Genomic DNA, 72089 nt, shown 5'->3' with positions numbered 1-72089 from the left:
ATGGTTGAAAGAAAAAAAGGGAATGAGTCGACGCAAGGAGTGAATGAGTCGACTCAACCAGATTTTCCAGAATTAGGTCGACCTGTAACCCGACCTGTTCGGACCCGAAGGTTTTTCGTCGAGTCATGAGTCGACTCACAGAGTTAAGACTTCCAAAAATGAGTTTTTGCAATGTATTACACCTTTTTTGCACCTTTTTTGTATGTAATGAATATTTTAGGGATGAAAGTAAATGGAATTGGCCGATTGAATGAAAATGACTTGACTTAATACATGAATATGATCATAAACTCAAACTCAAGATCTATAACTGACACATAAAAGCGAGAAACGTGAACCTATGGACCCAAGCAATAGTGGCATGACACTGAACGGGTGGACTAGCGAAGGTGGATGAAAGTTATGAGACCAAAGACTTGGAATACGACCAATAGACTCGGGCACGAAGGGGACAAAATGAATGGACCAAGCACAGGAGGCTGAGCAGGGCACACGCTGAGTGAAAGATCACATGAGATTAGGGTTAAGAGCCACCATGAGGGTTTCCATGCCCTTCCTTGATTAGGGTTTCAGATCAAGCACAAAGCTCCACCATTAATATCTCAAACCAAGGGCCAACAACTAGAGTTTAAAGTCCCAGTTCATGCATGGAGGCTGAACAACAAGATCCCTCAAGACCAAGAATTAGGATTGCAATCCACACGATGCGCAGTACCAAGATCTCCCATCCAAACTTGCTATGGTAACCAAAAACTGTGAATCTATGATGTTTGTTAGCCAATATTAGTCATGAATGAATGATGATGAATATGCATGAGACATGAATGAGGTTAGATGGGTCTCAGGTTATGGGTTAGATAAAAATAAAAAATGGGGGCAAATTTTAGGGTACTACAACTGCCCCTATTTAATCTTCTTGAACCTGAATGCGAAAATTGCGGAAGCTTTTCAGGTATTCAAGGTGGAAGAGGATTAAATACCGACGTATCCAAAAATTTGTCCGATGAGGATAAATGTAATGTAATGGGATATCGTGGTTTGCCAAGCATAGGTTGGGCTTTGGGTCAGCCAATGAAAACTGAATGTTGGACTTTTCTCGTTTCCACGGTTTCATGTTATGCTTTATGAATGATATGCATGAATGAAATGACATGGTTTATGCATGATAATGATTTATGTAATGGTTAAGCCAAATGCTCACATAAAGGGAGGTGGAAATTTTGGGCTAGGATAAGGTCATCCATACATGATTCTCTAACACCTATTTCAAGCCCAAAAGCTATTGTAACACTTTTGGATTATGTCCGAAACATGGATAGAGTTCGTACCTGCGTAGCCTGTCTCTGCCCCAATGCACTGGGTATCTGCACCAATTGCCCCGGTCATAAGTTATGGAGTAGCCTCATCATCTGAGTATCTCGAACTGTTTTTCCCCAACATCTTGAAACTGTATTCCCTCTATCAACCATCTTGGGAAGGATTGACTTCTCGTGCTCTTGGGGTAGCTTGCCCCAATATGAGCTTTGAAGTGACATTTGCCCCTATCTGGCTGGTTGGGAGAGATTTGTAGAATCTCGACGTGGTTGCCCCAGATTGAATGTCTCTTGAAGCGATCTGAGTTATGGGATATCAGGAATTTGATTAACCTCCCCATTGTGTAAGCTTCCTCGATGTCAAATGACTGCTCACATGTAAAATTCCCATTTTAAGAATGATAATTGTAATGTCATATTCATGCAAGTTTTGAAAACGCAAGTGTATTCACTAAGATTATGACATATAATGAACGAATCGCTGATTGAAATGTCATGTCAGTATCAATACAGATGATAAGAAAATTTTTAGGAGTCAACTTAATGCGGTCTTACCATAGTGTGCTTTCGAAATAGCCCATGCTTCAATTAGGTCTTTTAAGGGTTGTAACGTGGCATGGTTCACAGTTTCAGCAAGAAAGGATATAAGGCCCAAGACCTAATCTAACCCACTCACTCTTCATGATGTTCTCCGGTCCTACGGTCAGTTAGCTTAGACTAAGCATCCATCTTTCAGAAAAGGATTTTGGATGTCAACAATAATGGTTAAGGAACCCACGAGGATTTAGAGCGGCAGTCACTCACCTTTTGCTTTTGTTTGTAGTCACAAGGATTTTCTATTTTGTTGAGGATTTTGCTGTTGATCCTCTGATTCTTTTGTTTTGTTTACCCTTATTTTTGTCTGGGCTGATCTTTTGGGTCGGCCGGCCACCGGGATGCCCTAATCTTTTCCTAAGTCAATCTTGTTTTCAAGTTTTTGACTTAGCGGGCTTTTGATTTTTTCATTTTATTTCATCTTTTCTTTTCGTACTTGAGCAAATCCTATGACGCCGCTTTCTTGATTTTTTGCAAGGTTCGTGACTGTTTCACTCCTTTTGATGGGTAAGGGACAACCATTATGAGTTTGTGATTCCATCCTCCTGAAAGGGATATGATATGATTGATCACTTAATGGGATATTCTCCTTCTGAAATTTGAATGCAAGTCTAAACTAACTGGATACTACCCTGCCCCTGGTTTAACATGAGGGTTTGTATGTATAAATAAAGAAACTCCTACTTCAAGGCCCAAAGGGGTTGACTAGGGATTAACTTCCTTATGTCTCCGGTGTTTAGGGATTGAATAATGCCTTACATCATCAGCACGGTCTTGTTCAAAAGCATACAAGCAACGATCTTGCGTATTTTAATTTGCATCATTCTCTTTTGATTTTAGATGACAAACAATTTGATACTGATAAAATGAAGTATGAGTGAACACGAATGGATTTAAGCAAAACATTCACGTTTATTCCATTATGATCATTATTCGAAAACAAACAAATTCACAGTTGAACAATATATTGACATACAAGAAACTATTACAAATGAAAAGATTGAAAAACAACATGATTATTCTTCTACATATGCCATCTCGATTCTTGATCATCTTTCGTCAATGGCTGCACTCACCCTTTTCGGTTTTGACATTAGGCCCTTCTTTGGTGAAAGTCAGAACCTTCTTATCTATGAGTTCCTGTACCCTTGATTTTAAAACCCAACAATCCTCGATGGAATGCCCCTTATGCCCAGCATAATAAGCACATGAGGCATTAGGATTATGCTTTGCATGATATGGGAAAGTGGCAGGTGGGATTTCATTTGTCTCAATGAGCCCTTGTTGGACAGGGTAAGGTAGCAGCTGAGCATATGTCATAGGGATCTGATCACGTTGAGGACATTTTTTATCAAACCGCATGGTCTGCTTTTTCCTTTGATGGTCACCTGGTGCAGTTTGTTGACTTTTTAGAGCTTGAGCCTGAGGAGGCTGCTGATACTGAGACTTAACACCAGGTGGAAATGAGCAGCACGACATGGGCGTCTAAGGTACTTGCAATGGAAGACGAATCAGAGGAATAGCCATTGGTTGGAACATTTGAGCAGAGTGTACCAAGGCATGACTGACTATCTGATGAGAAGTCTGACCATAATGAACTCCAAATGTGACATAGGGTGCCCCGGCATGGGCATTAAGGTGCAACAACAGTAGAAGATGGTGCCCCAGGATAGGCCAACAACATTCTAGGATGGTATCCTTGATTCAGATACGGCATAACAGGATGGACCACCGGTGGAGGAATTTGCACATGAATCGGAGGACCCTTGTATTCAAACTCCTTCTCAATGGGCACCTTAACGGGATACGGGTGTAAAACACAACAAATTTTGATCGATGAGTTCTTGAACTTTGATCTTGAGAGCATGACAAACTTCTGTAGAGTTTCCCATGTATTCAGCATGGTATCCACATGTGGCATGAGGGTCATGCTTACGACCGTAGGGAAGCTTAGCAGACTCGGTCTGTTTAGGCATAATTGCCCCAGCATTAACCAGTATAGGTAGAAGATGTGTGTAACTCACAGGAATAGGATCATAGCGATGATGTCTCCCTTCTTGATCTTTGTTTCCTTTGCTAATTTGCTTCTGCTTCGATTTCTGGTGGCTTTAAGCAGGCCTCTGATGTGGTAGCAAACACTGTTCTTGAGGAAGAAGTGGCAGAAAGCCTGCAACAACCTTCTGCTTACTATCTTCCTTCAGAATGTCTTCAGCTTGCTCATCAACCATGACCTGCTTTAGGAAGTTTGTCGTCATACTATCCAAGAATATCCCTAAAACCATATCAGTTATGTCAATGCTCTTAGTCTCTTCCATGATCCTCGGATGACTGGTGTCGGCGAATTATTGTCTTTCTGGCGGAGGAATGGATAAGGTGAGTTTTCTGGTTAACATGCATGAAATGCAAATGAATGCACATGTTGAAATGCAAATAATTATGCAACACTCATAGATTCAAAATATTGGTGGTATAGCAACCCGAGTTCTAAGCTTCAACATATGTACAACAATGCAATAACATAGGTTGACAACACTAATAATCCGGATAATCTATGTATACTGCCTGATACAGGACCAAAAGTTCGACGTCTATGAGAATAAAGGTATGTAGAGTTTATGGTTTCTTGTAGAAAAATCCCATATCTCCCTCACAGGTGTGGACTATGCTCCAATGTGGTCCCTAGAACGTCTCCCATAGTCATCGACTCGAAGTGGAAATACCCCGCCGTAGTGAATACTCACAAAACAAAAGTACTTCCAAGTGAATCTAGTCTGGGTGTGATTCTTGTGACAACCCAACGCGCGAAACACAGGCATACACGATTATCCACAAGTCTATCTTATGTGTATACTAAGCTCGGTTATAGAGCTTTCCTCTCATGTAGTCTATCCCAACCCAACAACAACATAACATATAATATCCGTAACAATATCTAGAATAAATAAAGTAAATATAATAAATAAAGCAAGTAAATCTATAAAGGCAAACACCTAAACTAACGGAGAAGCAACCAAAACTAGGCTCGACTCCTACCTGGCGAAGCAAGGGATCCCCAGTAGAGTCGCCAACTGAAGCTAGCGGAAATATACCTGAATGTATCGCATGCTCGAACATACAACAGATTCGCCATCGAACTTTATTTATCCCCAAAGGGAAGGGAAAACATCGATAAAACCCAGGCGAAAGAGATATACTGGGTAAGGAAGTCGGTTATGCAATGGGAAGGTATTAGCACCCCAAACATCCATGGTACTCCATGGGAACCGTTTTGGTTGTTCTCGCTCGAATATGTGTGATATCCAAGATTACTCGCAAAAGAATGGGAAAGAAAGAGAAATAGATAAAGTGCTCGGCGAGGATTAAGGCCCTCATGCTTACTTATCCTCATAGTGCAATGAGGCATTCAGAGCTTCGTAGTTCAAAGAACTAGTGATGGGAGATGAAAGGAAGTTGTGATCAAAATATGGTCTGAACCAAATAATTGTGTTTTGAACTCCAACAAGGGTGAAAAGATTAACCCTAGAGTAAGGTGGTTGTTACTAGTACGCGGGCTAATAAAGCCGCCGCTATAGGGTAAAGCCGAAAGGACGAAGAAATAGGTGTTTGGGCATAATCCCAAACATATCTTGGTTCACAAGGTGACACAAGAAGGAGCACAAAGAGGTAGTGTATTTGGCTCAAAGATAACTGGTATATCACATGCAGTGAAGGAATGTAGAATATGGATGTATCATGGATATGAACGGAATGAAGTGACCAAAATCACATAATTGAATATCTGGTGACAAGTGACTGAGGAAGTATTGTTTGAAATTGTATTGGAATCCATAAAAGAAGTGAAATTTGTACCATATAGGGGAAAGGTTTTGACCGATACGTGGACTAGCAGGCCGCCACTATAAGGTGTATAGCCAAAAAAGGAAGGAATTAAATGTTTGAGGTTGTAGCCCAAACAAATATAGGTAGAAAGGGAGACTACATCAGGTGTCCTAAAATGATGTATATGGTATCCAAAAGAAAATGTATTTCGATGTCAAAGGAATAATATGTCACTGGGTGAACGATTTATGATCGAAGGTAGGTAATGAACAATGAAAGATATGAGTGGTGCCCTAAGGCGGAAGAAGGAATAATTAGGAGTATGATCGCTAATGATTCGCATCCTCGTGCCTACTTATTCTCATTGTGCAATGAGAAAATCAGAGCAATCGTAGTTCAGAACTACGAGAATAGAGAGAGTTGTCTAAGCAACGGGGGCTCACAAGACAAACACCAATTCAAGGAATGATTGTAGTACGACAGTACAAAGAATAGTATATCACTCGTTGGGGAAACAAATAGTTCGAGATCAAATAAGGATAGTATCTTGGATCCAAGAATGAGATAAACTTTGAATCAAAGAGCAAGGTAGGTATTCACCAATACATGGACTAGTAAGACTGAATTAAGTGTCTGGGCGCAGTCCCAAACAACTCTCAATTGATGAGGTGGACTTTCATTAAGACGTCCCAAGAGGGTAGACAAGGAGTCCAAGGAGAAGTATGATTGATCTCAAAAAGATGGTATTGATTGATAATGAAGAATGATTTACGTATCCTTATAGTGCAATAAGGAAATCAGAGCTTTCGTAGTTCAACCCACTAGGGCTGAAAGCAAGATGATAAGGGAGGCAAGAAAAGATTTATGGAATGATTAAATGAGAGAATAGACTTGATAGTTACTTGATAAGAATCACACTAAATTCTATGAGTAAAGGTGGATACAATAAGCAACGAGTCAAACGTCTCACACCTAAAGATATCCAGAATGAGTGTAGGAAAGCTCTAGTCTCATTCCTTCTTTACTACTTAAGGCTCGTGGCATGTAACTTTTGTCTTAACTTTCAAGTGGAGATAGAAGAATATTCGTTTTTGTTTCTTACATTGATGAAGACCTTATCAATCATTCGATTCGAATCGCACTAAAGTCCATGAATAGAGGTGAATACGATGAGCGTTGGGTCATTCATCCCATACCCAAAGATACTTAGAATGGGGGTAGGAATTCTCCAGTCCCACTCCTTCTCTATTGCTTAAGGCTCGTATCGTACAACTTGATTCATGATCGATAAGTTGATGATGTAGTCCTTATTTTGTTGTATGATGCTTTAGGAAGGGAGAGAGACTTGTCAATTGTATGATTAGAATTATGCTAAAGTCTATGAATAGAGGTGAATACGATGAACGCTGAGTCATTCGTCCTATACTCAAAGATACTCAGAATGTGGGTAGCAGTTCTCCAGTTCTATTCCTTCTCCATTACTTAAGGCTCATTCCACACAATTCTAACTTTGATTTAACAAGCCTTTGCAGTTTCTACCTTTAAAGTACTTGTATAATCCACTACTTGGTATGACTGAGGACGCCTTGATTGAGAATCTTGACTTGAGGATTCGAGCTCCACAACTTAGAATAAAAGTCTTATTAAGTGACCAAGGGTATTTTGGTCACTCAATTAGATTGTGGGATTATACAAGTTCAAAGGATTTAGTTGATCAAAATTGCTTTTGATTAACTTGAATCGAGGGTTAGGATTACATTCAAAATTGTGACTAATCCTAATTTAAGAGTTAGGATTGAATTCACAAGCTATTCTTAAGGGATCATGTTATGGTCGATTAAAATTCTATGTTATAAATCCTAAGGGAGCATGTTAATGTTAAGACTTTTGGATTAAAATTCTATGTTAAATTCTATTCCTAAAGGAGCATGTGATTATATGGATAAAATGACCAAAATTACCCCTAAAGGTTAAATGGTCTTTTGACAATTTTAAGGTTATTGAATCAAGAATTCTAATTATGCAAATTCTAGTTGTACTCAATCAAATTCTAAACTATCCTATTGCAAAAAATGCCATTAGGTGCTAAAATGTTCCAATTTCTAAAAATGTTAATATTCCTAAAAAATCCTATTCACATCTAATTCAAGAGTTAACAAACCTAACAATATTTCTAATATTTTGGAATTCCTAATTGGTATAATTAACCTAGATTCTAACAATCAAAATTAATCTAATTAACAAAAATAAAATAAAAAAATACAAGGGACCTTGGCAAAACAGGGGGGTGTAGGCCTGGTTTGTATGTGTGCTGGAAAAAGAGGGCAAGACCGGGTCCAACTGCATGGGCTTCAGCTGCAAAATCCCAATGTTGAACAAGCTCTTTTCAGCCAATGGGTGCAGTAGAGTAACTAGAGTGAGATAGTAATTTCCCTTTGAGCTTAGATGCCAAACCCAAACAGAAATAAGCCCAAAGATTGGGAACTGACTTGGAAAAAGCCAACCGAATTTGAATATGCATTCGCGCTTTTTCTCCATGGAAGCTCAGACGGCGTCAGAGCTCCGCCACGGGCCACCACGCCAGAAAACGCTTTCGACGGCGGCCAAAGCCAAAAAGGATCTATCTTCGGTTTCGTCTCCATCTCCTGAACCTGAATCTGACATTCACCTTCCCTAATTTTTGTCCTAAATCCATAACTGACATCAATCTCTCAAGAATCCTAAAAAATCATATCTAAGTTACACTTCCATGAATAAGATTTAGGGTTCCCCATGATGGGGTTTTGCAACAGCATGGTTTAATGTTCAACATAGCAACCGAAATGCAATAAAATGATGAAAAATGGACCTACCTCCGAAGCTGAGACTTGCTCCAGTGATGTTGATCCGAGAAGATGAAGACGAAAAATCACTTGTACGAACGGGTAAGATATTGCCTTTATCTTCTTCTGACTTGCTTGTTTTCCAATTCTTCTTCTTCAAAATTGATGTAATGTGATGAGGTTGAGCTCACTCTTCTTGAAGCTTCAATGTGAAGCTTCAATGGAGTTTTAGAAATTGAGCTTTGAGTGTGAGAGGGAGAGGGTTCAGAGAGAATTCAAGAACTTGAGAGTGATGGTTGCCAAAAGGAGACTTGAAATGATGATGAAGATCTAGATTTATAGTGATTAGGCTTGGGATTAATGTGGCTTGGAGTTAGTTATTAACAGGTTTGGAGCCAGCTTAGGAATTAGTTGGGGTGAACTCAGTGAGTTTAGGTGGTTAACTCACTGAGTTGGAAGTTAGTTGGTTGGTTAACTTAATGGAATATGTTCAAATGATTGCTTATGACTGGATAATTCAGGTGAAAACTTTAATGATGACCTCTGGTTTGATTGGTTTAGGTGTAAGATATAACCAATAGACTTAATCATGACTTGCAATTGTAGGTTAACAATTGTGTGGTTATGTTGTGCAAATTGTGATTTTGGTAATGTTTGTGCAGGTTTAAGAGTTTGTGAATTTTGCTGCACTTGTTTTGCTGCAGGTTTACTGTGTTCACAATGTATGTGGTTGAATCTTGATGAGGTACTGAACTTGTTTCTTGAAGTTTCGTCGAGTGCTTATGATTTTTCTGGTATTTATGCAGGTATGCATTTGTCTTGAATTGCAAGCCTTAGCTATCTTTGATGATGGGAGTTCAATTCTCACAGCAGTGCAAAAATTCCTATAAAACAGACTATGAGTCGACTCAAACAGGGAATGAGTTGACTCAAACATAGTTCATTCCAGGGTTGAGTCGATCTGTTCAGATCCGCGACGAAACGGTTCAAAGGAAAACTGAAGATGAGTCGACGTAAGGAGTGGGACGTGAGTCGACTCAAACGGAATTTCTCAGAATTGAGTCGACCTGGGAGTCGACCTGTTCGGACCCGAAGGGACATGGTTCAAAGAAAAAAAGGGAATGAGTCGACGCAAGGAGTGAATGAGTCGACTCAACCAGATTTTCCAGAATTAGGTCGACCTGTAACTCGACCTGTTCGGACCCGAAGGTTTTGCGCCGAGTCATGAGTCGACTCACAGAGTTAAGACTTCCAAAAATGAGTTTTTGCAATGTATTACACCTTTTTTGCACCTTTTTTGTATGTAATGAATATTTCAGGGATGAAAATAAATGGAATTGGCCGATTGAATGAAAATGACTTGACTTAATACATGAATATGATCATAAACTCAAACTCAAGATCTGTAACTGACACATAAAAGCGAGAAACGTGAACCTATGTGTAGCACCTCAAATTTGCACCTACCATTATACATACATTTTCATATTAGGTCATGGCATATCATGATCCATTGCATAGCATTTGCATTGTTCCCAGTTGCCTCAAGAGCAAGCAAATCAAGAATTAGGTCAAACCAATCTCCTGATCAGTCAATCAAGCAAGCAAAGGAATTTCTCATTGAATCAAGGCCTTGGGGTTTGTCCAACAAGTTCACATGGCTTGGAGGTCTATTTGAAGTATTTTTGGTCAAGGGTTGAGGGCTCAGAGGTCAGTAGTTCATACACAGACAGTCAAAAACCCTAGAAAAGTCAACTGTCAATCAAGGCAATGGTTGGTGGTCATTCTTGTGGAATTTGGGCACCATGGTTAATAATCAAGAGTTCATACAACTTGGGACATCATTTGAAGTCAAATTCTCAAGGAATTAGGGTTTGGAATTCATCAGTCAACGCATAATCAGTCAGAAACCCTAATAGTCAACTGTTGGTCAACTGTCCATTTAATCAGAGATTTGATGAGTGGAATTGGTTTGTGGGAGTTCATTCATGTCCAAATAGTAATCATATATCATGCCAAACACCATCATGGAAGAATTTGAAGCCAGATCATGAATTTCCCAAAACGGAAACTGGGCCTGTAACTGAAACCTGCCATAAATGGAAAGTCTTGATCCTCAAACTTACATTTTGATACAAGCCTCAAATGAATTTTCGCCCAACATGAAAGTTGAAGATCTTGTTCTCCCATTTCCAAAAAGTCCTAGAACTCTCAATTCCCATGTGTGGTTGGCAAGTTATGATCGAATCGATTTCAGAAAATCTTGAACTTCAAAGGGCCATATCTCTCAAACCGTTTGGCCAATTTTGGTGGGGTTTTTTCCTACAAGTCACATTTGATCCCCTCTTTCCAAAAATGTAAATTTCATGTGCCAAAACTTCACCAATCAAAATGGCATTTTTTTTTGATTTGTCTCATTTAAATTCAAGTTTGACCGAGGTTTGACTTTTTGAAATAATGATTTCCAACCATTCCCACTATCCAAATATGTTTAGAAACCAGATTTTGGTCATGTTACAAAGTCAAATTCGTGCAAGTACTTGCACCCATCATGTAGCCATACTAGCTTGCTTGAAATTGGGAAGAAAAGTACACTTTTCACCCACCATATCCCACATATCCATGAACCATGCTTTGGGCAATCACATAGCAGAGATATTGATCATTTTTCTGTCATGGGGAGAACCCTAGTAGCAGCCATCAGTTAGCAAAAAAACTCTTGTTCTCTCTTGCTCTCAAAAACTCATTTTCATCATTTTTCAAAATCTGTCAAAAACTCTCAAAGAACAGAGCCTTGCCTTGCTAGATTCATCATCTAAACAACATTGAGAGCCCATTTCAACCATCATTCCACAACTGGAAGGCCATTTCGCGGACTGTTTTTGCAAAGCATCATCAATGGCAAAGTTTGGTTGAAGCCATACCAAGCTGTTCCGAACAAAGCTAACTTCATCATCCAACCTTAGGGAGCTTAAGGAGCATCTGTTTCACTTTAACATGGCCAAATAACAACTGTTTCGACACTACTCTTCCGACTTGGTAAATTTCGACCTCTTTGTTTCTTTAAACCATGCTATGCTTATGATAGAGCTTGCTTTGCTGGTCATTCTGAGCTTTGAATCCATAAAAATGGTTGAGTGTTTGTGGAGTTATGCTGTTTTAAAGTTTGATGTCCATTTATGTTTTCACCTGATTCATCCATGATAGCCCGATTTAGGATAAATGCTTGCTGTTTTGATGTTCTACATGATTAGATGTTTCGATTGGTATATGGCTTGCATGATTTCGTGAAAATTCGTTCGGGTGTGTGTGTTGGGGTTGCTGTTCTGTCATCTTCTTCATGCTGAAATCGCGTACTCGCCTAGCGAGTAAATTGCTCGCCTAGCGAAGGCGAGGAAGATGATCGCTCGCCTAGCGAAGCTTCCAGCTCGCCTAGCGAACGTCTCCAGTTGAAACGCGCCGTTTCACAAGAGGCGCTAAATTCAAATATTTCATTAAACCATTTTCATTATCAACATTTATCTCATTTTTGTTACACATCTTTGAAAAATCATATCTCCATCATTTTTAACCCAAATTGAATGGGATTTTTTGCAGTAGCTTCATCATGATCTCTACTTTTTTTATCATAATTTTTCCAGAATTTTGTGATCAATGGTTTTTGATTGGTATTGGGGTTTGTGACATGTGCTCATATTTTGTACACTTTGCCAAAACATTTGTGAAATGGTGATGCTTTGTCCAATGGCTCCCAAACTTTTTGTGCTTGAACCAGACACACTCATGGTGATTTTGGTGTAGAGTTTGTGAATTTATCATTGCTGGTTTGTGAGTTATGATTTTTTGAATTAGGGCGTGACAGTTTGTGTCACACCATTGATGTGCAACTTCATGATTTTTGATACCATGCTTCTTGAACTCTAATTGATCTGAATTTTTGCATGAACTTACTCCAGTATGTCTAGTTTACATGTGATTTTCCTTGGATTTGTTTATGACATTTTCCAATTGTTTGAGATTTTTGTCCCCTGTTTGGTCAAAATGCTGACCTTGTGTGACACGTGTGTCCATTTCAGTTGTGAAATTCTCATACTTTATTAGATGAACATGAAATTTTACATGAGATAACTAGACATCCTCATCTTTTCCATGGTTTTGATCCCATTCATTTATCATACACCATTTCTAACTTATGATTTTTCTAAGTTGATACTTGTTTGGATGACCTCTTTAGGCATGTTCAAAATTGCTTTGACTTTCTGATTTTCATTGACTGCCTTCCACTTGCCCAAATGGGATGAAATTTGACATGCTTACCATGCTGTGGGTTGTGATTGATCATGATTTATTTGATGATTTTTGGAAATGTTTAAGATTGCTTTTGAGTTGAGTCCTGCTGTTGACTTCTATGAGCTTCTGTTTGCCATGTCTTGGCCTAATTTGTTCATGAAATGATGATGATGATTGATATGGATGTGAACCCAATTGGTTGTGTTTCTTAATGGTTTGAACATGATTTTGGATACTTACCCCTTGCTGTTTGGACTTTCTCATTCATTTTTGACCCTAGGCTTGTCCTAGTGGTCCCGTTACTCACCTTTGAGTTTGTGATTTCAGGTTGACCAACAAATGGCCATTGAGACCAATTCTTTTGATTGAGCTTACTCAAGTATCATTGTCTAACCTCTTTGTTTTGTAGGTGGCTTGGCTCACATGCCATAAGCCTTGTGCCCTGCACGTCCTTGTGCCCCCTAATTGACTATTGGTGTCTGTTTCTGTTTATTTTGTTTGAAGTTGCATACTAACATCTGCTTGACTGTTTCAGGTACTTTAGTTGCTTAGTTCCTTGTGAACTTTTTGCTTTACTTTGCTTGTATAAGCAACTTGCATTGAGGTATGTCTCTTTTACTCCATGTAGTCTGGAAGACCTGGCCTGTTACTTGGCCAGGCAACTGTCTGAAGTCCTCCTTAAGAGGCAATGTTTGTGGGTGTTTAATTTTGTCCTTGCATAGAGTCAAAGTCCTCCTAAGTGAAGAGGCAATTGGTGGAAGGTAGGGATATGCAATCAATCCCCCACTATTCAGTGTGTCATCTGTTTTGCTCACACCACTGTGTTGATGCATTGTAGATACAAACCCAAGATCTTGTACAATTGTACAGTTGAGTCAGTTTTAAATGTGTAGAAGGGTTCCCACTTTCTGAACCCACACATTCTTGTCTTGAGCTCTCCCAGGCCAGGGATAAGAGCTGTGAGGTCTCATCCTCACTTCATCCTTTCATCTGCTTCACCTTAGCCCCTCGATAGCAAGGTTAAGAGCAACATTCACCCCATTCCAGAGGTTTGTTTGTCGAGGTTGATATGACCCCTTGACTAAAACCTAACCCTTGTTTGAGCCGCTTGTTTGTGTATAGCGTGTGCTATCTGTGCTTGTAGGATTGTTTGACTTGCTTCCTGTGCAAGATAGGATTGTTTGACTTGCTTCCTGTGCAAGTTAGGATTAGTTTAGACTTGCTTCCTGTGCAAGTTAGGTTTTGCTTGGCTTGCTTCCTGTGCAAGTTAAGTGTGTGTGGCTTGCTTCCTGTGTGAGCCATGCTTAGGATAGGTTGGCCCTTGTGCCATTTAGCTAGAAACCTTAACTTAGGGATGATTTGCATGATAACATCTAGGCTCGAGTCGTAGTCTCCCTAGTTGTGTCTCCCTCTGTTATCTGGTTAGGCTAGTCCTTTATCCCTGCGTAGGGGAACTACATCGCCCTGATCTTCACACCAGATGAAGTATGTAGGCAGGAGATTGAGCTGATCTCTCCGGGCGCCCTTTTCTTTTGTGTGTGTTGTTTGACCTTTGCTAGGCTCGAGTCCCCGTACTCCTTAGCATTTGCTGTCTGTTTGTGTGCGTTTGACAGTTGTAGGCTGAGTCCCCGACTCCCTATCTATCTGTTGTGTTGTTTAGGTTCGGATGCTGATGTAAGCCCAGTGATTGGCATTCAGGCTCCACGTTAGCCTCTTTGCGTGTGTTTAGGTTCGGATGCTGACATAAGTCCAGTGATTGGCGGTCGGGCTCCACGTTTGCCTTTGCCACCCTTGTGTGTTTGTTTATTTAGTTGTGTGCGTGTCAGCCGAGCTACGAATGCTCTGATTCTTCTCTCGTCCGAGAAGATACGTATGCATAGGATGCGACATCCTAGCGAGCATGTGTTGTTTCCCCAGTCCGAACTACTTCGACTCTGATGCCTATGCCTGATAGACTAAGTAGGCCCAGGATGCGACATCCTGCCGAGTCAGTTTCAGTCAGTTTCTTGTGTCTCTTTCAGCCAGTGTATGTGTGAGTTTGAGCAGTGTTTAGCAACCAATATTCCTTCCTTTTGTGCGTGGATCCCGTAGAGTACTACGGATGCGTAGGGGTGCTAATACCTTCCCTTCGCATAACCGACTCCCGAAACCATACTCTTTGGTCGCGAGACCATGTTCTTTCCTAGGTTTACTCTGAGCGTTTCCTTTCCCTCTTTTGGGATAAATAACGCACGGTGGCGGCTCTGTTGTTCTTTCTTTTCCCGCCGGTTTTTCGCGCGATGCGACAGCTGGCGACTCTGCTGGGGATACTAGAGAAGTTGACCTATGCTGGTCCATCTTCCCTGAGCGAGTCTCTCCTAGCGCTCTTTAGGTTAGGGTTTTGGTTGCTTTATGCTGTGTTTATTTATTGCATTCATTATTTACTGTTTGCATTCATTGTCTATTGCTTGCATTTATGTTTGCATTAATGTTTGCATTTATTCATCTGTTCACCTGGCTGGTTGTTTGTTTCTCTCTGTGTGGGGGGAAGAGTCAGTTGAGGTAAAAGGTCCAATACCCAGACCATGAGTGCAATCTAGGGTACCTAGGAATAGAGTGATTCATGGGAAGCGGGTGGTATGGCGCCACTTAGCGGAACATTGATATCACGAGCAGTTCAGACCCTGGTGGGATGCTGTCGTTATATACTTCGGGTGTGTATATGACAGTATTCCGCGAAAGGTTATTTATGCTGCGTTTCTCTCAAGCTTTACCCTGGCCTAGACTACACCCGTGAGTGGGGAAGGGTTATTTCTTTACAGGTACCGTTGGTGACTCGGTTCTGTTGGTGACTTGGTTCTGATGGTGACTTTGTGTTCAGACAGTGTTCAGTTAACCTTAAGTGGGATTTATGTTCCGATCTTGACTGAAGCTTCGACCTAGTGATCCGAGATTGCACAAACAGCCAGTCCAGTCTGCATCATTTGCATCATAGCATATTTATTTTTCAAAAGAAACGCAATGAAAAAAAAATCAAAAAAAAAGAGAGAAAAAAAAAAAAGAAAAAAATTAATCTCTGCATGCATATCATTTCTCAGGTACATTCCAGAGCTGGTCTACTGATAGAGATGGCAACAGTCTCAGAGCCGAAGCGGAAGACCTGTTCCTACAGCTTTCATCGTGAGCCGTTGACTTCACTGATTGAGTTGGGTAGCTTTGTGACAGATGATCGTCTGAAGAGTTTCGTTGGACAGTATGGAGATATCTTGACAGTACTAAAGACAGTAGTGGATCCGGTGCCTCTGCAGACGCTTCTTCAATTTTATGATCCAGAGCTCCGATGTTTCACATTTCAGGATTACCAGTTAGCACCGACTCTCGAGGAGTATTCTATCATGTTGAGTATCCCGGTTCAGCACCAGACTCCTTTCTTAGACGTCCCAAAGGAGGTTGACTTTAGATTGATTGCCAGAGCTCTCCGTTTGAGTGTTGAGGAGGTTAGTAAGAGTTGGAAGCCCAGTGGGGATGTTGTAGGTTTGCCTTTGAAGTTTCTATTGAGGGTAGCTAGAGAAGAAGCAGAGAAGGGAAGTTGGGAAGCCTTTCATGCTCAGTTGGCCGTCATGATCTATGGGATCGTCTTGTTTCCGAGTATGCCAAATTTTGTTGACTATGCTGCAGTCAGTATTTTCATTAGAGGAAATCCAGTTCCTACTCTATTGGCTGACACTTACTATGCCATCCACAGTAGGCATGGTAAGGGTGGAGCCATCAGGTGCTGCTTACCTCTTCTGTTCAAATGGTTCATGTCTCTTCTGCCGGCTAGTGGACCATTTGTAGATACCCAGAGCACTCTTAAATGGACTCAGAGGGTTATGTCTCTTACCTCCTATGATATCAGGTGGCAATCTTACCGGATGGATGTGCGTAACGTCATTATGAGCTGTGGAGGATTCCGTAATGTGCCACTCATAGGGACTAGGGGTTGCATCAATTACAACCCAGTTCTCTCTCTTCGCCAGTTGGGGTTTGTGATGAAAGGAAGACCACTTGAGGCTGAAGTAGCTGAGAGTGCGTATTTTGAGAAGAAGAGTGACCCAGCTAGATTGGAGCAGGTAGGGAGAGCTTGGAAGTCTATTGGTGTGAAGGATGGATCTGCCTTAGGGAAGAAGTTTGCCGTTGCTATGCCCGATTACGCTGATTGGGTCAAGAAGAGAGTGGAAACTTTGTTGTTACCCTATGATAGGATGGAACCGTTGCAGGAGCAACCACCCTTGATCCTTGCTGATAGTGTACCTGCTGAGCACTATAAGCAAGCCCTGATGGAGAATCGTCGTCTGAGAGAGAAGGAGCAAGACACCCATATGGAGCTGTACAAAGCCAAAGCTGATAAGCTGCACTTGGCCCATCAACTCAGGGAAGTGCAAGGAGAAGATGCTAGTAGACTGAGAAGCAAGAAGAGATCCTACGAGGAGATGGAGAGTATGTTGGATGCAGAACACCGGGAGCGCTTGAGGCTGCAGAGAGCAGAAGCCAACTATCAGAAGAAGATCAGAGACTTGGAGAAGCAACTCAGAGATAAAGACATCCAGTTGAAGAAGGAAGTAGACTTGAGACAGGCATCAGAGGACCACCTTGGAGGAGAAGTCTTAGAGCTTAGAAGACAGTTGAAGGAGAAGATTACCCCTCTACCAGAATGTTCAGAATGCACACTGTTGATAGACCAGTGCCATTACCTGAAGACCCTCATTCCGGAAGACCGTCTGTCTTAGTTTGTATCTCTGATTGTATTTTGTTGAGAATCACCTCCAGGCTTGTTGGATGGGATTCATTTGCGTGTAGGCCATCTCTTGGATCTTTTTGTTGAGAATCACCTCCAGGCTTGTTGAATGGGATTCTTTTTCTTTGTACGTTGTTTATTCAGATATTCTGTTGACATTGGTTGTATGCCTTTTACCCTTATGTATATATAAGGATGTCAGCATTTCCCTGTATCTGTTTGTTCTCTTGTTGCTGCAGGTTGCCATCTTTTCAGGATGGGTCAGGCTCTTTGAATGCCTGAGAAATGAGCATATCATGTGCATCATACGCATCATTAGCATCATACTCATATCATTTTGCATGACAGGTGTTCTTGACCGTGACTTCTCACTCTTGGTTCCTGTTGAGGCAGGATAGCTGATCAACGTCCGCACCGCTACTCAACAAGACTGAATCAACAGAGAAGTATGGATCAATTTCAAGCTGAGTTAGCTGAGATGAAGGATAGCATGGCCCAGTTTATGAATATGATGCAAGGGGTTGCGCAAGGTCAAGAAGAACTCCGAGCCATGGTTCAGAGACAAGAGGCTGCAAATCCACCGATCAACCATGCTCCGCCAGAGGGAGGCCCGGTCAATGATAACAATGTTGTTGCTGCTGTACCCGTCAACAACTATGCTGCAGGTGATGAGTTGGGGGGTATTCGAATCAACGGTCAACCTATTGTTCCAGATGCCGCTAATGCCAGAGTAGTCCGTGCTCCGGCCCGCAATCCTGTTCCGATTGTTGACAGACAAGAGGATTTGTTCTCTCTGCTCAGTGAAGACGAAGACGTTCTGGGAAGGGTTAATGAGAGAGACCGCAAAGTTGAAGCTCTTGCTGAGAAGATCCGTGCTATGGAAAGTCAAAATTCTCTTGGTTTTGATGTTACTAATATGGGATTGGTTGAAGGTTTGAGGATCCCTCACAAGTTCAAAGCACCGTCCTTCGACAAATACAACGGTACTTCTTGCCCCCGCACCCATGTGCAGGCTTATTATCGTAAAATCTCTGCGTATACTGATGATGAAAAGATGTGGATGTATTTTTTCCAAGATAGTCTATCTGGGGCTTCTTTGGACTGGTACATGGAATTGAAGAGAGATTCGATCCGATGCTGGAGAGATCTGGGTGAGGCCTTTCTGAGGCAATACAAGCATAACATGGACATGGCACCGAGCCGGACTCAGCTGCAGAGTCTTTGTCAGAAATCCAATGAAAGCTTCAAGGAGTATGCCCAGAGGTGGCGTGAACTAGCTGCTAGAGTTCAACCCCCTATGCTGGAGAGGGAGTTGACAGACATGTTTATTGGTACTCTTCAAGGTGTGTTTATGGACCGGATGGGGAGCTGCCCATTCGGTAGTTTTTCTGATGTCGTCATTTGTGGGGAGAGGACTGAGAGCTTGATCAAAACTGGGAAGATTCAAGATGCTGGTTCCTCTTCTTCTAGGAAGCCGTTTGTTGGGGCACCTCGTCGAAGAGAGGGTGAAACTAATGCTGTTCAACACCGCAGAGATCAGAATAGAATTGAATACCGTCAAGCTGCTGCAGTAACCATTCCGACACCTCAACCTCGTCAACAACAACAACAAAGAGTTCAACAACCGCAACAACAACAACAACAACAACAACGTCCTTTCCAGCCTAGGCAGAAATTGCAGGCTGATAGAAGATTTGATCCTCTGCCCATGTCCTACGCAGAGTTACTACCCGAACTACTCCGGTTAGGGTTTGTAGAGTTGCGTACGATGGCCACTCCAACAGTGCTGCCTCCTGGCTATGATGCTAATGTTAGATGTGACTTTCATTCTGGGGCACCAGGCCACCATACTGAGAAGTGTCGAGCTCTCCAGCACAAGGTTCAAGATTTGATCGATGCCAAGGCAATCAACTTCGCTCCAGTGCCTAATGTCGTAAACAACCCTATGCCTCAGCATGGTGGGCATGGAGTGAACAATATTGAAGGGAAAGAAGCTGAAGATCTGGTTGTTAATGTTGATGATGTTCAGACTTCTCTGCTAGTCGTGAAGGGTCGTCTGCTGAATGGGGGTGTCTACCCGGGCTGTGATGAAGATTGTTTGGGCTGTGCAGAATCTGAGAATGGTTGCGACCAGTTGAGGACCGGTATCCAGGGTATGATGGATGAAGGTTGTTTGCAATTCAGTAGGGCTGTAAAAGATCGTGGAACAGCGTCAACTATCACCATTTACTTTAAACCGTCTGAAGAACGTGGACAAAGGATCGTCAGTGCACCCGCGACGAATGGTACCCCAGTTACCATTCCCGTGCCTGTAACCATCAGTGTTCCGACTACTACCGTGGCGTCTGGAAGAAGGGTTGTTGAGAATAGTAGAGCCGTGCCGTGGAAGTATGATAATGCTCACCGCAGTTACAGAAGGGCTGAAAGTCAGACAAGACCAGTGAATCCAACTCCAGTGACAATTGGTGTACCGAATAGAGTTCCTACAAGTGTTGGTCCGGCTGTGGATAATGTAGGGGGTCCAGGAGGCTTTACCAGAAGCGGTCGTCTGTTTGCACCGCAGCCTTTGAGGGACAATAACGCTGAAGCTCTCGCCAGAGCAAAGGGTAAGCAAGCTGTGGTTGAGGAAGAGCCTGTCCAGAAGGAAGCGCCCGAGGGGTCATTTGAGAAGGACGTGGAGGAGTTTATGAAGATAATCAAGAAAAGTGACTACAAGATTGTAGACCAGTTGAATCAAACTCCGTCCAAGATTTCTATACTTTCACTGTTAATGTGCTCTGAGGCACACCGTAATGCCTTGCTGAAGATGTTGAATCTGGCTTACGTGCCTCAGGAGATTTCTGTCAATCAACTGGAAGGTGTGATGGCCAATGTGAGCACCAGGCATGGCGTAGGATTCACCAACCTGGACTTACCACCTGAAGGGCGAAACCATAACAAAGCCTTGCACATCACCATGGAGTGCAAGGGGGCAGTGTTGTCTCACGTATTGGTAGACACCGGGTCGTCGCTGAATGTGTTGCCTAAGCAGATTCTGAGGAAGATTGATGCGGAAGGGTTTGTGCTTAATCCCAGTGATCTGATCGTTCGTGCTTTCGACGGATCCAAACGTTCTGTGTGTGGAGAAGTTACCTTGCCTGTGAAGATAGGTCCTGAGGTTTTTGATATCATCTTCTATGTTATGGACATCCAGCCCGCCTACAGTTGTCTATTGGGGCGTCCATGGATTCATGCAGCAGGGGCAGTCTCGTCGACTCTCCATCAAAAACTCAAGTATATCTGGAACGGTCAGATTGTGACAGTATGCGGTGAAGAAGAGATCCTGGTGAGTCATCTATCCTCGTTCAAATATGTTGAGGTGGATGGCGAGATCCACGAAACCTTATGCCAGGCGTTTGAGACTGTGGCTCTTGAGAAAGTGGCGTACGCTGAGCAGAGGAAGCCGGGTGCTTCAATCACTTCTTACAAACAGGCTAAGGAAGTTGTTGATTCTGGCAAAACTGAAGGCTGGGGCAAGATGGTGGATTTGCCGGTTAAAGAAGACAAATATGGTGTTGGTTATGAGCCTCTCCGAGCAGAGCAGAATGGTCAAGCGGGTCCGAGTACCTTTACCAGCGCTGGGCTGATGAATCATGGTGACGTCTCCGCAACCGGTATTGAAGACTGTGGCAGCGATTGTGATTTGGACAACTGGGTTCGCCCGTGTGCACCAGGGGGGTCTATCAACAACTGGACGGCTGAAGAAGTGGTTCAAGTTACTCTTCTGACAGAGTAATTTTCTGTTGTTTTGTCATTTTGCATGAAAATCCTACGTTCTGCCCAAGGCGTAGTGATTCATTTTTGTAGGGCCTCATCATGTTTTAATGATTATCATTAATGAAGGACATTTTTTGAACAAATTTTGTGATCCCTGTCTTTCTGTTTTCTGTTTTCACTTTTTTTCAAAACAATAAAAATGGCAATGTTTTTGTTTTCTGTGACTTTTTGAACTCTTTTTCTAAAACAAAGCATCAAACATGCAGAAGCGATCTTATGGCATTCACTATGAACAGTCCTGTTATGGCTCAGTATGATTTCGACAATCCCATCTACCAAGCTGAAGAGGAGAGTGAGGAAGACTGTGAACTCCCTGCAGAATTGGCCAGATTACTGAAGCAGGAGGAAAGGGTCATCCAACCTCATCAGGAGGAGTTGGAAACTATTAATTTGGGTACTGAGGACGACAAAAGAGAAATCAAGATTGGGGCTGTTTTAGAGGACTCTGTCAAGAGGAGGCTGATTGAGATGTTGAAAGAATATGTGGAAGTGTTCGCCTGGTCGTATCAGGATATGCCTGGGTTAGATACAGATATTGTGATGCACCGATTACCTCTTAGAGAAGGATGTCCTTCAGTCAAGCAGAAGCTTCGTAGAACGAGTCCTGACATGGCAACTAAGATCAAGGAAGAGGTTCAGAAGCAGTGGGATGCGGGTTTTTTGGCTGTTACCAGTTATCCACCGTGGGTTGCCAACATCGTTCCTGTGCCGAAGAAGGATGGTAAAGTCAGAATGTGTGTCGATTACCGGGATTTGAATAGAGCGAGTCCGAAAGATGATTTCCCATTACCTCACATCGATGTATTGGTTGATAATACGGCTCAATCCTCGGTATTCTCTTTCATGGATGGTTTCTCTGGATATAATCAGATCAAGATGGCGCCAGAGGATATGGAAAAGACGACATTCATTACGCCTTGGGGCACGTTCTGCTATAAGGTGATGCCATTTGGGCTAAAAATGCTGGTGCTACCTATCAGAGGGCAATGACGACTCTATTTCATGACATGATGCACAAAGAAATTGAAGTGTACGTAGATGATATGATTGCGAAGTCGCAGACAGAAGAGGAGCACTGGTTAATTTGCAGAAGCTGTTTGATCGGTTGAGAAAGTTCAAGCTGAGGTTGAATCCGAACAAGTGTACGTTTGGGTGAGATCAGGGAAACTTCTAGGCTTCATTGTCAGTGAGAAAGGGATTGAGGTCGATCCAGCGAAAGTCAAAGCTATTCAAGAGATGCCTGAACCGAAGACGGAGAAGCAAGTCCGTGGGTTTTTAGGGAGGTTGAACTACATTGCAAGGTTCATATCTCATCTAACTGCTACATGTGAACCAATTTTCAAACTGCTCAGGAAGAATCAAGCGATCAAGTGGAATGATGATTGTCAAAAAGCTTTCGACAAGATAAAAGAGTATTTACAGAAACCTCCAATCCTTATACCTCCAGTTCCTAGGAGACCTCTGATAATGTACCTGTCAGTGACTGAGAACTCGATGGGGTGTGTATTGGGACAGCATGACGAGTCTGGTCGAAAAGAGCATGCCATATACTACCTTAGCAAAAAGTTTACCGACTGTGAAACAAGATATTCACTGCTCGAGAAAACTTGCTGTGCTTTGGCCTGGGCTGCTCGCCGACTGAGACAGTATATGTTGAACCATACCACTTTGTTGATTTCTAAGATGGATCCAGTGAAGTACATCTTTGAGAAACCAGCTCTCACCGGACGTGTTGCTCGTTGGCAGATGATTCTAACAGAGTATGACATTCAGTACACGTCACAGAAGGCCATCAAGGGTAGTATTCTGTCAGATTACCTTGCCGAGCAACCGATTGAAGATTATCAGCCTATGATGTTTGAATTCCCAGATGAAGACATCATGTATCTTAAGATGAAAGATTGCGAAGAACCTCTTGTCGAGGAAGGACCGGACCCAGATGACAAATGGACACTGATGTTTGATGGGGCTGTGAATATGAACGGTAACGGTGTTGGTGCAGTATTGATCAATCCTAAAGGTGCTCATATACCTTTTTCTGCCAGAGTGACGTTTGACGTCACCAACAACGAAGCTGAGTATGAGGCTTGTATCATGGGGATAGAAGAAGCCATTGATCTGAGGATCAAAACGCTTGACATTTATGGGGATTCCGCTCTAGTGGTCAATCAAGTCAATGGAGATTGGAATACGAACCAGCCGCATTTGATTCCGTATAGAGATTACACCAGAAGAATATTGACGTTCTTCAAGAAAGTAAGGTTGTATCATGTCCCCCGGGATGAGAATCAAATGGCGGATGCTTTGGCAACTTTGTCGTCTATGATCAAAGTTCATTGGTGGAACCATGTGCCACACGTTGCGGTGAATCGACTTGAGAGGCCTGCTTATGTGTTTGCAGCCGAGTTAGTTGTTGCTATTGATGAGAAGCCGTGGTATTATGACATCAAGAACTTCCTCAAGACTCAGGAGTATCCTGAAGGTGCGTCGAAGAACGACAAGAAAACCCTGAGGAGGCTAGCTGGAAGCTTCTATTTGAATCAGGATGATGTGCTGTATAAGAGAAACTTTGACATGGTCTTGCTCAGATGCGTGGATAGACACGAAGCAGACATGTTATTGCAAGAAGTGCACGAGGGTTCGTTTGGTACCCATGCTGGTGGACATGCAATGGCTAAGAAATTGTTGAGAGCGGGTTATTACTGGATGACTATGGAATCCGATTGTTTCAAGTATGCTCGGAAGTGCCATAAGTGTCAAATCTATGCTGATAAGGTGCACGTACCACCAAGCCCTCTGAATATCATGAATTCGCCTTGGCCGTTTGCCATGTGGGGCATTGATATGATTGGGAAGATTGAGCCTACTGCTTCGAACGGACATCGCTTCATCTTGGTTGCGATTGACTACTTCACCAAATGGGTGGAAGCAGCTTCCTATGCTAACGTTACCAAACAAGTGGTTACCCGGTTCATTAAGAAGGAAATCATATGTCGTTATGGAGTTCCTGAGAGAATCATCACTGACAATGGTTTGAATCTCAACAACAAGATGATGAAAGAGCTTTGTAAAGATTTCAAGATCGAACATCACAATTCTTCTCCTTACAGACCAAAGATGAATGGTGCTGTAGAAGCGGCGAACAAGAATATCAAGAAGATTGTGCAGAAGATGGTCGTTACGTACAAGGATTGGCATGAGATGCTGCCTTTCGCTTTGCATGGTTACCGTACCTCAGTACGTACGTCGACCGGGGCAACCCCTTACTCCCTTGTGTATGGTATGGAAGTTGTCCTACCTGTTGAAGTAGAGATTCCTTCTCTGAGAGTTTTGTTGGATGTCAAGCTGGACGAAGCCGAGTGGATTCGAACAAGGTTTAACGAGTTGAGCCTTATCGAGGAGAGGCGGCTAGCAGCTGTATGCCATGGACAGCTGTATCAGCGAAGGATGAAACGAGCCTTTGATCAGAAAGTGCGTCCTCAAAGCTATCAGATTGGTGATCTAGTTTTGAAAAGGATCCTCCCTCCCGGTACAGATAACAGGGGCAAGTGGACTCCTAATTACGAAGGTCCGTATGTTGTGAAGAAGGTATTCTCCGGTGGAGCCTTGATGCTTACAACTATGGATGGTGAAGATTTTCCGTCTCCTGTCAACTCAGATGTAGTCAAAAAATACTTCGCATAAATTGACCCGCTGGACAAAAAGAATAAAAGAGTCCAGGCAAAAAATGGGCATCCCGACGAACCAAAAAACAGAAAAAAGGTTCGGGAAAAAATTAGGGATAAAATGAAAAGAATTTGTACACCCGGTAAGTCGAAAACCCGCAAGGGCGGCTTAGGCAAAAATGGGTATCCCGGTGGATTGAAAACCCGAAAGGGCGATCCAGGCAAAAATTAGGGATTAAAGCGAAGACTACAGTCTGAGTTATCTGTACTTCATCGAGCTTTATCGTCTGCCATCTCGAAAGATGTGATCCGTCCAGTCATTCTTCTCAGAAAGCAAGGAGTTGGGAGGAAAACTGATGGTCTGTGAGTTATAACAGAATTGGAAAATAGTGGATGCCGTGTTCACATTGCCATTAGGATAGATTTTTCCTTTTGTACGCAATTACCTCTTTCTAGGAATTGCTTCCTGATGTATTTGCCTCTTCAGGCACATTTTCAATCAATAAAAATCGTTATTCAGATAAATAGCTCTCTTGTTTTTTATTTTTACTGTTTTGTTTGCAAAATGTCCGAATTTTTGATAAGCATTGCATAAAAAAAAAAAAAAAAACATGAAGGCTACACAACAATTTGCAGAAAGATGAAACATTTGAAAATCATTTTGAATGTTGAGGACACTTGAGCGTATCTTGTCCATGTATCCCCTGGGGGCATTTTGTGGTGCTGTTTTTCAGGTTGGCATCTGTGAGGACGTTTCCTCAGCAGATATTTTTCCCCAAGCAAGTCTGGAAGCTACCAGAGCTATGTTCCCCTGCAGAGACGTCTGTGGATAGTGCCTTCTATTCCCCAACAGATCTGAGGATTGCCTATCCCCAGCAGGCCTGTATTTGCCGATTTCCTCCCCGAGCGAGGCAGGTTCATTGAATTTTATCTCCAGCATTTATCCTATCTGTGGACTGAAGGATATCCCCAGCGGAGTTTACCTTTTCCCAGCAGCAGTGATATTCTCCAACATGAGTGTGAAGTCGCTTTACCATTCCTCAAGCAGAGTTCCCCGCAGAATATTTCCCCAAGAGGAGTCTCCCCACAGAGTCAGAGTATCTGATCATTTCGGCTCCCTAGCCAGGGTTCATTTGCATTTTGCATGTAGTAATCATTGCATCCTCAAAAATTGCGTAGCATTCCCATTCAATATGGAGCATTACGCCATAGAAAAATTCAAACATATGCATTCATGTGTTAACTTCACCAGACCGTATCCCCGACAGAGGCGGATCATTTCATTCAACATCAGCACAGCAAGACTGCTACAGTTGCTCTTGACAGCATTCAGAATTGTTTATTCCCCACAGAGGTTTATTTCCTCACCCGATGGTGACAGAAAGTTTGTTTCTCCTCAGTAAGACCCCCAGCAAGTGGTCAACCTTGCCTTGACATATCTCAGATGTCGTTCTTGTGATACCAGTAAGTGTCACGCCAGCACCCGCGTGTGCTTATTCGTTTGGTGTCGGTAAACACCATTGTTTCAGTGTCGGTAAACATCGAGTATTTTCTCCAGTCATCAGTAAATGTCTGGTCATCATTTTTGGTGTCTGTAAACACCATTGTTTCGGTGTCTGTAAACATCGAGTCTCACCCCAGTCATCAGTAAATGTCTGGTTATTATTGTTGGTGTCTGTAAACACCATTGTTTCGGTGTCTGTAAACATCGAGTCTCACCCCAGTCATCAGTAAATGTCTGGTCATTTTTTGATGTCGGTAAACATCATCTTTCGATGTCGGTAAACATCAAGTCTTTTTCCTCAGTCATCGGTAAATGTCTGATAATTCCCAGCTAGAAATCCCCAGTAGAGTCATCTGTAAATGTCCTATCTGGTTTCCGGTTGCAAATATTTGTATCTCCCCACTAAATTTCTCATTCCCAGTCATCGGTAAATGTCTGGTCATTTCTTTGGATGTCGGTAAACATCACCTTTCGATGTCGGTAAACGTCGAGTCTCATCCCAGTCATCGGTAAATGTCTGGTCAACAAAATCAAAATCCCCAGAAGTCGTCGGTAAACGTCTTGTCTGGTATCACCACAAAGATTTTGTTCCTCCCCAAGTGGAGATGCCATCGGTAAATGGCCCCGTTTTCTTCGATATCGGAAAATATCGAATTCCCAGTTGCAGCAGCCATCGGTAAATGGTCTTGCCAAGTTGACATCGGTAAATGTCAAGTTCCTTCGAAGCCACCATCGGTAAATGGTCTTGCTTCCTTTCAACATCAAATTTTGTTCCCAGCCACCATCGGTAAATGGTCTTGCTGAAGTTGATATCGGTAAATATCAAGTTTCCAATTTTAACCATCGGTAAATGGTTTTGTTTTCCAGAAGTTTGTTTTCCCCAGCCGCCATCGGTAAATGGTCGTGCTGAAGTTGATATCAGTAAATATCAAGATTCCAGTTCCTCAACCATCGGTAAATGGTTTTGCTTTTCTGAAGCTGTCAATTGCAGTTTGTCATCGGTAAAGGACGTGTTTCCCTTGTATCATATCCAGTACTGTGCAAATTCTACGGTCCTTTGGTATTCAATCCCTGTTTACCCTGAAAGTCTGACAGCCGTTGCTATCATCCGTTCGGGTTCCCAGCTGATTGAATAGGGGCAGCTGTAGCACCTCAAATTTGCACCTACCATTATACATACATTTTCATATTAGGTCATGGCATATCATGATCCATTGCATAGCATTTGCATTGTTCCCAGTTGCCTCAAGAGCAAGCAAATCAAGAATTAGGTCAAACCAATCTCCTGATCAGTCAATCAAGCAAGCAAAGGAATTTCTCATTGAATCAAGGCCTTGGGGTTTGTCCAACAAGTTCACATGGCTTGGAGGTCTATTTGAAGTATTTTTGGTCAAGGGTTGAGGGCTCAGAGGTCAGTAGTTCATACACAGACAGTCAAAAACCCTAGAAAAGTCAACTGTCAATCAAGGCAATGGTTGGTGGTCATTCTTGTGGAATTTGGGCACCATGGTTAATAATCAAGAGTTCATACAACTTGGGACATCATTTGAAGTCAAATTCTCAAGGAATTAGGGTTTGGAATTCATCAGTCAACGCATAATCAGTCAGAAACCCTAATAGTCAACTGTTGGTCAACTGTCCATTTAATCAGAGATTTGATGAGTGGAATTGGTTTGTGGGAGTTCATTCATGTCCAAATAGTCATCATATATCATGCCAAACACCATCATGGAAGAATTTGAAGCCAGATCATGAATTTCCCAAAACGGAAACTGGGCCTGTAACTGAAACCTGCCATAAATGGAAAGTCTTGATCCTCAAACTTACATTTTGATACAAGCCTCAAATGAATTTTCGCCCAACATGAAAGTTGAAGATCTTGTTCTCCCATTTCCAAAAAGTCCTAGAACTCTCAATTCCCATGTGTGGTTGGCAAGTTATGATCGAATCGATTTCAGAAAATCTTGAACTTCAAAGGGCCATATCTCTCAAACCGTTTGGCCAATTTTGGTGGGGTTTTTTCCTACAAGTCACATTTGATCCCCTCTTTCCAAAAATGTAAATTTCATGTGCCAAAACTTCACCAATCAAAATGGCATTTTTTTTGATTTGTCTCATTTAAATTCAAGTTTGACCGAGGTTTGACTTTTTGAAATAATGATTTCCAACCATTCCCACTATCCAAATATGTTTAGAAACCAGATTTTGGTCATGTTACAAAGTCAAATTCGTGCAAGTACTTGCACCCATCATGTAGCCATACTAGCTTGCTTGAAATTGGGAAGAAAAGTACACTTTTCACCCACCATATCCCACATATCCATGAACCATGCTTTGGGCAATCACATAGCAGAGATATTGATCATTTTTCTGTCATGGGGAGAACCCTAGTAGCAGCCATCAGTTAGCAAAAAAACTCTTGTTCTCTCTTGCTCTCAAAAACTCATTTTCATCATTTTTCAAAATCTGTCAAAAACTCTCAAAGAACAGAGCCTTGCCTTGCTAGATTCATCATCTAAACAACATTGAGAGCCCATTTCAACCATCATTCCACAACTGGAAGGCCATTTCGCGGACTGTTTTTGCAAAGCATCATCAATGGCAAAGTTTGGTTGAAGCCATACCAAGCTGTTCCGAACAAAGCTAACTTCATCATCCAACCTTAGGGAGCTTAAGGAGCATCTGTTTCACTTTAACATGGCCAAATAACAACTGTTTCGACACTACTCTTCCGACTTGGTAAATTTCGACATCTTTGTTTCTTTAAACCATGCTATGCTTATGATAGAGCTTGCTTTGCTGGTCATTCTGAGCTTTGAATCCATAAAAATGGTTGAGTGTTTGTGGAGTTATGCTGTTTTAAAGTTTGATGTCCATTTATGTTTTCACCTGATTCATCCATGATAGCCCGATTTAGGATAAATGCTTGCTGTTTTGATGTTCTACATGATTAGATGTTTCGATTGGTATATGGCTTGCATGATTTCGTGAAAATTCGTTCGGGTGTGTGTGTGGGGTTGCTGTTCTGTCATCTTCTTCATGCTGAAATCGCGTACTCGCCTAGCGAGTAAACTGCTCGCCTAGCGAAGGCGAGGAAGATGATCGCTCGCCTAGCGAAGCTTCCAGCTCGCCTAGCGAACGTCTCCAGTTGAAACGCGCCGTTTCACAAGAGGCGCTAAATTCAAATATTTCATTAAACCATTTTCATTATCAACATTTATCTCATTTTTGTTACACATCTTTGAAAAATCATATCTCCATCATTTTTAACCCAAATTGAATGGGATTTTTTGCAGTAGCTTCATCATGATCTCTACTTTTTTATCATAATTTTTCCAGAATTTTGTGATCAATGGTTTTTGATTGGTATTGGGGTTTGTGACATGTGCTCATATTTTGTACACTTTGCCAAAACATTTGTGAAATGGTGATGCTTTGTCCAATGGCTCCCAAATTTTTTGTGCTTGAACCAGACACACTCATGGTGATTTTGGTGTAGAGTTTGTGAATTTATCATTGCTGGTTTGTGAGTTATGATTTTTTGAATTAGGGCGTGACAGTTTGTGTCACACCATTGATGTGCAACTTCATGATTTTTGATACCATGCTTCTTGAACTCTAATTGATCTGAATTTTTGCATGAACTTACTCCAGTATGTCTAGTTTACATGTGATTTTCCTTGGATTTGTTTATGACATTTTCCAATTGTTTGAGATTTTTGTCCCCTGTTTGGTCAAAATGCTGACCTTGTGTGACACGTGTGTCCATTTCAGTTGTGAAATTCTCATACTTTATTAGATGAACATGAAATTTTACATGAGATAACTAGACATCCTCATCTTTTCCATGGTTTTGATCCCATTCATTTATCATACACCATTTCTAACTTATGATTTTTCTAAGTTGATACTTGTTTGGATGACCTCTTTAGGCATGTTCAAAATTGCTTTGACTTTCTGATTTTCATTGACTGCCTTCCACTTGCCCAAATGGGATGAAATTTGACATGCTTACCATGCTGTGGGTTGTGATTGATCATGATTTATTTGATGATTTTTGGAAATGTTTAAGATTGCTTTTGAGTTGAGTCCTGCTGTTGACTTCTATGAGCTTCTGTTTGCCATGTCTTGGCCTAATTTGTTCATGAAATGATGATGATGATTGATATGGATGTGAACCCAATTGGTTGTGTTTCTTAATGGTTTGAACATGATTTTGGATACTTACCCCTTGCTGTTTGGACTTTCTCATTCATTTTTGACCCTAGGCTTGTCCTAGTGGTCCCGTTACTCACCTTTGAGTTTGTGATTTCAGGTTGACCAACAAATGGCCATTGAGACCAATTCTTTTGATTGAGCTTACTCAAGTATCATTGTCTAACCTCTTTGTTTTGTAGGTGGCTTGGCTCACATGCCATAAGCCTTGTGCCCTGCACGTCCTTGTGCCCCCTAATTGACTATTGGTGTCTGTTTCTGTTTATTTTGTTTGAAGTTGCATACTAACATCTGCTTGACTGTTTCAGGTACTTTAGTTGCTTAGTTCCTTGTGAACTTTTTGCTTTACTTTGCTTGTATAAGCAACTTGCATTGAGGTATGTCTCTTTTACTCCATGTAGTCTGGAAGACCTGGCCTGTTACTTGGCCAGGCAACTGTCTGAAGTCCTCCTTAAGAGGCAATGTTTGTGGGTGTTTAATTTTGTCCTTGCATAGAGTCAAAGTCCTCCTAAGTGAAGAGGCAATTGGTGGAAGGTAGGGATATGCAATCAATCCCCCACTATTCAGTGTGTCATCTGTTTTGCTCACACCACTGTGTTGATGCATTGTAGATACAAACCCAAGATCTTGTACAATTGTACAGTTGAGTCAGTTTTAAATGTGTAGAAGGGTTCCCACTTTCTGAACCCACACATTCTTGTCTTGAGCTCTCCCAGGCCAGGGATAAGAGCTGTGAGGTCTCATCCTCACTTCATCCTTTCATCTGCTTCACCTTAGCCCCTCGATGGCAAGGTTAAGAGCAACATTCACCCCATTCCAGAGGTTTGTTTGTCGAGGTTGATATGACCCCTTGACTAAAACCTAACCCTTGTTTGAGCCGCTTGTTTGTGTATAGCGTGTGCTATCTGTGCTTGTAGGATTGTTTGACTTGCTTCCTGTGCAAGATAGGATTGTTTGACTTGCTTCCTGTGCAAGTTAGGATTAGTTTAGACTTGCTTCCTGTGCAAGTTAGGTTTTGCTTGGCTTGCTTCCTGTGCAAGTTAAGTGTGTGTGGCTTGCTTCCTGTGTGAGCCATGCTTAGGATAGGTTGGCCCTTGTGCCATTTAGCTAGAAACCTTAACTTAGGGATGATTTGCATGATAACATCTAGGCTCGAGTCGTAGTCTCCCTAGTTGTGTCTCCCTCTGTTATCTGGTTAGGCTAGTCCTTTATCCCTGCGTAGGGGAACTACATCGCCCTGATCTTCACACCAGATGAAGTATGTAGGCAGGAGATTGAGCTGATCTCTCCGGGCGCCCTTTTCTTTTGTGTGTGTTGTTTGACCTTTGCTAGGCTCGAGTCCCCGTACTCCTTAGCATTTGCTGTCTGTTTGTGTGCGTTTGACAGTTGTAGGCTGAGTCCCCGACTCCCTATCTATCTGTTGTGTTGTTTAGGTTCGGATGCTGATGTAAGCCCAGTGATTGGCATTCAGGCTCCACGTTAGCCTCTTTGCGTGTGTTTAGGTTCGGATGCTGACATAAGTCCAGTGATTGGCGGTCGGGCTCCACGTTTGCCTTTGCCACCCTTGTGTGTTTGTTTATTTAGTTGTGTGCGTGTCAGCCGAGCTACGAATGCTCTGATTCTTCTCTCGTCCGAGAAGATACGTATGCATAGGATGCGACATCCTAGCGAGCATGTGTTGTTTCCCCAGTCCGAACTACTTCGACTCTGATGCCTATGCCTGATAGACTAAGTAGGCCCAGGATGCGACATCCTGCCGAGTCAGTTTCAGTCAGTTTCTTGTGTCTCTTTCAGCCAGTGTATGTGTGAGTTTGAGCAGTGTTTAGCAACCAATATTCCTTCCTTTTGTGCGTGGATCCCGTAGAGTACTACGGATGCGTAGGGGTGCTAATACCTTCCCTTCGCATAACCGACTCCCGAAACCATACTCTTTGGTCGCGAGACCATGTTCTTTCCTAGGTTTACTCTGAGCGTTTCCTTTCCCTCTTTTGGGATAAATAACGCACGGTGGCGGCTCTGTTGTTCTTTCTTTTCCCGCCGGTTTTTCGCGCGATGCGACACTATGGACCCAAGCAATAGTGGCATGACACTGATCGGGTGGACGAACGAAGGTGGATAAGAGTTATGAGACCAAGGACTTGGATTATGACTAATAGACTCCAGCACCAAGGGAAAAAATGAATGGACCAAGCATAGGAGGCTGAGCGGGACACACGTTGAGTGAAAGATCACATGAGATTAGGGTTAGGAGCCACCATGAGGGCTTCCATGCCCTTCCTTGATTAGGGTTTCAGATCAAGCACAAAGCTCCACCATCAATATCTCAAACCAAGGGCCCACGACTAGGGTTTAAAAGCCCAGTTCATGCATGAAGGTCGAACAACAAGATCCCTCAAGATCAAGAATTAGGGTTGCAATCCACACGATGCGCAATACCAAGATCTCCCATCCAAACCTGCTATGGTAACCAAAAACTTTGAATCTATGATGTTTGTTAGCCAATATTAATCATGAATGAATGATGATGAATATGCATGAGACATGAATGATGTTAGATGGGTCTCGGATTATGGGTTAGATGAAAAGCAAAAATGAGGGCAAATTTTTGGATACTACACCTACGTTCAAATGTCTATGTCAACATAAGGTGACAAACATGTTATGAAATTTAATGTAAAGAAATTCTATCATAATCCGGTCATAATATTTAATATAACTAATTCTTTATCTTTAAATAAAAACTTATAAAATTATATAAATTATCAATATTAATAGCACGATAAGTTTTCCTAATTTATGTGATTTATTTATTCAATTTAATCTTATATTTAGAGATGTATTTTTTAGTGATCAAAGAGAGAAATTTTCGGCATTTGACTTAAAATAGCTATAAGCTACAAATAAGCTCTACCCAACAAATTATGAACAACAAAAAGAAAGTTTTGCTAAATATAGCTTGCCTTTTTTTCTTACCTCCAATTAATTAGCGTTCAACTCAAGCCTCACATTTTCCAACTAACATACTATATTTAAAATGTTCATCCTTCTTACCTCTTAGTATAAATAAGTAAGAGACATTGTATTCTCATCAATAAGTTCACTCATTGAAGGACTTTCAAAAGAGGATTACCCCCCTCTAACTAAGTCCTTCATATTTTATTACTATTCACCCAGCTATCCCTTTTCTCACCAAGTAAGTAATTCTATTCTCATTATTTTATAGTTTGTTTGTTTTTATCTTCAATGTTGTAACTAACTAACTCTTGCTCTTGTATGTATTGAAGGTGTTGATTGGTAGCTGCTAAATAAATAAAAAATGGGAGACACTGGTAAAAATAAGAGAATCGCCATCATTGGCGTGTCTACCTTCTTATTAGTAGCTATGGTTGTGGCGGCCGCGGTTAGCGTTGGTCTCAGCAAAAAAGAAGCAGTTGAAGAGACAAAAGATTCACATCTATCTTCATCCATGAAAGCTGTTAAAAGTCTTTGTGCACCGACGGATTACAGAGAAGAATGCGAGGAAAGTCTCACATCACAAGCTGGAAACATAACTGATCCAAGAGAGCTCATCAAAATCGCCTTCAATGTAACCATCACGAAAATTGGCCAAGAGCTTGAAAAAACTCAACTCCTTAAAGATGTTGAAAAGGATCCAAGAACAAGTGATGCATATGACACATGTAAAGAGCTCATGAAGCTTTCCATTGAGGAATTCACAAGGTCATTGGACAGGTTTAGCCGATTTGACCTTAATAACATCGATAGAATCCTCGCGAGTCTTAAGGTTTGGTTGAGTGGTGCAATAACATACCAAGAAACATGTTTGGATGCTTTTGAGAACACTACCGGTGATGCTGGTCAGAAAATGCAGGAGATGTTGAAAGCATCTATGCATATGAGTAGTAATGGTCTTTCCATAATCAACGAACTTTCCAAAGCCTTAACAAACCTGAAACCTCCTACTCGTCGTCTTTTGGATGAATCTGAAATTGATCCAGAAGTTATTGGTAATGGTGATTTTGAGCTCCCTGAATGGGTTGAAGATCGCGTTGGAGTTAGGAAACTACTTAAAATGACCGGAAGAAAACTTAACGCTCAGCTTGTTGTTGCTAAGGATGGAAGTGGAAACTGTACCACAATCAATGAAGCTCTTCGCTTTGTTCCTAAAAAGAACTTGAGGCCTTATGTTATTTACATTAAGGAAGGTGTTTATAGCGAATACGTTGAAGTTCCTAGAAACTTAACTCATGTCGTTTTCCTTGGTGATGGTGCTAAAAAAACCCGCATTACTGGTAACAAGAACTTCGTTGATGGCATTGGTACCTTCAGAACCGCAACCGTTGGTAAGTGTATAATAAATGAAATAGTATACCAAAAAATTTGATGCATTTATACTTATACATATTATGCTTTCATTTGCAGCTGTTCTTGGAGATTTCTTTGTTGCACTTGGTATCGGTTTCGAAAACACTGCAGGAGCAATAAAGCATCAAGCAGTTGCATTGAGAGTCCAATCAGACAGATCAATCTTCTACAAGTGTAGAATGGACGGTTACCAAGACACACTTTACGCTCACACCATGCGTCAATTCTACCGCGACTGCATCATCTCTGGTACCATAGACTTTGTCTTTGGCGATGCCGTTGCTGTTCTACAAAACTGCACATTCGTAGTCCGAAGGCCAATGGAAAACCAACAATGTATTGTGACAGCACAAGGCAGGAAGGAGAAAACACAGCCATCAGGATTGGTCATTCAAGGAGGCTCCATTGTGTCAGACCCTGGTTACTATCCAGTTAGGTTTGACAACAAAGCTTACCTTGCTCGTCCATGGAAGAATTTCTCAAGAACTATCTTCATGGATACATACATCGGTGACTTGATTACACCTGATGGTTATATGCCATGGCAAACACTTCAAGGAGTAACAGGAACTGAAACATGTTTCTATGCTGAGTACAATAACCGCGGTCCTGGTTCTGATATTTCAAAGCGTGTCAAATGGACAGGTGTTAAAACCATTACATCGGAAGGAGTGACTGGTTTCTTGCCATCAAAGTTTTTCCTCGGAGATGACTGGATTAGAGTTACCAGCATTCCTTATTATCCAGGAGGAACTACGGGTTCTTCTAGAGTCCCAACTCATTAAAAATAATGTTTTTTTTTCTGAGTGAGTGAGTGAATGTGAGTGTAATAAGCATGCACATTGTTAAGAAAACTACTTAATTATTAATTATTTTGTTGCAGTGCAAATAGTTTGTTTGTGTTTTGTATTCCATTTATATTTTTAATGTCATTTTCACATTTTTTTCTTATAAACTTTTATTGTTCTTTCACTTTTATTAGAGGTAGTAATCTACTACTCTCCATGTATATATTATTAATAAACTATATTTATATTTTGTTTATGTGTCATTCTCACATTTTTTTCAATAAATTAATAGGATGATATGTCATTCTAATAAAGTTTATATTTTTTTACTTTAATTTTAACTTATCATTTTAATTCTCACCTTTTTAAATTCTAATTTCTTTAACTTAATTTTTATTTTAACTTAATCATATGACTGGACATCAATTATCTCTTTTGGAAAATTGGATTTTTTAATAAATTATTAAGCATACTAGTGGACATCAATTTTATATTAATGTATTTATATCTTTTGAAAAATTTACAAATTAATGAATAAAAATAAATCCTAAACTCTTAACTCTAAAAAAATAAAAAGTTTTTTGATTTCCAAATATTTAGATTTCAAATTTTTATATTAATTAACAAATTTACAAATTAATAAAATAAAAACTCACATAAATAGAAATATTTTGGTTTCCAAATATTTCTCCTTATATTTTATTTTTCATTTTCACAAGCATTAACTATTTTAAAAAACAAGTATTATGTGATAAAGTTTTTTTATAAATAATTATCTTATTTTTATTTATTTTTTACTTATAAGTTAAAATAAATATTTTAAACTTAGAATATACAAGAGGAATATGTTCTTTTATTTTTTGTAATACTAGTATAAATCTTCAATTTTGATTTACTATATGAAATTACAAAAGTTAGTAACACTAATATAAGTATAAATTAATTTTAATAACTTGTTTACCATTAATATGTTCTAACTTTAAATCTACTTTTAATATATAAAAGTTAATTACTACCAAATTTACGTCATAACCTAATTAAAATTAATAAAACATGGTTATTCAAATCTCTAATTGTCTTTTTGCATTATTGATATTTGTTAATCCAATGTTAATAATTATTACATTGTATCTCTATTTTAAAGAAAAATATATTAATTATTATGAACCCAATAAACACAATTGTATCCCTTTCAATTACAAATACCAATAAACACAATTTCATCTTTCCAAACACATTTTTTACTGTTTCTTTTACTCTTTCAATGTATTTCACTATTTCCATTAACCTTAAATCTCCTTGATTCTCCCATAATAATCAATTTTCATCTGCCAATGCATTGGTGTGGCGGAGTTTCAAATTCAAAAGGAGAAAATGTATGTGTTTTATTTTCTTCATCCACTTATCTCATCATCTTTTACAAAATCAAAAATTGAATAGTATATAGTTTTACAAATCATTTTAGGTTGATTACAATCCTTTCGTTTCAATTTCAATTTCAGTTGATTTGTTCATCCATCAGCGCATTTGTGTGTCAGAGTTGCAAAGGAGAAAAGGTAAGATTTTTTATTTTTTTTATCTATCAATCTCATCTTTTTTACAAAGTCGAAAATTAAATGATATATATATATATATAATATATATATATATATATATATAATATATATATATATATATATATATATATTTGCGAATGAAATTTGATTAACGTGTTGCTTTTAGTTTCTATTGATTAAGATTATAGGAATTTCTTCCTTTTCAATTCCAATTATTTTGTTTGTACATGAATACCTTCCTTTTTTAGAAGATATATATTTTTTACAAATATAATTTATTTAACATTACAATATTTCTATTTGAATTTTTTGTGAAACCTTTCTTAATGGTGGATTGAAATATTTGAGATTATGAATTATAGTATTAGAAAATGAATGATTTTGTTTCATAAAGATTATGTTTTTGAGCATATTTGTGTGTTGGAGAGACATAATTGTAATATAAAAAAATATTTTTATTTGAGTGAAACTATTTTGTGTAAGGAATTACACGAGCTATGTTTTTGAAAATATTTTCTAACTTATATTAATTCAATTATTTTTGCAAAAGAATAGTGTATTTATATTTTATGATTTTTTTTATTTATTGTTTAATTATATTTTGTATGACTGTGGTTTAAGAAGTTGATCCTTACAAAAATCACCCATATAAAATGAACTCATGATGATTGTCAATGATTTCTCTAAATGCGTGTAAGTGCAAGGTAGAAAGATGAACGGAAACGGCAACATGAACACCAAACTTCCAGTATTTGACGGTAAAAACTGGAATCGTTGGATGATCCAAATGCGTGTACTGTTCGGTGCTCAAGATGTTCTAGATCTTGTCACTGATGGTTATGTTCCGGTAGCAGCAGATGCGACGGATGAACAGAAAAACGCGCAGAAGGAAGTAAGGAAGAAGGATCAGAAAGCATCGTTCTTCATTCATCAATGTGTTGATGTAAATGTGTTTGAGAAGATTGCAGATTCAACGACAGCAAAGGCTGCGTGGGACACACTGGTTAGATGTTATGGTGGTGACGCATCAGTGAAGAAGGTGAAGCTTCAGTCCTTGAGAAAGCAATATGAGAATCTCAACATGAAGAATAATGAGAAAGTTTCTGAATACATCTCCAGAGTGATTCTGATCACTAATGAGATGAAAGCGTGTGGAGAAATTCTTTCTGAAGAAACAATCATGGAGAAGGTATTGAGATCCCTTACCTCTCAATTTAATTACATTGTGGTAGCAATAGAACATTCCAAAGATCTGAGCACCATGAGAATTGAAGAGCTGCAGAGCAGTCTAGAAGCGCAAGAGTTGCGTTTGACTGAGAGAACTTCTGAAAGGGAAGTAGAGCAGCAGGCTCTGAAAGCAACTTCTGATAGGAGGTATCAGAAGTAGTCAGAAGCCAGGAGAAGATCTGATGGTGGTCAGAAGTCAGAAAGCTCAACCTCTGATAGACAAAAGAATGCTCAGAAGGGAAAAGAGAAGTATGACAAGAAGAAGATCCAATGTTACTGTTGTAAGAAGTTTGGTCACTTTGCTAGAGACTGTTGGTCAAACAAGGAGAGAAAATCAGAAGAAGCAAATATAGCCAGAAGTTCTGATGACGAATCTGTGCTATTGATGGCCTTTGAATCTGATGATATGGATCTGATAGACTGGTGGTATATGGACACTGGCTGTTCAAATCATCTTACTGGAAACAAGAAATGGCTGGTTGACTTTGACTCTGAAAAGAGGACAAAGATCAGATGTGCTGATGACAAATATCTTAATGCAGAAGGTATGGGAAATGTCAGAGTGATTCTGAACAATGGGAAAACAGCATTGATTCAGAACGTGTGGTATGTACCTGGCATCAGAAGCAATCTGATAAGTGTGGGACAATTAATTGAGAAAGGTTTTTCAGTTACCATGAAGGACAATCTTCTGAAGTTGTATGACTGCAATCAGAAGTTGATTATGGAGTCAGAACAGGGAAGGAATAGAACATTCAAGGTGAATGTCAGAACTGCAGACTCAGAATGTCTTAGTGCAACAAGTGCTGAGAAGGAGAGTGAGTTGTGGCACAGAAGATTTGGTCATTTGAATTTCAGAAGCTTAAAACATCTGAATTCAAAGAAGTTGGTACATGGAATTCCTGCAATTAAGAAGCCTGAAAAGTCATGCAAAGTTTGCATGGAAGGAAAACAACCACGATTGCCATTTGCGTCAGAAACTGCTCCAAGAGCAAAACATGCCTTGGGAGTTGTACATTCTGATGTGTGTGGTCCATTTCCAGTAACATCGATTGGAGGGAATAAATACTTTGTGTTATTTGTTGATGAATTCACAAGAATGACATGGGTATCCCTTATTAAGTTTAAACATGAGGTGTGTCCTACGAAGAAGTTGAAGGAAATAGTTCCAATATAGAAGTGGACTGGAGATAAGCAAAGTGTTAGTCATCTGAAGGTGTTTGGTTCTGTTTGCTATAAACATGTTCCAGAAGCCAGAAGACAGAAGCTGGATGATAGAAGCAAAGTGATGATTCTGATAGGGTACCACAGTACAGGTGCATACAAGCTCTATTGTCCAGAAACCAACAAAATTGAATTCAGCAGAGATGTGATTGTGAAGGAATCAGAATTTTGGAATTGGGATAAGTCTCAATCTGATTCTGATGTTAGAACTTCTGAAGAAAGGTCAGAGTTAAGAATTTCTGAAGTTGGAGTAAACTCTAACGTTGATTCTGATTCTGATAGTGATTCTGACTCTGGAGAAGACTCAGAAGATGAAGGTGACTCTGATGATCCAGACTCTGATGACCCAGACTCTGATGGTAATTCAGATTTTGGTGGCAATTCAGACTCTGGAAATATGCCAGCCCCTGAAAATGGTCAAAGCTCTGGAGGAAGTCAACCATCTGAAGCTAGAAACTCTGAAGCTCAAGACTCTGAACAAGTTCAGAGACCACAAAGAATCAGAAACATCCCTAGAAGATATGCAGAATTTGACATGCTGTAAGACACTGAAGTAGACTCTGAAGGAGAAGTTATTCAGTGTGCCATGTTAGTAGACTCTGAACCCATGAGTACAGAAGAGGCTCTTAAGCAAAAGCTCTGGCTGAAGGCCATGAAAGAAGAACTTGATGCTATAGAGAGAAACAAGACTTGGAAGCTGACAGAACTTCCAAAAGACAAGAAAGCCATCAGCGTCAAATGGGTTTTCAAGCAGAAGTTAAAGCCAGATGGTTCAATTGGCAAACACAAAGCAAGGTTGGTAGCCAGAGGATTTCTACAGAAACCTGGGCTGGATTACTCTGAAGTGTTTGCACCTGTAGCAAGACATGAAACAATCAGAATGGTGATTGCAATAGCTGCTAACAGGAATTGGCCTCTGATGCATTTAGATGTAAAATCTGCATTTCTGAACGGTCCATTATAAGAAGAAGTTTACGTGTCACAACCTCTTGGATTTGTGAAAAAGAATCAGGAAGGGATGGTGTACAGATTATACAAAGCTCTATATGGATTGAAACAAGCACCCAGAGCTTGGAATCAGAAGATTGATTCATTTTTCAAGAAGCAAGGCTTTCAGAAATGTGAGATGGAGTACGGTGTCTATGTTCAGCATACTTCTGAAGGAAATATGACTCTGGTATGTTTATATGTTGATGATATACTGCTGACTGGAAGTTCTGAATAAGAGATAGCCAAATTCAAGAAAGTTCTGATGAATGAATTCGAAATGACTGACCTAGGCAAAATGACATACTTTCTAGGGATGGAGTTCAGATACTCTGAGAAAGGTATTATTTTGCATCAGCTCAAGTATGAATTAGAACTTCTGAAGAGATTTAATCTGAAGAATTGTAAGATTGCTGTCACACCTTCTGATACAAATCAGAAACTGGATTCTGACTCTGATGGAAAGGATGTGGACGCTACAACCTTCAAACAGTTGGTTGGTTCTCTGAGGTATTTGTGCAATACCAGACCTGATATTTGCTATTCAGTTGGGATGGTTAGTAGTAGGGGTGTTCAAAACCAAACCAGCCCAATAGAAAACCGCAAACCAAACCAAACCAAACCAAACCAAAACCGCAAAAAACCGCATTTGGTTCGGATCCGTTTGGGTCATTCTCTAACAAAACCGCACGGTTTGGTTTGGTTTGCGGTTTGTATTTTTCAAACCGAACTAAACCAAACCAAACCGCATTATGTTACAACTCAAACTTCAATTATCCCACATCCAATCCAAAACTCAAACTTAGTATGCCTTAACCTTACAATTAAAAACGATTTTCTCTTACTCACACTTAGGATCTCAATTTCAACCTTCTTAAATCTCTCCCAGTAGTATCGCACATTCTTCTCATCTTTTTTACCATGTACGTTTCGCTTTTTCTACTCTAATATTTCATCTCTTATGTTCTTTCTTTTTTATCTTTTATGTTACTATTTTCTCTTCCAATTACGTTTTTATCGCACATTTCTTCTCAATCCCGCATCTCATATGTTCTTTTTTTCATCTTCTCTAATCTCTCTTCTCATATGTTTTTTATGTTTTATTATAATTTTTTTGATATTATTTTATTCTACTATTATATATATGTTTTTTATTTCATTTTTGTCTAATCTAATTTTGTGTATATTGAATGCGAAGTTTTTGTCTAAATATGATAAGTTTTTATGTTATTTAGTAATGTATGAATGACTAAATACAAAGTTACGTTGTTCTCTATAGGTGTATGTATGACTCAATAAAAATATTCTAAAAAACCGAACCAACCGAACCAATCCAAACCGCATTGGTTTGGTTTGGTTTGGTTTGGTTTTATTTCTAAAAGTCAACCGAACCAAACCAAACCGCATGCTTTTTTCTCTTGCGGTTCGGATGATTTTTATCGTAAAAACCGCCCAAACCGCACCGCGAACACCCCTAGTTAGTAGGTTCATGAGTAAACCTAAGTGGTCCCATTATCAAGCTGCTGTCAGGATTCTGAGGTATATCAAGGGAACTCTGAAGTATGGAGTATTATTTCCTTCTGGAAGAAAGGATGAGTCAGAACTTCTGAGTTATTCAGATTCTGATTGGTGTGGAGACAGAGTTGACAGAAGAAGTACGTCTGGGTACTTATTCAAATTTCTGGGAGGTCCCATTTCTTGGTGTTCCAAGAAGCAACCTGTTGTGGCGTTGTCAACTTGTGAAGCTGAATACATTGCAGGTGCTGTTACTGCATGTCAAGCTGTGTGGATTCTGAATCTATTGCAGGATCTGAAGATTAAAGTAAACAAACCTCTGAAGCTGATGATTGACAACAAGTCTGCAATCAATCTTGCCAGAAACCCAGTGTTGCATGGGAGAAGCAAGCACATTGAGACCAAGTATCATTTTCTGAGACATCAAGTTCAGAGGGGAGTGTTAGAAGTTGTACACTGCAGCACTCAGAAACAACTGGCAGATGTTCTGACGAAAGCTATCAAGACTGATCAATTTCTCAGATTAAGGGATGGAATTGGTGTTACAAGTTTTGATGGAATATGAATTAAGGGATGGTATTAGAAGTAATTCATATTTATTAGTTGTACTATTTTCTTAGCCTCTAAGCTTGTTAGAGGGTATTTTAGTATTTTATCTTATTCTAGTAACCCTAGTTTTAGCTTATAAATAGGGTGGGAATCATTGTAACTTTTATCATGTTTTGTAGTCGTCATTCTCTTAATAGAATATTTCCGTTCATCATTCATTCTACCTTTGCACCAACAAATATCATATAAAATATGGAAGAGATTGTTAAGTAGTTGCTTTGACAGGATGAAGATGAATATGTGCAACAAAAAAAGATGAAACCATATTATAGGTTAATATTTTTATTAATATATGATGAAATTTTTGTGATACCTTAATAATTAATTTTTTCTATTAGTATAGAATGGATTTTTTGTGAAATCTTTCTTAATGGCGGATTGAAATATTTGAGATTCTGAATTATAGTATTAGAAGATGAATGATTTTGTTTCATAAACGTTATGCTTTTGAGCTTTGTTTTTGAAAATATTTTATAACTTTTATTAATTCATTTATTATTGCAAAAGAATGGTGTATTTTTGTTTTATGATTTTATTTTATTGTTTAATTATGTTTTGTATGGCTGTGGTTTAAAAAGTTGATCCTTACAAAAAGCACCCATATAAAATTAATTCATGATGATTGTCAATGATTTTTCTAAAAAATTTAATAAAAATATCATATGAAATATGAAAGAGATTGTTAAGTAGTTGTTTTGGCAGGATGAGGATGAATATGTGCACACAAAAAAAGATGAAACCATATTACAGGTTAATTTTTTATTAATATATGATGAATTTTTGTGATCCCTTAATAATTAATTTTTTTCTATTAGTATAGAATGGATTTTTTGTGAAACCTTTTTTAATGGCGGATTGAAATATTTGAAATTATGAATTATAGTATTAGAAGATGAATGATTTTGTTTCATAAAAGTTATGCTTTTAAGCTTTGTGTTTGAAAATATTTTATAACTTTTATTAATTCATTTATTTTTGCAAAAGAATAGTGTATTTATGTTTTGTGATTTTTTTTATTGTTTAATTATGTTTTGTATGGTTGTGGTTTAAGAAATTGATCCTTACAAAAAGCACCCATATAAAAAGAACTCATGATGATTCTCAATGATTTCTCTAAAAAATTTAATAAAAATATCATATGAAATATGAAAGAGATGGTTAAGTAGTTACTTTGGCAGGATGAGGATGAATATGTGCAAAAAAAAAAAGATGAAACATATAAAAGTTAATTACTACCAAATTTACGTCATAACCTAATTAAAATTAATAAAACATGGTTATTGAAGTCTCTAATTGTCTTTTTGCATTATTGGTATTTGTTAATCCAATGTTAATAATTATTACATTGTATCTCTATTTTAAAGGAAAATATATTAATTATTATGAACCCAATAAACACAATTGTATCCCTTTCAATTACAAATACCAATAAATACAATTTCATCTTTCCAAACATATTTTTTACGGTTTCTTTTACTCTTTCAATGTATTTCACTATTTCCATTAATCCTAAATCTCCTTGATTCTCCCATAATAATCAATTTTCATCTGCCAATGCATTGGTGTGGCGGAGTTTCAAATTCAAAAGGAGAAAATGTATGTGTTTTATTTTCTTCATCCACTTATCTCATCATCTTTTACAAAATCAAAAATTGAATAGTATATAGCTTTACAAATCATTTTAGGTTGATTACAATCCTTTCGTTTCAATTTCAATTTCAGTTGATTTGTTCATCCATCAGCGCATTTGTGTGTCAGAGTTGCAAAGGAGAAAAGGTAAGATTTTTTATTTTTTTGTCTATCAATCTCATCTTTTTTACAAAGTCGAAAATTAAATGATACTCCCTCCGGTCTCATATGTAAGCAAAAAAAAAAAAAGCTCACCCTTTAAGAAAGTGGTTATATATTCATTTAAGTAATGGAAAATATACATTTTTTCCATATTTATCCTTATTTATTAATTTAGAAATAAATTAATATTTTTATTATAACCATTTAATGGTTAGTCAATTTTTATTAATACCATTTAATGGTTAGTCATTTAGTGGTTATATATTCCATTTACTCTTACTAAAATTTCCTGTAGAAATTTGTCCCGCCTAAAAACAACACTTCTTAGTCCATTTATTGTATTCTCCACCCGCCTAAATTTCCATGGTCCCGCCCTGTAGAAAAGGAAGAACAACACTTCTTAGCTAAATGATGTGGGTTTGTCATTTTTAGAGTATAAAAAAAAAGGAAGAACAAGACTCATGGAGTTTTATACAAGATGATACTGCACCATTTATAATAGGATATGACTTTTCAAAAGCCAATGATAACAAATGCAACGTTTCAGAATAAATGCTCTTTTGGAAGTGTAAAAAGTGGAGTTATTATAGGAATAAACATGAATATTGAAAAACTAAATTTGAGGGTAAAATTGGAATGGTATATTTAATTGTAACCATTGTAATTAATTTTTGCTTATATTTGAGACTCCAAATTTTTTTTTTTTTGCTTACATATGAGACCGGAGGAAGTATATATATATATATATATATATATATATATATATATATAATATATATATATAATATATATATATATATATATTATATATATATATATATATATATATATTTGCGAATGAATTTTGATTAACGTGTTGCTTTTAGTTTCTATTGATTAAGATTATAGGAATTTCTTCCTTTTCAATTCCAATTATTTTGTTCGTACATGAATACCTTCCTTTTTTAGAAGATATATATTTTTTACAAATATAATTTATGTAACATTACAATATTTCTATTTGAATTTTTTGTGAAACCTTTCTTAATGGTGGATTGAAATATTTGAGATTATGAATTATAGTATTAGAAAATGAATGATTTTGTTTCATAAAGGTTATGTTTTTGAGCATATTTGTGTGTTGGAGAGACATAATTGTAATATAAAAATATATTTTTATTTGAGTGAAACTATTTTGTGTAAGGAATTACACGAGCTATGTTTTTGAAAATATTTTCTAACTTATATTAATTCAATTATTTTTGCAAAAGAATAGTGTATTTATATTTTATGATTTTTTTTATTTATTGTTTAATTATATTTTGTATGACTGTGGTTTAAGAAGTTGATCCTTACAAAAATCACCCATATAAAATGAACTCATGATGATTGTCAATGATTTCTCTAAAAAATTTAATAAAAATATCATATGAAATATGGAAGAGATTGTTAAGTAGTTGCTTTGACAGGATGAAGATGAATATGTGCAAAAAAAAAGATGAAACCATATTATAGGTTAATATTTTTATTAATATATAATGAAATTTTTGTGATACCTTAATAATTAATTTTTTCTATTAGTATAGTATTGATTTTTTGTGAAACCTTTCTTAATGGCGGATTGAAATATTTGAAATTCTGAATTATAGTATTAGAAGATGAATGATTTTGTTTCATAAAGGTTATGCTTTTGAGCTTTGTGTTTGAAAATATTTTATAACTTTTATTAATTCATTTATTTTTGCAAAAGAATAGTGTATTTATGTTTTGTGATTTTTTTTATTGTTTAATTATGTTTTGTATGGCTGTGGTTTAAGAAATTTATCCTTACAAAAAGCACCCATTTAAAAAGAACTCAGGATGATTCTCAATGATTTCTCTAAAAAATTTAATAAAAATATCATATGAAATATGAAAGAGATGGTTAAGTAGTTGCTTTGGCAGGATGAGGATGAATATATGCAAAAAAAAAAAAGATGAAACAATATTATAGATTAATTTTTTTATTAATATATGATGAATTTTTTGTGATACCTTAATAATTAATTTTTTCTATTAGTATAGAACGGACTTTTTTTGAAACCTTTCTTAATGGCGGATTGAAATATTTGAGATTCTGAATTATAGTATTGGAAGATGAATGATTTTGTTTCATAAAGGTTATGCTTTTGAGCTTTGTTTTTGAAAATATTTTATAACTTTTATTTATTCATTTATTTTTGCAAAAGAATAGTGTATTTATGTTTTACGTTTTTTTTATTGTTTAATTATGTTTTGTATGGTTATGGTGTAAGAAGTTGATCCTTACAAAAATCACCCATATAAAATGAATTCAATGATGATTGTCAATGATTTTTCTAAAACATTTAATAAAAATATAATGCGAAATATGAAAGAGATTGTTAAGTAGGTGTTTTGGCAGGATGAATCAGTGCAAAAAAGACGAAACCACTTGACATGTTAATTTTTTTATTAATATGTGATGAATTTTGTGATGCCTTAATAATTAATTTTTTCTATTAGTATAGAATGAATTTTTTGTGAAGCCTTTCTTAATGGCGGATTGAAATATTTGAGATCCTGAATTATCTACTTTTAATATATAAAAGTTAATTTATAATGATGAAGATATATAATATCTGTTATATATGTGTAATTTTTTCAGATGTATGATCAAGTATGATCATTTTGAATTATAGAGCCTGAGTGAGTATTATAATAGAAAATATTCAAAATGGTAGATGAAGAATTAAATTTTAAAACTATTTTGAGGAGGAAGAATGCTGCAAAAGCCAGAATTTATAGAAAGAGTGTTATTGATGACAAGAAATCTAAGAGGTTGAAAACTGCTCTAAAAGAAAATGGTACATTTGATAAAAGACGCGGCAATGACTCAACAGCTTTGAGGATACCACTATCAGAACTTTCACCAAACATACTAAATGACGGTCGTGGTATAGCCAACGTTGAAGTAAGTCGTCAACTTCATTCGTCCTTAAAGACTAAGCCAAGTACCAATAATAATATCAGATTAAAAAGGATATCAAGCAGAAACATTACCAAATTAGGAGTTAACTTATCTAAGAGGTTTGACAATACATTTGCTGCAACAATATCAAACCAAGATCCAATACCAGAATTGCAACTCAATTAGCCTTTTGCATCTGATAGTGGAGACGATAATATGAATGATGAATCTGACGGTATATTCTTAATTATTTTTCATTTGAGTTAATTTGTTTATGATATGTCATAGAATATTACAATATTCTTAACACAATAAATGTTATGTCAAAAGGTTACAGTTCAGCAACAAATTCAAGTTTTGATGAAGATGAAATGTTTAATGGAACAGATGCTATGGAAACTTTTGAAATTACATCAGGTATTTTAAAATGATTTACTATAAGTAATATTTTATTATTATGAAATACAACTCATTTAACATATGAATTAAATACTATTGATGATCAGGAGGGTATTATGATATAGGGGATCCTGTCATTGAATGTCAATATTGTGGTGCAAATATGTGGTATTCGGAAAGGAAAAACAAATGTCGTCATGCGTCCAATCCTAAATTTTCCATGTGTTGTGGATCAGGAAAAGTTCAGTTACCTTTGTTAAAACCCGCTCCTAAAGTTCTACAACATCTGTTGTTTGACAACGAATCATGTGAATCAAAAAATTTCCAACAACAAATTCGAATGTACAACGTTATGTTTGCATTTACATCTCCCGGTGCGAAAGTGGACAATCGATTTAACAATGGTAGATGCCCTCCCAATTTTCGTATCCAAGGTCAATCATGTCACTGAATAGGAAGCATGTTACCGATGCCAGGTCAAAATCCACGATTTGCACAACTATATGTTTATGACACTGAGAATGAAATTGAAAACAGAATGCATGGATTCAGGTTAGATATCTATTATTTTCCAAACTTTACATTTATTTATTTAAGAAACTTGCAATAAACTGTTTCAACTCTTTTCATTATAGGTCAAAAAGTGGAGTTGATGTTAATATTGTGAGAAAACTATCTGAAATGTTATATGAACATAATGTTCATGCACAATCATTTCGCATGGCAAGGGACAGACTTTGTGAAGAAGGTGTTTCTGATTTAAAACTTCGTTTAATATCTGAACGAAGAAATGATGGAAGGATATATAATCAACCAACTGTATCCGAAGTAGCTGCTTTAATTGTTGGAGATGTTGACACTGCAGAAAAAAGAGACATTATAATGCAAAAACAATGTGGCGAACTTCAAAGGATAGATGAGTATCATACCAGTTATTTAGGATATCAGTACCCATTATTATTTCCATATGGTGAGGATGGATATAGACCTAATGTGAGGCACCGTGATAAAGGGACAAATATTCACCACTTCACAGACATAACACAGTCAGAACAGAACAATAAAGATATTCCTTGGGAAGAAGCAAAAAGCGAAATCGACTTACAATAAGAGAGTGGTTGGCCTTTAGAATTCAATCAAGATCTAATGAAGCACAAACATTGTTGCGATCAAGGATACTTTATCAACAATTTTTGGTAGATGGTTTTACAATGATGGAATCAGAAAGACTTAGGTGGCTTCGAAAGAATCAGTCAAAACTGAGGGTTGGCAAGTATCACAATTTGAATGAATATAATTCAAATGGAGAAACGCACGGGTCAAACACAGGTAAGAGGGTTGTGCTACCTTCTTCATACGTTGGTAGTCGTAGATATATGGATCAACTATACTTTGACGGAATGACAATATGCAGTTATGTCGGATTTCCAGATCTTTTCATTACATTCACATGTAACCCCAACTGGCCTGAAATTCAGCGTTTGCTTGGTTCTGTTCATCTAAAATCATCAGATCGTCCTGACATCATTTCAAGAGTCTTTAAAATGAAATTTGATGAGCTTTTGTCTGATCTCACAAAGAAAAGTCTATTGGGGAAAGTTCTTGCATGTGAGTAACTTATTCCATATTCAATTAATCGTATTGTTATTTTCAAATTTATCATTCGTGTGCTGACTATTGTATATATTTTATATATTTATTTTTATAGATATGTATACAATTGAGTTTCAAAAGAGAGGATTACCACATGCTCACATCTTAATTTTCCTCCATCCATCTAACAAATATCCAACTCCAAGTGATATTGATCGCATTATTTCAGTTGAAATACCTGACCAAGATACCAATGAAGAGTTGTATAATTTGGTTAAAACTCACATGATTCATGGCCCGTGTGGATTTGCAAATCGATCTTCACCGTGCATGAAAGATGGAAAATATTCTAAATATTTTCCAAAACAGTTTCAGCCCGAAACAATTGTTGATCAAGATGGGTTTCCGGTATATAGAAGAAGGGACAATGGACATACAGTTCTTAAGAATGGAATTCAAGTCGATAACCGGAATGTTGTTTCATATAATGCAAAGTTGTTGACAAAGTACCAAGCTCACATAAACATGGAATGGTGCAATTAAAGTACATCGATTAAGTACTTATTCAAGTACATCAACAAAGGTTACGACAGAATCACCACTGCCATTGTACCGAATGATGATGGAACTTCCAACCAGCCGCAAAATATTGATGAGATCAAACAGTATATTGATTGTAGGTACGTTTCTAATATATCACTTGAAATATGATGTCATGCAATTTATCTATTCCAACTATATATATATATATATATATATATATATATAATATATATATATATAATATATATATAATATATATATAATATATATATATATATATATATATATATATATATATATATATATATATATATAATATATATATATATATATAACAAAAAAATATATTATATTTTAATTTTTTAAAATAAATTATTGCACTTGCGCGACCTGTGCGAACGCACGGGTCATTTACTAGTTATTTTAATAACATTTTCCACCATTTTTTCTCTTAAGTTTTTATTGAATTGACCATTTCATAAAACTTTTCATTTTTATAACATTAATTCTTACAAGTTTTTATTTATTTTCTTTAGTTTTATTTTAATAGTAAAAATCTTCAATTTTGATTTACTATATGAAATTACAAAAGTTAGTAACGCTAATATAAGTATAAATTAATTTTAATAACTTGTTTACCATTAATATGTTCTAACTTTAAATTATTTTAATAACATTTTCCACCATTTTTTCTCTTAAGTTTTTATTGAATTGACCATTTCATAAAACTTTTCATTTTTTAAACATTAATTCTTACAAGTTTTTATTTATTTTCTTTAGTTTTATTTTAATAGTAAAATTGTAACTAATATACTATAATGAGGAATAATACATAAATATTAAAAAGAAAAACTAAATTACTACTTGATAAAAATTTAAAATCAAAATAAATCAAATAAGAATACTTATACTTGCTACTTTAAATACTTTATTAAAATAATGTGTATTTTTTAGTTGAGTTACCTTTAAATGATTTTAATACTCAATTTTATTTAGTCATATTTTTATTTAAATTTTCAATAAATTTAATAGTAATGCATTGTCAAATTAAAAAGATTACATATATATCAAATCAAAATATTTTTAAAATATCAAATCATATAAATAATTAAAAATTTATAGACAGATTTGGCGGGATACATGCTTGCTATTATGTAAAAATAATTAACGCTCCGAATGCCTCATCCCTTTTCTCATTTTCAATTACTGATTTGTAAAAATTGATTGAATTTTTTTTTCTAATTTGAGTGAAAAGTGATAATAATAATAATAATAATAATAATAATAACAATAATAATAATAATAATAATAATAATAAGGCATTGAATTATAATTAATTTTTAATAAAAAATAACATTTCATAATATTTAGTTACTTTATGTTTGTCTAAATAAAATTTATATATAACATTTTAAATTTCACTCCAACTTTATGTACTCTTTTTATAAGAAAATTTAATTTACATAGAAGTCCAATTTAATTAGATGAGAATATATTTAAAATAAAATTACATTAATATATTAAAAAGAAATGGAAATATGAAGGATAAGACTAACTATATTTGAGATGGAAATTATATTTTCTTTTTTTATTTTCACAATCTTTATATTTAAATGGAAATTATATTTTCTTTTTTATTTTCTTAATCTTTCATTTTTTAAAATATTATTTGAAGGTTTTGAAAGATATATTTGAGATTTTTACCGAAAGATCAATTCTTATGTGATACAATTTTTACTGCTCATGTGATAGAAATTTTATTGTCTTTATCTCATATATTTTTTATTCAGTTTTTTTTGAGGTTCGACATCATAATTTTAAAATATTATTGTAAAATATGTTGTGTTGTAAAAAATAGTTTGATGATTCTGATATTTGTTGGAAATCTCCCAAAACTTATGGAAAATTTCAATCAATCTTGACGAACAAGATTGTTATTACCCACACAATAACAATGGAAATAGGAGAAAAATGGAGAAAGAGAGAGTGTATAGAACGATGAAGGAGAAGAGTAATATAATGCAACAGAGTTTCTCTCTGCCCACAAACTGTGGAAAACTTCTTATTCACTTTGCAACTGAAAAATACTATGAATACAATGTTATGAATGCTCTATTCACTTCATTACAAAAATAAGGGTTACTCCTTCTATTTATAGATTTAGGTTAACTTGGATCTCAAGGCAAAACCCAAAACTATAAAAGCCCAAAATAGCTAACATTACTAAAATAGGCCTAAGTCGAAATTCTGTGTGAAGCAACATGCTTCGACACTTCGACACACTAACACAACTCAACACATTAGGTGGTTCGACACTTCCTTGTACTGTAGAGCAACCTGCTTCGACACAAGGAATTACAATTCAACACACCATTCAATTCATTGTGTCTAAGCTTTCTACATTCATCATAGCTCTTAGTCTTCTGAACACTTCGACCTACACTCCCTTCGACAGTTGTAATCTAGGCTCAGCTGAAGTCGAAGTTGGGTTGCAATCTTGCATCTCAAATCTCTTGAGAATTTCGCCTGTATACCTTCTTCGATGCATCATCAAATCTCTACCACTCTTGTAGAATCCGATGCCAAGAAAATATGAAATGTCACCCAGATCTGACATTTCAAATTCCTTATTGAGATCACCTTTGAAGTCTTCGATCTCCTTTTTGAAACTACCTGTTATCAACAGGTCATCGACATAGAGGCATAGTATAAGCAATTCACTCTTGCTTCTTCTTACATATACTCCATGTTCATATTTACACTTCACGAATTCTTTCTCCCTTAGAAATCCATCTATCTTCTTGTTCCAAGCTCTTGGAGCTTGTTTAAGTCCGTACAGGACTTTATGCAACCTGTACACCTTTCTTTCTTCACCTTGTTTCATAAACCCAGTTGGTTGTGCAACATAAACTTCTTCTTCTAAGGGGCCATTAAGGAATGCACATTTCATGTCCATCTGACACATTTGTCAGTTGTTCATGTTTGCTAGACCAACAACCAACCTGATTGTTTCGATCCTAGCAACAGGTGCAAAAACTTCATCGAAGTCGATTCCTTCTTTCTGAAGAAATCCTTTCGCCACAAGTCTCGCCTTGTGTCGAGTCACTTCTCCTTTGGGATTCAACTTCACCTTGTATACCCACTTCAGGATATCTATTTTCCATTAAGGGCGGGGACGGATGTTCAATAATTATCATTGACGAGTTTGGAGGTAGAGACATGGTTGTAAATGTTGAAAAACACCCATGCCCATACCTATTGCCATATCTACCTGGACGTGGGAAAAATGACACAGTTGGATCTTAGTACTTTTAGGTACGAGTGAACACGACAAGTTATTTGTTTATGGTCGTTGCTCATCAGCTCCCAGAGATGAGAAGTGTACCTACAAACACTCTGACGATCAATCCAATAGAGTATACAAATGCAAAATTTAAGGTTTAGAGTAATGTGTACACAAGTCTAAATTATAAATTAGACTTTATATAAATGATTTAATGTTTAGAGGTCTTAGAGTCTTTTTTGGAAAAACTTTCTCCTTGGGCAAATTTCAATAATTTCTTTAGGTTTTCTGATTTTACTATTTATACTAGGTGGATGGTCTTTATCTAGTATGCCCCCTAATGCACATCCATTCTCTGATGTGTCTAACTGCTTATGAATTTGGAAACGCAATTCAATAGATTGAAATCTATTCCACTCCAAAATATATAGTAATTAAAAAAATATTTTTATAAATGTTAAACTAAAAATACCTATTTGCAAAGATGTTTGATGAGTTTAATTGATATGTAATGTCATTGTAAAAAGTTTTATATTAATTACATTATAACTATTAATATACATGCCTTTAGATTTAATTAATATATAAATAAAATATTTTGATACACAACATTTATGATTGATTTTATTGTAACAATAAAACAAATTAGAAATTAACTGATATGCAATTATTGTGTAAAGATATTTACATGGTTAGTCACGAGTAGACATTAGGTTTTTATAAATATTTGATTTTTTTAATCAATTAATTTAATGATCAAAATTTCATCCTTTATGTATTAGGAAGACCTCATGTGGTTCCTATGATCTAGGGCCAAATGGATAACAAATAGGGATCAAAATACTAAATATTACCATATTAAAGTTGTTCAGCGAGGTAGGAAAAAGAGAATCAACATGATCAAGAATAACAATGATGATTGGATTGAGGATAGTAACATCATTAAGAACATGTTTACTGAATTTTATCAAATTTTGTCATCATAAATAAGTGAATGGATTCAAACTGAGATTACTTTTTCACCTATTGACAAGTTTAAAATCTCAGTCGTAAATTTATATGTAAGTGATGCGGAAATCCAAGAAGCATTGTTTGACATGTCTCCTTAGAAAGCATCAGAACCGGATGGTTACCTTGTAGGATTCTACCAAAGAGCTTGGCACACTAACTGGAGTACCATTTGCAGTTTCACCAAGCAGATTTTGAATGATCATGTCCTTATTGGAGAAGCTAACTCAACTGATATAATGCTCATTCCTAAAGTCAACAGTCTTATCAATGTGAGCCAGTTCCAACCTATTTATCTTTGTAATTCCAAGTATAAATTTTTGAGTAAGGTTGTAGTGAATAAACTCAAAATTTGAATTGATGGTATTATTTCTCCTATTCAAACTAGCTTCATACCAGGGAGAAATATTCAGAAAAACATCATAATTGCCTAAGAAATGCTTCGTATTATGCATCACCTGAGTGGGAAAACAAGAGCCTTCGTGATAAAAGTTGACCTTGATAAAGCTTATGATAATATCAGATAGAAGTTTGTGAGTAATGTGCCTCAGGAAATCAAGTTGCCCAGTAAGCTTATTAGAATCATCATGGCTTCAATCTTATCCACAAACATGAAGATCCTTTTGAATGGAACTGGTAGTAATAAGTTTAAACCAAAAAAAGGAATCGGGAAGGGAGACCCCATCTCTCCTTACATATTTATTATGTGCATGGAAAAGCTCTCCCATATGATTCAATAAACTCTTAACAAAGGGGAGTGGAAAAGTATGACAACAGTTATAAATAGCCCCATCATCTCGCACCTTATCTTTGTTGACGACTTGCTTCTATTTGGAAAAGCTAATGTCGAACAAATGGATTTTGTCAATGAAATTCTCAAGAACTTCTATGATAAGTCGAGACAAAGAATAAACAAAAACAAGACTAAAATTTTCTTCTCATAGAACACTGCTAAACATACAAAAAGGCAATTGGTTCATGCTTATGGATTCAGTGAAACAAAAGATCTTGGAAAATACCTAGGAATTCCTTTGTCTGGTAGGAACCCTAAAAGAAGAGATTACCAATGTAAGAACAAAAATAGTTCTACAACAGATTCCAGGATTTTGATGATAACAAAGGATGAAACCAAAAATGACACTCTAACGAAAAGTTTCTAAGTGTGCAGGACTCTGAACAAGAACAAAGGAATCTGATCGCTTTATCAGATACAGAATAAAATCAGATACAAAGTACCAGAAGATCAGAAGCATCTGAAGTGGAAACTCTCTCTAGAAGCTCTGACTCTGAGCGACAAGATATCAGAATACCAGAAGCTCTCAACTTCCTCTGAAGTCAACACTGATGATCTAAAAGACCAGGACTATCAGAAGCTCTAATGCCATTTCTCAGATCTCAGATTAATAGAGTAATTCAGACTCTGACGAAGAATTTCCTTATCCAGAAAGAGTAACGGCAACTACAACCTCAAATAGAAAGAAATTATATTTGGAAAGAAGTTATTCAGGGAGACAAACTTGTTTTGGCAAGAAATAACAGAAGTTATGGCATTAAACTCTCATCAAGACAAAATATCTGCCATCACTACAACGGTCCTTTCACCTCTATATAAAGGACGGCAAACCTCATTGAGAGAGACACCTGAACGCACAGAAAAACTCTACTCTCTCTCTTAATCTTTCACGAGCTTTTGCTCATAACGTGAAACTTCTTACTTGCTCAAATTTCTGTAATATTTGCTTTATCCTAGAAGCACTCTAGATTACAAATTCTGTTTTACCTAAATTGATTTTTATTCCTCAAGTGACTCTGCGCAGTCTGTATACTTGGGAGGACTAAGAGATCTTTCTCTTAGACGTTGGTTGTAATAATCTTTCAAGATTAGTGGATTAAGTCCTTTTTAAAGGCGAAATCACCTTGGCTGGGTGGACTAGAGTAGCTTTGTGTTATAAGCGAACCAGTATAAAATCCTGTGTGTTCTGATTCTGAAAAAGCGCTTATTTTCCAAAACAATTCAAACCCCCCTTTCTTGTTTTTCTCACCTTCAACCAATACATTATTGATCAGGTTAAATCAAAGAAGGAAGCTTAGAAGAGTGATCATTTGTCCTTTATTGGGAAAATCACACTAGCAAAAGCAGTTATCAAAACCATCCCCACTTATTATATGATGATGAGTACCTTGTCCAAAGCTAACTAAAAGAGATTCAGAAGGTTCAAAGGGACTTTATTTGGGGAGATTCTTAAACAAGTAAGAGAGCACATACAATTAGCTGGGACAATATTACCAAGCCTAAGAGTATGTGTGGGTTAGGAATAATAAATCTTACTGATATGAACAAAGTTTGTCGCACACAGGTCAAAAACAAGTAATAAAATATAGTAAATGAGAAGTGACACCTCGAGTATCGTGTCACAAGGACTCTTGGCAAATTAACCAAATAAAAAAAATAGGGGGATTTCGATTCGATTTAGAATAAGTGATTATAAAAAGTGATTATATAAAATGATTATGAAAAATGATTATAAAAAGTGATTATGAAATAAGTTGATCTACTATTTTGGTTTCCTAACTTATCACTAGTTAATATAATTTTTATGCCCTAAGCGGATTCTAATCCCTTTTTTATTACAGTAACAATAACAAGCGCATTGATACTAATATATGATATGTGTTCCTAATTCCTGAATTAAGCAAACAAATTCCGAATTAAGTAAACGAGAAGCACACGGGATTAAGCAAATGCGATTATGGAATATATCTAAATCGAAATTAATCAACAAATGTTCTATAGAACTTGAATAAAGCATACAAGACATAGAACAAAATATTGAAAGGAAAAGACATTTGATTGAAAATTAAGAAATCTCAAAGTATCGGTGGAAACCGATTACAACAGGTCAATCTTATGAACTTTAATTCTCCATGAAATCGTCTAAGAAATATTATATCTTCAAAATTTATAATAGTATTACTTTAGTAGTGAAATACCTAATATAATAAAAGGGAAATTCGGGTCCTTATGAGATCCGACCCGAAAATTACAAAAATTGACCAAACTAACTATTTTAATTAAGTCTGTAAATTCAAATAATCATTAGACCCTCCTTCACTCCTAATCATATTTTGGGTTCAACTTAAAAGTTGTAGCTCTTTCTCTTAGCTTTCCAACGCATATCAGAATACACAAAATGACATCTCGTAGCTCTAGTTATGATCCGAACCGTGAACATATATCAAATAACCGCTAAAACTGAAAACAACAAACAAAAATAGATTAAAGACAAACATGAACTTAAATCTAAAAACATAATAAAATAGTAAAATAAGAAGAACAAACTACGAAAATACCTAAGTACAATTATAGAAGAATGTGCATCAAAATGCACTGATCAAAGTGAGTTAGGAATAAGAAATCTTACTGATATGAATAAAGCTTGTCTCTTCAAGCTTGGTTGGAGTTTAAAAAATGGCTATAATTCTTTGTGGTGCCAAGTCCTGCAAGGAAAATATGACAGAAAAGATGGAAATCTCAGTGAAGTTTCAAATAAGGCCCATGATTCTAGCTTATGGAAATCAATAGTCAATATTTGGCCTGAGGTGAACAATATGGTGTAATGGAAAGTTGGAAGTGGGTAGAGAATAAATGTTTGGAAGGATGCTTAGATTACAATCTGTAATATATTGGAAATGTTTGAACAAAATATCAATAGGGAGTATCATATGAGGCATGTTAAGGATCTACTTGATGAAAGGGGTGAGTGGAACATGGATATTCTTAGCGGTACTTTTCCTTAAAATATAATAGATGTTATCTTGACTGAGAAGCCTCCTAACCCGGATAGAGGTGATGATATCTGCATATGGAAAGGGAACCATTTAGGTTTGTTCTCCATAAAAAATGAATATGATTTAATAAGATGTAATGATTTTGATGATAACTAGGAGGATTAAAGTAACATCTGGAAGTTGGAAGTTCCATAAAGAGTGAGAACCTTTGTGTTGGTTGGTGAAAAACAATAGCTTAATAATCAACCAATGGCTCTCTGAGGAACTTAAATTCACAATACTACACTGATTGTCATAGTGAAAAGGAATAAGTTATTCATGTGTTGTGTGACTGTGTTAATGCAAAATCTCTCTGGTGTAACTTGGTAGAGGAACCAAACTTGCGGCTTTTCTTCAACTATAACATGCAGGATTGGATCTTTCTCAAAGTTTCAAGCATAAAAGATAGATATTGAAGTAGTACTTGAGCTATAACTTTTCACATGCCTTGGTACTAGAGGAATAAAAGGAAACATAATGAAGAATATATAATGCCATATAACTTGAAGAATGACATACGTAAAAAAGTGACTATGTACAAGGAGAGTTGTTCCCTGTTAAATAAGGTTTACAATGTGAGGGAAATCATCTAAATGATTAATTGGATACCTCCCAACGACGACTAGTTTACTTTGAACACCGACAAAGCAATCAAGAAGAACAAGGAAACATGGCATAAGAGATTAATTTACTCACTTGTAGTTATTTTGGTTTTGGGCTTTTAGCCCTCCCTTTTATAAAAGAAAATTTCATCCTATAAAGATTAATAAGTGACGTGTCACAAGTTTGAACTCGTACGCTGGATGTAGGCATGACAACTAGGACGAGATGATTTTTACCTTCCACATACTCAAACCTGATTCCTTGATAAATTCTTATTTCCTCGTCCCGATCTCTAGAAGGGGTACAAGTTGAATTCAAAACTCATTCCAAACGAGCTCGGATATCCTACCTTACTCTCATTCCTAAAATTAAATTATTTTTTTAATAAAAATAATCTCTTAAAATCCTTAATTTTCCCGAATCCTAAAAATATTAACATATATTATAAATAATAAGTATGACAATTTTGAAAATTTATGGACATACCTTTCAAATATATTAAATAATAAAATATAAATCATTAACCATACCACTAATATCCTAAATTACCATAATCAAATTATTCAAATAATTAAAATTAAATAATAAAGTACAGATCAAAATAAACAAAAACGAAATACTAATATCTTTATTATCTGATTTGATCCCATTTTATATAATAAAAAAAAATCCAAACCCAAATCCAAATTCAATCAAAACAAATTTTATCAATGAAATCAAAACCTAATTCAAGTAAATAATATTCTCGAAAACGAACAAATGTTTATTAAGATGCATAGTCGAACATCACCTAAATTAATTAAACATATTTATTATTATTTTAATCACCTTTAAATTACTATATTACAAATGAATAATTGTGATAATCGAACTTAATGACCCACGCGCTTGACTTAATATAGAAGAAGGAGAAGACTGTAGGGGTGACCGATTTCCCCAATTCGAGGCAAACCCTCGTTCCGAAATCGCGACACCGCGCTTATCTCATGGCGGCCTCTTCTTCCTCTCTCTCTTCCGATTCTTCCTCTCACCGTCGCAGGCGTCACCACCGTAATCGCCGAGACCGCGACAAGGACTCCCTTAAGATCCGAAAAAAAACCAAGTCTCACTCCCACACCAAACGACGTCGCAAGCATCATCGCTACTCTTCCGATTCTGATTCATATTCTTCATCCCCCCTCTCTGATTACTCCAGGTTCCAATTCAATTCCTCACATAACTGACTACATGCTTATTCCCTTTTTAATTTTTATTTCTCCGTATATACATGATTTGATTCCATATTCAATTTACTATCCATGAATTTTTATGTACATACGTTCTCAAATGCTATGGAATACAGTTGAAGAAATAGTTTATTCAACCTTTTGTCTCTGTGTTTTGGTTACGTGTATGTTTGTATGTTTCCACTAATTTGAATTAATCAATTTTAGTTTAAAGTTTGTCTGTGTATTTGGTTCTGTGGTGAAGAAAATTGATTTTGATTGAATTGATTCTGTAAAAGTAATTCTGGCTAAAAGTGATTTACAGTATGTTTTAGATAAATTGTTGCAAAAGTGAGTTGAGCAGTGTAAAAATCACGTTTACACTCAAAAGCTACAATTTGCTTCAAGTTGAATCAATTATAGAAAGAAAAATCAGTTCTACATGAGAGCAACCGAACATGTTAAAATCAATTTTGGGTGTTCCAAATGTGAAGTCAAACATACCCTTAGTTGAATTTGGAGTGATTCATGTTTCGATGAAAATGAATTGAGCAATACATTTGAGTGTTAAAATCAGGTTTGGAGTCCAAAGACAGCTTTAAGATAGAATCAGTTCTTGAGGCAATATCAATTCTACATCTTTAGGATTTTTTTATCCATCCAAAATTATGACTAAGACACTATGTTTAATACACATAATTTTTTTTCCAAGGAATTTGAATTGTGTAGCTTAATGCTTGTTCCTGTTTTATTTCGTTCACCACAGTCAAATCCTACTAACTGCGTCCTTTGAGTTTCCTTTTCCCTTTATAGTGTTTTTTCTTCACATTTCTGATTCTTATGTAATATTCCTTCATTCATGTTGTTGTCCTCCTCTTTACTTTACTATAACTTTGGAAATATAATGTCTTAAAAATGTTCAGTGTTGAAGTTGATGGATTGTGTGTCTATCATCTTTCACAAGCCACTATTACTTTCAATAAGTGGCTTTTTTAGTGTTGCTGTATGTTGATTTGTGCTATTGGTATAAAAAACTTGTGCCATTACACATTAATAATTTAATTAATCTGGTTATCATAACACAATTTTTATTATGTTACTACAGAAGTGAGAGTTCTTCTGATAGTGAGCATGAAACATCTCATCGTACAAAGAAGCACAAAAAGAGTGACAAACCTAAGAAGGTGATTTGCTTGTACTACTATGATACTATCTTTACAATTTAACATTTTTTCATTATCTCACCTCATTTCCCTGCTAGAATAAGGAAAAGGAGCGAAGTAAAAGTCATCGCCATAAGAGACAGAAGCACAACCTAAAAGAGGTAGGTCAATTTTTGATACCTTGTCTTCTGCTGTTTTGTTTATAAATAGTTTGGCATTCTTCATCTTTAAAGTTTCAACTCTTGTAGTGACTGAAATATCTACTCTCTGCGGGAGACCTAGTTTCATTTATATCATCATTTTTTTGTTGGATAGGAAAATGTTAGTAATTAGTTAGGTTAGTATTTTCTCCTTCACCGAGGTTTGAACCCGGATCCTCCAACTCATTAAGCCCTTGGCCCAAAAACCTGGGTTTGAACCTGGATCCTCCAACTCTTTTAGCCCTTAGCCCAAAAACCTGGGTTTGAACCTGGATCCTCCAACTCATTTAACCTCTGGCCCCAAAAACCTGGGTTTGAACCTGGATCCTCCAACTCATTTAACTCTTGGCCCCAAAACCAGCTGAACTACTCAAATCACCTATTTATATCATCATCTTGTTCGTAAACTTGAGTCAACATGCTCAATCCTATTTGCTGGAAGTTTTTTTTTTGCGTGGATACTCATCCATTCTAGGATTCATCAACGTAAGACACCCCCTAGCTCAAAAACCAGTTGAGCTACCCAACTCACTCATGTATATCATCATCGTGTTCATAAATTTGAGTCAACATGCTCAATCCTATTTGCTGGAAGTTTTTTTGCATGGATATTCTTCCATTCTAAGATTCATCAACTTAAGGCACCATTATACTATCCCATTATTTTCTACACCTTGAAAATATTGGTCTAATCTCTATGAATCACATACACCTCTAGGACTAAGCGTGTCTTGGTGTCCGACACTCATATGACACTACACGTGTCGGAAAATTTAAGAAATGTCCTATTTTTCTCTCTCTTTCCTTTGCTTCGACACTCTATGGATTGGTTTCTGACACCCATATGAAACTTATACTGCACATCTCAGACAACTTAGACAAGTATCCAATTTTTTTTCTTTGCTTCAAAGCAACTTAGATATTCTTTTGACATATCTTAGACACATGTGCTCGGATTAAAGATGTGTCAAAATAATGCTGATAAATGAAGGGTTAAGGATATTAAATTTGATTACAATATTTTTAGCTTTTTCGATAATAGATGAATAAATAAAAGTCAAATACGAATCTGGTCTAATAATTATTTTAATGAAATAAATTGCTCAATTTAGATGCACATGTATATATTTTGATTTTCAATTTAAACATTTTATGAATAATATCAATATTTTATTTAATTATAATAAAACATATAGGCGTAGCGTGTCAGTGTCGCTATGTCCGTGTCAGTGTCTGCGGTTCATAGGTCAAATGTCCTTGTTCCTTTTTTCTCGAACTAAAATTTGCATAATACAGAGAGAAAGAAAAATTTAATTCATGTATGTTTAGTAGATTCCAGTCTGAGATGCTTATGATACTTCCATCTTATTTTATGTTTTGGCTCTTTGAAATTGGAGCTGGATCTGTGACATGTCTGGGCGCTTGATTGACTTGCTTGAATGTTGTTTCTTGGTCGGGTTTTTCCTGGTAATGGGAGTTTTATATAGAAGCAGAGTGGTGAAAGGAGCAGCAGCCCTGTTCAGCTTTCAAAGGTTTTTTAATATAATTATTATCTATCTCATATAGTCAATACAAATACTTGCTTAAATAGTTCTTTGTTTTGATAGTTGTTTGTATTTGATCAGTTTTTAGGGCGCAACAAAGATGATGGTGTCCGTCGTAGTGCTGTATCTGGCAAGAAGGTATTATTAGAGTAGTATTTGACAAATATCTTTTTCTTGGATCCTGATAGTTGCAGTAGCAATATTGAGTCTTCTTTCTTTTGTTTCATTGTAGATTCTTCTCAAACTGGATAAAACAAAGGAAGATAAGGAGGCGGAGAGCAAGAGAAATGAACTGCTAAATTTTTTGAATGCTAGTTTTGATTAGCATTGAGAAGGTATAGATTTGTTAGAGGGCACAAAAAAGTCAGCAAAGAACCAATTCTACCATTACGTCGGGATGGGGTGTGGTTAAATTAAATTGTGTTTGTAACTGAATGACTGCGATTGAGTTTGTGGATTCTTCTTTCATGGATTTGGTGATGAGCTTTTGGAGGATGACAACGTTTTATATGAATCAATGATGTTATAATGTTGAATCAAAAACTATTTCTATCCATATCAAGATATTTTTGAAATATTTTTTTATAGCTTTTTTAGGTCCTCTAATGTCTTGATCACCCTCTATCTATTTCATTTTTCTTAGTATAGGTGTTACACCAACTTTTTTTATAAGTGATAGTTTTTTTCTACAACTAGTTTTTGGTCTACGGGATCGATTAATCTTGTTCGGAGGTTAGTTTTGACATTAAGTGGTTACAGCCTGTTGTGGGGGGATTAAGACCGCGGATTAAACCGTCAGTCTCTATATTAAATCTAGTGCCAATTACTTTTGAAAACATAGTGGAAGTATTTTTTTTAGGAATATTTTCAGAATGAAAATAAGTTGTTTTCTTAGAAAATTCTGTAGATGTATTTTCAGAAAACATGCTGAAAATGAAAAAAAGTAGTTTTCTTTATGGAAATGTAGTCTGAAGTTTTGAAATTCTGTGGATGCGATTGTACTTGTAATTTGAAGTTTTGTGAAAGTGCGAAGATGAATGAGAGAAAAATCACATTCAAATAACTTGAATGCAGCAAACATTTATTTCTTGATAATTTAAAAAAAAAAAATATTTGTATAAACCAAATAACTTTTAATGTTGTGTTGGATACATGATACAAAAGTAATAAGATAAGATTATAAATGATAATATTAGAGAGTGTTGAGATAACATCTATAGTAGAAAAAATGGTGGAAACTAAGTTTAGGTGGTTTGAGCATAGAGAGAAGACAGAGTAGATCAAATGAAGAAGAGTCAAATAACTAACGGTAGAAAAAGATAAAAAAAACTATAAGAGAGATTATTAAGAAATATATCAAGATTAATAAGTTGGATAAAAACACGGTCTTTGACAAAATATTATGACTTGATTTGATTTAGCTTGCGATTTTCGACTCAAACATATCCGGCATCGGTGAAAATGTGAGATAAATATATAGGCTAAACACAGGTAGCTAAACCATGTTTTCGACGCCAAGACCACAATGATTCGATAGTAAACAAGTTGATTCTCGGCCGAAGAAGTTAGAGGACCTGAAGATGTTTTTTTGACATAAGTAATGATTTTGCAGCAGTTCAAGAACTGAAGACACGTGAAAGCAAAGCAGATGATAAAAGCCTACGTAATAGTGTACGTGTCGAATGTTGGAGAGTTAACCTTTGTTGACGGTTATCGATGTACATAGTATATAAGCAGTTTCCGTCTATGTGAAGGGGGTTCACAATTTCATTTATGTTCTCTTTAAAATTCACACATTCAAGTCACAATGAAATAGAATTTGTGAGAAATCTATGAACTTGTGTCCATATTTTAATTCCAATATTTCGTATTCATTTAGTTTACATTAAGCAATTCTACATTTACCTTCTACATTATCATCATGTTTCTTTAAATTCAAACACTACACTTTTCAACACGGACATATTTTCTCAAACATCTCACATAAAATATCCTTAGGATTTTTTCGAGTTAACCTTTGTTGACGGTTATCGATGTACATAGTATATAAGCAGTTTCCGTCTATGTGAAGGGGGTTCACAATTTCATTTATGTTCTCTTTAAAATTCACACATTCAAGTCACAATGAAATAGAATTTGTGAGAAATCTATGAACTTGTGTCCATATTTTAATTCCAATATTTCGTATTCATTTAGTTTACATTAAGCAATTCTACATTTACCTTCTACATTATCATCATGTTTCTTTAAATTCAAACACTACACTTTTCAACACGGACATATTTTCTCAAACATCTCACATAAAATATCCTTAGGATTTTTTCGAGTTTAATCCTTTAACTGGACAAAAACTTGTGATTTGTTTAGTAAAAACACCAGTAAACAAATTGACATGCCCAGTGGGATCCTTTGTGCGAATTCATTTTTTGCAGAAAGTATATGTGCTTTTATGTTGTTTCATTCTTCACACATTTAAATGTTGTCAATTGCTTAGTGTTTATGCGTCTGAGGAGTGATAAATTTATTAGTATGTCTAGAATGTCAGGAAACTCATCTCCTCAAGGGGTTCCTCCTCCCTAGAATAATGTTCCAAATGTAGAATAATAACTAATCGGAACAATAGTTGATAGTTGATGGTACAAGCACTTCAACAACTGTTGGAGTAACTGCTCCTATTATGAGTTCGACATTGGGTTCGACTGCAACACCAGAAACGTTGATACCATCACCAACTGGTTTTCCCATTAATCCAGTGGTTACACAAACCACTGTAGGAGGTTTTAGGCCTCAATTTCTTTTGACTTTTACAGTTCCTTTTGCTGGTAGGGAGTATCCATATGGCATGTCAACTGCAATGATGGCAGACTTGCAAATGAACACGTCGATGTACGCAGATAATGCAATGATCGTTGCCTTTCCTTTCAATCCATACTTGACATTAGGGTCTGCCATAAATAGCCTTAGGCGAGAGGGATGATCCCAGGAAGGGTTGGGATACATCCCTCAGGCTATCCCACCTTTAACTAACAATTCTCCGATGGATGTAAGGAAACATATGGATGATAGTAATCATGCCATGGTTAGTATGCTTACTCAACAAATTGGAACAATGTTCAATCCTTTGATTCAAAATACTAATTCTAGTTACCAACAATTGGCACATTAAATGAGTTGAATTGATGACTTCTTTGGTGTTCCCCCAATACCCATTCATCCAGTTCCAAATAACCAAATGCAACAACAAGTTGCGCCCTAACCAGTCGAACAACCTAGACCCAGATTAGTCAAAAACGTGGTGTTAGTAATCATAAACGATGATGCAGACCAAGTAGTTAGGAGAGTCCAACAAAACAATTTTGGGGGAAAACTAATATAACCAATATGGTTGAACAAGTCCAACTCTAAATGGTCTTAATATTGGTCTTCATAGGCCAAATTTTGTTTCTCCACCATCTAAATATATTTTTCAAATCGAACTTCCCAGGGGTTGGAAAATCCCTAAGTTTACTAAATTCACATGCGACGCCAGTGAGTCTATTGTCCAGCACATCACTCAATATCAGACAAAGGATAGTGATATGGCTAATAACGAAAATTTAAAGATGAAATACTTTCCTAATTCTATGACTAAGAATTCCTTCACATGGTTTACTACTATTTCTGCAAATTCCATCCATAATTGGAATTAACTAGAGAATGTTCCATGAGTAGTTTTATATGGGGCAAACAAAAATTATCCTGAAAGAACTTATCGGTATGAAACAAAAATCGTCTAAACCAATAAATGATGACCTCAGTAGGTTTAGATTGATGCATTCAAGGTGCTTTACTTAAGTGCCTAAACATGAGTTAGTCAAAACGGCTACAAGGGGTTTAGATTATTCCTTTAAGAAGAAATTAGATACCCAATACCTAAGGGATATGACCCAGTTAGCAGATAGGGGTCGACAAGTCGAACACCTGAAGCAAGAAAAGGCTAAATTAGAAAAGGCTACAACAAATCGACACCATAGAAAAGAAAAGATTGCATATGTATAGGGTGATGAATTGTTTTTTATTTTGAAGTTAGTGAAACGAGTTAACTAAGGTCAAGATTTGATGTTGCAATGTTAGAAATCAGTTGAGAAATATTTTGGATAATATCAATGAAATGGCAGCCAATTACATTGCAACTGTTATGGACCTTTGGTAGCTTGAATAATGTCAATGAAAGTGAGTTAATTCACACTGAAACTTTGCCTTGAAATGTGAAACTATTAGGAGTAAGACAAAAATTGAATGTTAAATGGATTTTGTTTGAACTGGTTTTGTTAGGTTATGTTGATTACATGAATGCATGGATGTTGGATATGTATGTATGGTAGTGAATAATAGTTTGAATTAAAGAGTTAGTTGGTATGATATGTATCCTCATTGTTAGAATGAAAAGAAAGTGAGCTAAAAAATGTTTGTTGATTTTGAATATTAACTATGTGTGAATGTTAATGGATTATGGCATCATGTGTATGTTTACTTACTACAGGTAACTATGGTGACTTGGCATGGTGGTGGCAAGGCTTGATCAAGGCATGACATGGGTTCAAGGTGTGAATCATGAAGAGGCCTATGACATGAAGAGATATTGAATGGCTTGTAAATGAAGGAACAAGTAGGATATGGTTTAGGTTTAGGTGGTTGACTTTGGTCAACTGTTTGATAAAAAAGTCAACAATTGAACAAAAATGTCAACTGTAGGTCAAAAGATGTAATCTTGTGTAGAATTTTGTAATTTTTTTTGACTTTGTAATGAAACAGATGCTTTTGATAATGAAATGGCCTTTTGAATTGGACCTTGAAATATGATGACAACTTGTTACTTAAGCAAGTGTATACTTTCCCTCCAAAATTCAAAAATTGAAAATATGAGCTTCTTGAATATGAACTTGATCTTGAATGAAATTGAATATTAATTTGCTTCTGACCACCCGAATGAAATACCATGCCAACAACAATCAATGGTGATTACTGAGTAAGATTTCAAATGAAAATGGTCAATAAAAGTCAACCCAAATGGTTGACTTTAATTGATTAGAATCAAGACTTGTAAATGAACCTCAAATCTCAATGCCATGATATAACTAATATGATCAGAAATCCAAAACCAAGGACTAGTGTCCCATTGAAAATAGATCCAAGACCAACCATAAATTTGTTGTGCCCATAGCCAAAATGTCAAGATGAAACACAATGACCATAAGCTTGCAAATCATAACTTAATGCCTTTTATCTTAAATAGCAAGAAACCTTTGAATCAATGATGTTATTTTGAAAAACACGATTGGAAATGAATGTATTATAATGGATGGTTAGGGTATGTGAATATGCAAATGAAATTATCCATAGGCTATATGAAATGAAAGAAAGTAGGTAATATTTTGGGGTATGACAATTGTGTGAAGAACTGGCTTCTGACTTCTTCTGACGTATCTTTGGCTGGTTGTTTTTGACACTGGTATTTAACAAATTAAGCACAATAACTTTGTCAAATCTGGCTTGAGGGTTGCAAATCTTATATGTTAGTTTTTTAGGGACTTCATGCCTCTTGCCTATTGCAATGATCAAGTAGAGAAAATACATTATTGTATATTTATTCTTTGCATAATCATGCATTTCTTGACAAATGATTTTAGCAATGTTGATGGGGGAGAAAGCGATGATACAATGGAGCAATATTAATTTCCTTTGCTGACTGTTTCATTATGGGATGTTGGCATTATATAGTGCTTCATAAATTGGTATTATACATTTAGAATGAACTTCAAATCCATGTGTAGTACAATCTTCTCAGCAGATTTGACACTCTCTAGCCAAGTCGTTTCAGGGAGGCAAATGGATTATTTGATCATGTCCATGCCAAAATCATCAACCTTTTTGAGAAGTGATTGATAAGATTCTTCATCACTCTTCAGTCCTAGTACCATGTTATTTTTGTCCGTTTTGAATATTGGACCATTTTTCCTCTCACCAACACTTCTAATTTCTTTTGAGGGGTGTTGAGTAGTTTAGAGTAAAACTCTTTTTTAGTCTGAGTGTTGTAAGGAAGAGGATGTTTGTAAAATATTTTCTAATTTTGACCGGTTATGATGCTCCCGATCTCATTAGTAAGACCAAGGTCTTCAACTTCTATGTGAAAGATGAACAATAACTTAGATTACCTTCTCTAAACATCCCTATTCACAAAGGTTTCATTATTAGAGGAATCAGAATCAGAGTATACCATATAGGGGGTGGAATTCTTTCGTGCACAAGTTTTGATCCTTTTTCTTGTAGAGATGGGCACCATTGGTGAAATTTTGGAAGGTTCTATTAATGAGGTTAGGGATGGTTAAGCCTTTGAGGGAAATTTTTATTTTTATAAGAGAGAAAGATTTAGGGTATTTTTCTTTCAAGGGAGAAATGAGGATTTCAAAAATGTGGACACGATTATGTAATGACATGTGAGAAGGAGAGTGTAGATTCTGAATTTTGAATTTTTGATAGAGACAAAAATAATCATTGGGTAATTACTGCCATGGTAACTGAGGGAATGGTTATAAATTCCATGTGTTATGATGGGAAAAAAATCTATCATTACACAATTTTGGTATGGCGCGTCATTCTCATGTACATAACTCCTTAGGTTTTGTCTACTATTACATGTTATCTCTTATCTTTTCAACTTTCTTTTTCATCTCCTTTTACTCAGCCTCTGTTTTTTATAAATTCACATGTCTTTCTCATTATCATGCCTGAACTTATCACACACCCTTGACATGTCAAAGTCAGGACAAAAGACTTCAGAAGTCTTCAGCAACTCAAGAAAATTAATTTCAACCTATCATAAAAAAATGCAAACAACTGCATTATTTTTGGATGCCTCTTAGTAGCACTATTTTTTAAGTCTTGTAGCCTGACATTAACCAAAATGATTAATCATTCATAGAAATGGATGCCCTTGTGTTACTTAAAGGCTCACCATGGTAGGTTTTCACTCTTTGACCATTCACTTTGAACTTATCCTCTATTTGTTCGTTCATAAGGTATACAACCCCATAAGAATAATTGTTTATCGGCTAAAAGGGGTATTACCATCTAGATTTTAACTTATCAAGGAAGAGTTTCAATCTTGATTTAAACAAGAGTACCTTTTGTCCTTCTACCAATTCCCTTTTCTGACATTTCCTTTCATGCCATTTTTTTGTCTTTTCCTTGTAGAGATTAGCATTCTCATAAGAAAACATTTTATGCTCTTCTAGTTCATTAAGTTGAAACATTATTGCTTGTCTAGTAGCTTGTAAGTTGAATCTCATTTTCTTAACAACCCAAAAGGTATTGTGTTACAATTTATTGGGTAGGTGGCAAGTTTTTCCATAGACAAGTCTATATGGAGACATTCCTAAAGGTCCTTTGAAAGGATTCTTCCTATTAGACAATTTGGCTTGTCCACTACTTTGGGGATGGTAGGCTGTAGAAACTTTGTGTTTAACCCATATTTATTCATCAAATCTTCAAAACATTTATTACAAAAGTGGGTTCTCTCATCACTAATGATGGCTCAAGGTGTGCCGTATCTAGAAAAGATAGTTTCGATAAAAACTTTGGTCATAACCTTAGTATCATTAGTGGGAGTTGCTATTGCCTCTATCTACTTAGATGCATAATCAACAATCACAAGGATGTATAGATTTCCAAAGGATTGGAGAAATGGTCCCATAAATTCAATGCCCCAAACATCAAACAAATCAATTTCCAAATTATTAGTAAGTCATATTTCTTGTTTCATGGAAACATTCCCTATCCTTTGACATCTATCACATGTTTTCATAAATTCATTAGTGTTCTTGAATAAAGAGGGTCAGAAATAACCTAATCGTAAGACGTTAGTTTCGGTTTTGGTTCCTCCAAAGGGTCCATTATAGGGTGAATTGTGGCACGCTGATAAGATCTGGCGCTCCTCTGGGTAATCCACACATCTTCTCAAAAGTTGATATCCATGTTTCTTGTGCATGACTGGTTCATCCCAATAATAGTTCTTTGAATCAAAGAAAAACATTTTCCTTTGTTGAGAGTTGAATTCTAGGGACAGATATCTACTTACCAAATAATTTACAATGTCTGAATACCAAGGTGTCATGACAGAGGTCATTAGAAGTAGTTTTTCATCGAGAAATTATTCCCTGATATTCTCTCTATCGCATCTCTGGTCATCACCTGGTAATCTTGAAAAATGACCAGCTACCAAGATATCTACTCCTTTTTTGTCTCTGATTTCTAAGCCAAACTCTTGTAGTATTAACACATGTCTAATCAATCTTGGCTTTACATCCTTCTTGGCAATGAGATATTTGATTGTTGCATGGAAAGTGTAGACTACAACTTTAGTGGCCACCAAGTAAGATATAAACTTGTCAAATGCAAAGACAACTGCAAGCATCTCATTTTCAGTGGTTATGTTGGTGTAAGCCCTAGAGGCCAATACTTTTCGTACTTGTATCGAATTATTTATTAATAATAAAAGGCATTTTCTTTATTATGGTTGTTTAATAAAGTCCCTGGAATAGATAGTCCGTTTAATGTATTAAGTGTGACTTAATCATGAGAACACATTAAACATAAGGACACTATTCTTAAAGTATCCGTAGTCGAGCTTTAGTGTGAAGTGGGATAACATTAAAGCATTAAGACTATTATGTTTGTAGACTGATGATCACATCTCATGGATCATGGATAAAGAGTTATCAAGTCTTAAACATAGGTATGAATATTAGGAGTAATATTTATACCGGATTGACCCGCTATGAGAATACTATATAGAAAGTTATGCAAAGTGTCATAAGTTATTCTCATGGTGATAATTGTGTATACCACTCTTCGACCTGAAACCACTATGGACCCTAGA

General features: G+C 36.7%; 2 protein-coding genes across 2 annotated transcripts; both read left to right on the top strand.

The window, feature by feature from the left end:
- The first annotated feature begins 33871 nt into the window (after positions 1-33871).
- On the top strand, positions 33872-36059 carry LOC127132414 (probable pectinesterase/pectinesterase inhibitor 21). Its single transcript, XM_051061366.1, has 3 exons — positions 33872-33987; positions 34079-35137; positions 35217-36059. The coding sequence occupies exons 2-3, from the start codon at positions 34111-34113 to the stop codon at positions 35942-35944; spliced, it is 1755 nt and encodes a 584-aa protein (XP_050917323.1). The 5' UTR covers positions 33872-33987; positions 34079-34110; the 3' UTR covers positions 35945-36059.
- A 23865-nt stretch (positions 36060-59924) lies between these two features.
- On the top strand, positions 59925-63749 carry LOC127132413 (uncharacterized). The gene is made up of 6 exons (XM_051061365.1): positions 59925-60255; positions 61371-61449; positions 61527-61589; positions 63116-63160; positions 63254-63310; positions 63405-63749. Exons 1-6 carry the CDS (start codon positions 60047-60049, stop codon positions 63495-63497), a joined length of 546 nt encoding a protein of 181 aa, XP_050917322.1. The 5' UTR covers positions 59925-60046; the 3' UTR covers positions 63498-63749.
- Positions 63750-72089: the final 8340 nt, after the last annotated feature.

The sequence above is a fragment of the Lathyrus oleraceus genome, chromosome 3 (assembly GCF_024323335.1).
Source record: "Lathyrus oleraceus cultivar Zhongwan6 chromosome 3, CAAS_Psat_ZW6_1.0, whole genome shotgun sequence".
Classification (NCBI taxonomy): domain Eukaryota; kingdom Viridiplantae; phylum Streptophyta; class Magnoliopsida; order Fabales; family Fabaceae; genus Lathyrus; species Lathyrus oleraceus.
This window is presented reverse-complemented; position numbering and strand designations above follow the sequence as displayed.

Coding starts and splice junctions, on each gene's coding strand:
- LOC127132414 (XM_051061366.1), top strand. CDS start 34,111: ATGGGAGACACTGGTAAAAATAAGAGAATCGCCATCATTGGCGTGTCT. Junction 35,138..35,216: donor CTTCAGAACCGCAACCGTTG/GTAAGTGTATAA, acceptor TTTCATTTGCAG/CTGTTCTTGGAGATTTCTTT.
- LOC127132413 (XM_051061365.1), top strand. CDS start 60,047: ATGGCGGCCTCTTCTTCCTCTCTCTCTTCCGATTCTTCCTCTCACCGT. Junction 63,161..63,253: donor GCCCTGTTCAGCTTTCAAAG/GTTTTTTAATAT, acceptor GTATTTGATCAG/TTTTTAGGGCGCAACAAAGA. Junction 63,311..63,404: donor GTGCTGTATCTGGCAAGAAG/GTATTATTAGAG, acceptor GTTTCATTGTAG/ATTCTTCTCAAACTGGATAA.